Genomic DNA, 72,089 nt, shown 5'->3' with positions numbered 1-72,089 from the left:
ACCATAGTCTTTTAGCTCAAAACCAATTTCTCCCAATTAGTTCATTGACTTAGGCCCTAATTAAAATCGCCAGATAATTTTCATCGAAACATATATGTACTGATGTTTTCTATCTTGTTTTTTTTAATTCCTCCCATACTCATCTTTTTACAGAATGAACTAAATTCAACAGGAGAAGGAAAATTTCAATTTACCAGTATACCACAAACATGGTTACCACCTGACCGTCCAGTTGATCTTAGACGTCCAAATTATGAATTATATATATTCTATACTGAATTACCATATCCAAATCAATTAACTAGTCGATTAGGTTCACATCGTTTATATATTGAATTATATTATGATAAACAATCATCAAATTATAAAAATTTATTAATGGCTGGTAGTTTTAGTCATGATACACAATTTTTTTAAATTTCAAAGTGAATCTCTTCAAATGTAACGTTGTTTGTTACTTGGTTACTTTTACTCTTGTTGTTTGTTGTTGTTTTCTCTAGTTTTCCTTTTTTTGTTTGTTTGTTTTGTAAACAAAACTTGATTATACGATCAATAGTTTATACCTCAGAAGTAGGTTACTTTCCCTTAGATATATTCACTTATGCTTATCATGTATATCTGTCTTAAATAGCATCGTATTTCTTTCTTTAATTCAGTTCTTCAGTGGATGATTAAAAGTTTTATTCTTATTTGTATCATATTTTTGCACATTCCTTATGCGCTACTGATATGATATAAAAAGTGTTTTGTAAATCTACAAGATGCTTTATTATTATTTATTTATTTAAACATATAAATATTGGTACCAAGGGGGTACCAAAACTCTTTCAGTTAAGGAAGTTATAACCACTCTTTATGAACAAAGTAAAAGAAGGTTACAGCAGGATCACCACTGGCTTCTATTTTGAGCCATATCCGATAACGCCTCTAGTCACTGTGTTGCACCATCTCTCGGACCCCAACCAGGGAATCGTGAAGGACCAACAAAAGCCAGTTCTTTGCAGTTTTCTTTCATACCACGTCATACACTGACCACCTCTTCTTTTTCTCCAAACAATCTCAGCGTCGGCAAATAATGCACGACGTAGAATTCTCTGGGACGACATTCGTAGAACATGTCCAAGCCACCGAAGTCGATGTTTCAAGATAGTGACACCAATTGAATTGTCGTCGTTCTGCCCAAACACACGATGCCGAATCCCAGCGTTACAAACATGATGTTGCCACTGTGTGTGAGCAATCCTTCGGAGACAACGATGTTGTAGATCCGACCTTTTACAGCCAGATTAACATCACGAAGGCGCCAAAGGTGGTCTAGATTTGCATAAGCCGCTATGGTTTTCACTATACGTGAATTAATCTCATGACTCACGCCATCACCAGCACTTATGCAGCTACCTAGATACACGAACTTCTCGAGTACTTCAATCTGCTCACCATCCAGGGTGAGTACAGGATCAGGGTCGTGCCAGAGTTGTAGAAGTACTTTACACTTCGAAGGTGCGAAACACATGCCATTAATTCTCAAATGATTAAGTGAGGATAACATGCCTTGGGCATTATCGCACAGTAAGACAATATCATCCGCTTACTCAATGTCGAGAAGTCTTTATCCAGGGAAGAGATCCACACCGCCATTCTCTACATCAATCAGAACTGTTTCCAGAATGTCATCGATGGCAAAGTTGAAGAGGAGTAGTGAAATCGGGCAGCCCTATCTAACCTGCTGCTTGAATGGAACAGTGCAGAGAGATGGTTTTGTGCCATCACTCTGCCTGAGGTGTTTGTATATAGGGCTTTTAAGATGTTAATGAAGTTCACAGGCACACCCTTCAACAGACAGTCCCAGAGAACAGTCCTGTCCAACGAATCGAAGGCAGCCCTGATGTCAATAAACACTACGATTGTTGGCCTGTGATAAGTTTGACGGTGTTCTAACATTTGGTAGAGGGTGAAGATGTGATCAATACATCCTCAACCAGAACGAAAACCATCTGCTTAGCTAATAATAGAAATTGAACATTATGAGGTTTGGTTGAAAAGAATTAATGGATAGATGATATCTATCAGAAAATGTTTAGGCTAAATTTTTAAAGAGAAGTAAAACATAGATACATCTGCTTTATTAAGACTGATTCTGTCACCGAATACCTTTGATCGTTATTTGTGCCTATCTGAATGAGATAGTCTGCGTCTACCACCATGGTTCATATCAGTAGTCAACAAATTACTAGATTGATGATAGGTCTTGGTTTAAACCCCATAGCTTTCTTTCTACTCGTAGTTTTAATGAGCGTGTTGGTAGGCGCAGGATGGACCTAGGTAACATATATGTCATCCACTTCGATTGATGAATATTCACCTGGTTCGATGCATGATAGTCTTCTTATTATAATAGAAGACAAGGAAAGGGTATTTATTCCATTGATCTTTCAATTTACTCACTACTAATAAATTCCTAATATTCTATATTGTGTATATGTGAAGAAAACGGTTTATCTCAGTCCGTTCATTCGATGGATAAATACTGTACATTGAAGAGCAATTTTTATTAAAGATTCCATGCATTCATCTGGAGTAGACTGCTATAACCAAGTCAATGTAACTCAGAATGAAAAGCACGAATAGCTTGAAATTTGGGACTTGAGTTAAAGAATTTGGTAAAGATGACACTATTATGCAGCAGTTATCCACTAAATGGATAGAGAGTGTTGGGTACGACACAGTAAAGATAACGGATAACCTCAAAGTTATGACTTAAGACCGCTGATCGATATCACGTTTAAATTCACCAATTGGAATTTAGAATATAATTTTCTCTATCTCGCGCTTAATATTCCGTTCACATAAACTAGCGTCCTAACCTTCATGAATTGTTCGTTCTGACGTACACGGTTAACTGGCCTGCCAATCCTAAGCCTTCCTCTTACCCTCAGTCTGAAGAGAAGGCAGCCTCTTTTGGTAATATATTCCAAGGACATGTAGGTTTATATACAAACCTATTGAACTACAGTCGCACCATAAAACAAAAACTCACCATTATACATATGCAACCTCATGTAAATAGAACAAGTTGTAAGTCATTAATTGGCAACAAGTTACTATTAAGTTTCATAATAGTAAATAATGCGTTGAACGAGACCTTACAATAAACGGAACATATAAACGTAATAATTCAATAACTATACAACATAATTATAAATAGTAATTCGGAAAATGTTTTCTAAAGTTCCTACCTTTACAATATCCGTCCCGTACATCAAGATCCTAACTTCGCTCCATCTACTGTCATTCGAACAGCATGCTGGTCGTATGAATGTGTACTTGTTTATTCAGAAGTAGGATAACATTCCAATACATTAAGAATAGAGAATATTTTTAGAATACCAGAATTGGATCATAGATGTATTCGAACCATCATTTGTGTATTTTGAGGCCAGTGAGTGGGCAATGATGAGGTTAGTTAAAGAGTGATAAGTAGAAGGGATCTTGTTTGATGAGGCAGTAGGTCGAGATCTTCGAGACATGTGTTGCGCGTACCCGATTACCTTAACAGTTTACGTTGTCTGAGTTAGAAGTATGCTGGAGGAAGGGAGCCAAAACAAAAATTAGTCTTTGAAATCATTGATTGTTAGATTAAGTCACGCGAGAAGTGTGGATCTCCTGGTTGTTACTCGACCATTATCATAACCAATAATTAAAGACTGTATTATTTGGCTCAGAATCATCAGAAATGAGGGTAGTGCATTCGTTTCTTGTCGTCTTTTAGTCCCTGAATACCTTGTGCTTCCTTTTTAATTCTACTACTTACATTGTTACTATTTCTACTACTCTGGCATTTGACTTGATAATGTCATCTTACTGTGCCGATATGCAAAAACTTGAACCGACGTAAATATGTATCAGGTTCTACATTCCATATGACTGAAAGACATTTTTAAATGTCGAGTGAATTAGTGAGGGATAAAGTGTAGCGTTTTTCGTTAAACAACTATGTAAATCTGAGATTCATTAAAATCGTTTGAACATTATACAGTTAAAGTCAACGCAAGACGATAAACCGTATATATATTGTGTTTATATGTATGAAATGGCCAAGACTTTAAACGCTGTAACAGAAATTATAACAACTCTAGATTTAACAAATAGTTCGTTTAGTGGTTGGATTCATGAATCGACTTAAGCTAGACCACCCTGGAGGTACTGGACGACCGTTTCTTCCTAGTATGGGACTTTTCAGCAGCGCGCATCCACAACCTGTTTGTTCATTTTAATTCAAGAAATCATAAAAACTGAATTCATTTTGTTTCACATCATACCTAATCATTGTAAGCGAAGATGGATAGTGGCCAACAGTGGAATCCAGTTTGACACGCGTTTCGTCCTATTTGGGACTCGTCAGCTGGATGCACCTGCATCTTAGAGTTGATGTTCACTCTGAGACTCGAACCCAGTACCGTTTGCTTCAAACGCCATCGCGTTATCCACTCAGCCACTGAGTCCTGATAGCCGAAATAGGACGAAATGCGCGTCAAACTGGATTCCACTGCTAGCCACTATCCATCTTTGCTTACCATGCTTGTGAATTAAGGCTATATCGAGGCAATACGCATAGTATGCACATATACCAATTAGAGACTGACCAGTTGCAGTCCCAAAAACATCGATGGGAAGATTCAAACAAACAATACTAAGTGAATACCCCATCATCGTTTCACTTTTAAGTCAGTTATTGTTAAAACTAAACAGAATCAGTAATTGGATTTCACGCTTTTCTTTAACAACACTGTTGTTGCCAGTAGTAACCACTTAATCAAATGAAGCCTATAAACATTTTACAAACTTATTAAGGAGATAACTATACAGTAACTATGATTTTAATGATGATTACTCTTAGTAATAATAATGATAATTGAAGCAGTAGCCTTAGTGTGACTATTGCAATTGCTGACATTTTTCTTGTGAATTCTTCATTTGCATTTACATGTCTTTTAATGATGTTATTGTTGCCATAGTAACAGCTTTTGTCATAAGAAATTAGTTCTCTGCTGTGTTTGTTTGTTAGAATACAGTAGAGTATTTTTCTATGAAAGTTATTCAGCAAATGAAGTTGTTTAAAGAATCTGTAGTTAATTATACATCTGATGATTAGATGACAAGGACAAACCATTGAGGGAAATGTATAGAAACATATGTGGATTGTTTAATTCGCCAGCTGAATTAAGGTAAATATTGTAATTGAGTAATGATTGTTTTCATTTTTGAAAGCGTGAGTCAATTGAAGCTAGACCACCAGGGGAAACCTGGAAGCACTGAAAGGCCGTTTCGCCCTATTTTGGGACTCCTCAGCAGTGCGCATCCTTGATCCCGCCTCGCGAGATTCGAACCCAGGATCTATCAGTCTCACAAGCGAGCGCTTAACCACTAGACCAATGAGTCGGCATCCAACGGTGTTAATGTCTAACTCCAACCAATCCATGAAGTTGAGCAACCGTTCACCGATTGTCTTCAGTGAGTTCCTATTTCACAACAGACGTGGTTTGAACTCCACTGGTCACTGCTTCTCACTAGAACACCTGGATTTACCTCTCGAAGTCAGTCACTAGTGAGCATATGATTATTATTATTATCAGAAGGGTTTTTTGTGGAGATTTATCATTTTCATGGTCTAGCTGGTCTAGCTTCAATTGACTCACGCTTTCAACCATCAAAATACTAAATCTCCACAAAAAAACCCTTCTGATAATGATTGTTCATTTTTAAAAATATACTTAATTGATAATGTAAAGCTGTCAATGAATTTATATCAAAAGGCAAGAGAACTGGTCAATAATGAAATTCCTGTATACCTTGTGTGAAAAAGACTCCCAATGAACTCAAGGAGGCTTTGGAAGAGCCGAAGATGTTTCATCTAGTCACCATGTAGAAGAACATTCCAGAATCTCGACGTGTAGCTTCATTATTGGACAAATGCGGATGCACCTTCTAACAACCAGAGCGACAATTTTTATAGGTACATGGAATGTCCGGACAATGTGGGAGACACGAAGAGTTTTCCAAATCGCTGCAGAAATGAGAAAATAAAACCTGAATGTGCTTGCAATCAGTGAAACACATTGGACGCAGGTTGGACAACAACGAATATCTTCAGGGAAACTTCTGTTATACTGCGGTCATGAAGAAGAAAATGCCTCACATGCACAAGGAGTTGCATTGGTGCTGTCCAGAAAAGCTGTCAACATAGCCCTCATCAACAGGTCCCAGGCCTTTCATGATCTACTCAATGGAAAGGGAACTACCATGGAGAGCAACTGCAAGGATATCAAGGAGGCAATCGTTTCAACATGTCAGGAGGTTCTGGGCCACAAGAAGCACCACCACAAGAAATGGATCACTGTTGGTATACTGGATAAGATTGAAGAAAAGAGGAACAAGAAGGCAGCAATCAATATCAGCCGAACAAGAGCACAAAAAGCCAAGGCACAAGCCGAATACACAGAGGCAAACAAGCAAGTGAAGAGGAGCATCAGAACCGACAAACGTAAATATGTGGAAGATTTAGCGATGACAGCGGAAAAGGCTGCAAGAGAGGGAAACATGAGACAACTGTATGATACAACAAAGAAACTTGCTCGAAATTACCGTCAACCAGAAAGACCAGTGAAAAACAAGGAAGGCAAAGTAATCAACGATATTGAAGAACAACAACGAAACAGGTGGGTAGAACACTTCAAGGAACTCTTGAATCGACCAGCTCCACAGAACCCACCCAACATCGAAGCAGCACACATGGACCTCCCAATCGATATTGGCCCACCAACAATTGAAGAGATCAGCATGGCCATTAGACAAATCAAGAGTGGCAAAGCAGCGGGACCAGACAACATCCCGGCAGAGGCACTGAAAGCAAATGTAGCAGCAACTGCAAAGATACTCCACATCCTCTTCAGTAAGATTTGGGATGAAGAACAAGTACCAATAGACTGTGAAAAAGAACTTCTGATCAAGATACCAAAGAAAGGCGATCTCAGCAAGTGCGATAACTACAGGGGCATCACTCATCTCCCAATACCAGGAAATGTCTTCAACAGAGTATTGTTAAACAGGATGAAGGATTCCGTGGACGCCCAACTTCGAGGTCAACAGGCTGGATTTCGTAAGGATAGATCGTGTAAAGACCTAATCGTAACTCTACGTATCATTGTGAAACAATCAATCGAATGGAATTCATCACTGTACATCAACTTCATTGACTATGAGAAAGCATTTGATAGCGTCGACAGGACGACACTATGGAGGCTTCTTCGACACTACAGCGTCTCTGAGAATATAGTCAATATCATACGGAACTCCTATGATGGACTAAACTGCCAAATCGTCCACGGAGGACAACTCACCGATTCATTTGAGGTAAGGACCGGTGTTAGGCAAGGTTGCTTACTCTCACCCTTTCTCTTTCTCCTGGTGATCGACTGGATCATGAAGACGTCAACAACTGGAGGAAAGCACGGGATACAATGGACAGGTAGGATGCAGCTGGACGATCTAAACTTCGCGGATGATCTGGCTCTTCTATCACAAACGCAACAACAAATGTAGGAGAAAACGACCAGTGTAGCAGCAGCCTCAGCAGCAGTAGGTCTCAATATAAACAAAGGGAAAAGCAAGACTCTCCGATACAATACAATATGCACCAATCGAATTACACTTGACGGAGAAGCTTTGGAGGATGTGGAAACCTTTACATATCTGGGTAGCATCATTGATGAACACGGTGGATCAGATGCAGATGTGAGGGCGAGGATCGGCAAAGCAAGAGCAGCATATTTACAACTGGAAAACATCTGGAACTCGAAACAATTGTCAACCAACACCAAGGTTAGAATTTTCAATACAAATGTCAAGACAGTCCTATTGTATGGGGCGGAGACGTGGAGAATTACGAAAGCTATCATCCAGAAGATACAAGTGTTTATTAACAGTTGTCTATGCAAGATACTTCGGATCCGTTGGCCAGACACTATCAGCAACAATCTACTGTGGGAGAGAACAAACTAGATTCCAACGGAGGAAGAAATCAGGAAGAAGTGCTGGAAGTGGATTGGGCACACTTTGAGGAAATCACCTAATTGCGCCACAAGATAAGCCCTTACATGAAATTCTGAAGGTTAAAGGAAAAGAGGAAAACCAAAGAACACGTTACGCCGAGAAATAGAGACAGACATGAGAAGAATGAACAAAAGTTGGATAGAACTAGAAAAGAAAGCCCAGAAGAGAATATTACTTCACTAGCGATTAGTCCCACGACCTCCAGACAAAAAGCGTGTTCTGGATTCCGCTTTTACCAATATTGGCACTCAATAACACACATCTCGAACTTCAATTACCTTATACACTTCTCAAAACACGAATGACTGTAAGATAGAATTTTAATTAATCATTCACCAACTTATGAAATTAAAGTTACTTATCGGATTTCATTCTTTCCTTCTTCTACATTAGACAATAAGTTTTAATTCACTTTACTTACATTGAAAAGTTTACATGAGATTTTACGGATAAATGTCTTGGATTGGATATAATTATTCGGAGGAAATGACTTATTAGTTTGACATCTAATTCACCACACAGTGCCCCCGTATGCCCTGATACGGCCTAGAGTGGGAAGAGTCCACTCTTCCTCTCGAAATGCTGTCACATGGTCATGTGTATACAGCCTCTGTCAGGGAAGTCCTACTCACTTACAAAATTGAGAGGACGAAAGCGGGTGTCCGGCGCTTTAACCAGGTTGGTGGACACGGCGCGTCCACCTAGGGAAGTTGGAAAACCCTGATTCTAAACCAATGGTGTACATGGGCCCCAGTATGGTGAAGGAGCAAATGGCGTATGAATCAACCGTTGGTCACCGACTACCATGGAACTGTATCTCCTTACGTTGCTCCACTGCCTTGTCGATCAGATCATTAGGTCAAAGGCTCGAGGTGTGGCCCCCTAAGAAAACCACCTGTTTCAGTTTGGTCATCTAGGCAGTATCACAGCCCTCACACAAATCAAAGATTTGTGCGGCACATATGTATCTGGTGCTTCCTTGTACCAATATTTATGTGTTTAAATAAATAATAATAATTACCACACAGCATTTTAAGTTAGTTATACAGGATCAGTCCGATTAGACTACTATTCAGGCTACGTTCAGGAGATTACATGTATTTTCGTAAAAGAAAATATAAAACTTTCATTTAATTACCGTTGTCATCATAAATTAATCATTATCAGTTTGGCTCAAAATAGCACAATTTTTCCACTCTCAATGTGAACATCAACACTTGGGATGCATGTGGCATGCACCCAGCTGACGAGTCTCAAATAGAACGAAACATCTATTTTTAATTTTATTGATATATACATTAAATACAATAAAACTTGTAACGAATGAATGTGTGGAGACAATTCAATTACAATGCACATTTACTAAAAAAGATTCAATCCTGGTTATCAATAACAGAATAATCTAAATCCTTACGAATTAACACCTTTCTTATTCTATATTAATGCGTTCTTCTTTAACAGTGTTTTTCTAGTGAGTTTTATTGTTGTTATCACTATTTAGTCACTTATCAGCTACACTATCCAACTGTTCATTTCCTTCTTTGTTTTCATGTAACGCCTCGATTTATTATTATTATTATTATTACCACTTGCTTGTGCAATGGGGTGAAGTTTAAATTCACTTAGTATTGTTTGTTTGAATCATTCTATTGATATTTAGGACTGCAACTGGTTATCAGGACTTATTAGCTGAATGGATAACGCGATGGCGTTTGAAGCGAAAAGGTACTGGGTTTGAGTCCCAGAGTGAATATCAACTCTGAGACGCAGGTACATCCAGCTGACGAGTCCAAAATAGGACGAAACGCGCGTCAAACTGGATTCCACTGCTGGCCACTATCCATCTTTGCTTTGAAATCTGTTATTATTCTTATTTTTTTCTGGTTAGCGTTATTTTAGCAAGTTAGTTTTTCTACGGTATGAGGTCACTAACCCCATTCCCAACCCTCCTCCATAACCAGGGCTTGGAACCGGCAATAACTTTAGTAGAGCTACAGGCGGAGTTATTATTCTTAATGAATTATTTAAAATGAAATGGAAAATTCAATCAATAGTTTAGATAATAATCAACTAATTATGAAAATGAATAAAATTTTATATAAAGATAAATTTCAGTGAAATTTAATCCATAACAGAATATGAACAAAAACAAAAATAAATTTGGATAATAAAACATAACGATTATTCAATGAGAATAGAAAAAAGAGTTAAGAATATTAGTACATAAGGGTACCGAATACACATGCGCCACAGTAGTTACTTGATTTATGTGTGGGTTGTGATATTGCCCAGACAGAAGCAGGTGTACTTTATAGGGTGCCAGAACCGGAGCCTTTGACTTAAAAGTCTGATCCATAACGCAGTGGAGCAATATAAAGAGATTTTGTCCCATTATTGTAGCTTGTGATCATTAATAGGTTCATAGGCCATTTGTTCTCTCAGATTACTGGAGCACATGTGCACCGTTGGTTGGTAATCAGGGTTTTCCGACTCCCCTATGTGGACCCTCCGTATTCGCCAACCCTGTTTAAGCGCCGGACATTCGCTTTCCGTCCTCTCGATTTCGTAAACAACACCCCTGATGCTTGAAGGTAGTGAGTCAAACTTTCGTGACAGTGGTTGTATGCACGTGGCCATGTGAGAGCATTTCGAGAGGGAGAGCTGACTTTACCCACTCTCAGCCGTTAAGTATTATATATTCACACGACTTGGTTGTTTTAGTGGAGTCTCATATCATGAACTGACTTTAATTAAACAGTTAAAAACCTGAACAATCGTTTCCTCTTAATATGAAATTCTTTACTAGTGTGCACCTACAACCTCACTAATGATCGAATCCAGAACCTTCAGGCTACGTAATTAAAGCTTGAGTGTCAGGTCATTAAGTTCCCATACCTTGGAATATTGTCCAACCCTCATTCATTGGCTGTCGTAGATAACTGTCTTATACCCGACATAGTTTGAACTCCACTGGTCACGACTTCTCACTAGAACTCTTGCATTGACAAACTGAAGCTGGTCAATAATGAGCACACCATAGTTTTTATTAAACGATGTCATTATTATTACTATGATATCATAATACCTCTCTTATTATGCACCATAATTACACGGTTTCTTTAATTATATGGTTTGTAGCTCGACGCTTAACAAGGAATTTTCGTTCACCTGTCTTAAAGATTTTTCTCAAATTTACAAATGAGATATTTTGTACATATTTAAGCCTCAATCAATGTAAAAGTTCACTAGTTTACCGAATAACATTGTTTAAATCACTTACAACTTATATAAGCCTTATTATCACCATTCTACTAAAACTCTAAAGCCTGACGATGTTGATGAAAACAACCGTCTACTCAAGCTTTTTTGTGCATATAATCAGGATAGACATTAAAGCTCATATTGAGAATGTTTCAGCATTACGAAAAAAAGATGACAAAATACTGACTTATTTCTCTTCATTTTGTAGAAAGAGCTAGGGGTGGCCAAATTAAAATCTGGCATCAATCCGTTAAGACATTGACAGTTGGACGGAGTCATATTAATATGTTTAGAATACCTGGTTGGAGTCGGTGTGATTATTAAAACCAGTAGTCAGAGACTTTGAATAACGCCACCCAAAATCTTTTACACTAGCACAAGTGTATCCATTCTTTATCTTCGCTTATATTCTGAGCTACTGAATTCTTCATAATTTTTCTTCGGCTTTTTTATTTTACTAATTTATATTCTCCTGAATTGTATTTTTGATGCCTAATATTTTCTCAATCAGTCAGTCAGTTACAACGTAGAACTTCGTACGTACGTACATCAGTTCGAGTTGCTATACCACATTAGCACGGAGATGAAGTTGTCGATTCAAATCCTATATTGGTAGAAGTAGTAAGAGTATAAGCAGTAATCGAAAAGATTGGGGTTTGAAGATGTTATTCAAGGAGTATAATCCAGTGAAATAAATTTGGAAAGAGAAAAAGGATACGGACACGAAGAATTCAGAAGATTAGAATTTGGTAGAACACAAAGAGTGGATGCACCTCCTAATATTTTCTATCATCAATAATACTGTTATAACCTACCTCTATTAGAATAAGTAAGATTCCCATTGTGAAAATTAAAGCAACACATGTAAGAGAACAATTAATTTCAATCAGATCGTCATTAGCCTTAACTCTTATATACATGAAATGTACGAATTCCTATGGCTTCTGCTATATGAAGGAGACGGGAACGAAATCCGTTGAGAAATGATGGAGGTATATGGTAGATCACTTGAAATGACCTCGATTTATCTACATTATGGCCACTCTCAATTAGATGTGCCAAGATAGAAATGCGTATTGTTTTTATGTCGCTCTTCCCTAGCATTTTCGTATAAATATTCATGTATATTAGAGTAAATCCTGATGACGATTTACTTGGAGACAATACTGTTCTCTCACATATGCTGTTCTACCTCTATTATTACACGACTTTGTCTGACGATTTCAACTCACTGTGCAAATGGAGTATGGTAACTTGAATAAATGTGCATACATAACAGATTCTAGCGTAGTGTTTTTATTGACTAATTGACTTATAGAGTATTTTAAGTGATTAATTTATTTCTTTAGATAAATTGAAAGTAATTCAGTAAAGAAGAGACTATTTTAAATAATATAATTTGCTAAAAATTGTGCAATTGCGTTTATGATTGTCTTCGATTGTAGAACATAATTTATCTAACAACTTTAAAGGCATTGAAAATGTCCTGGTACGACCGAAAGTGGTGAGGGCCCGCCCCCTCGAAATGCTCTCACAAGGCAACGTGTATACAACCCCTTGCCAGGGAAGTCCTACTCACTGTCTTCGCGTGGCGGGCCGGGGTGTTGTTCACGAAATTGAGAGGACGAAAAGCGAATGTCCGTTGTTTTAACCGGGTTAGTGGACACGGAAAGGTGATTGGATCCACTTAAAATTAACATGGTCAGTAGTAATGTATAGTTTAGAATAAGCAATTTAGCAGAAATGAACAGATTATCTTATTTTCTAGCCCCCAAATGCCCTGGTACGGCCGAGAGTGGAGAGAGTCCGCTCTCCCTCTCCAAATGCTCTCATATGGCCAGCGAATATATAGCCTCTGTCAGGGAAGTCCTACTCACTGCCTTTTTGTGGCAGGGGTGTTGTTCACAAAAGTGAGAGGACGAAAAGCGAATGTTTGGCGCTTTAACCGGGTTGGTGGACATGGCGCATCCACCTAGGGGAGTTGGAAAACCCTGATTCCAAATCAATGGTGTACATGGGCTCCAGTATCCTGAGGGAACAAATAGTGTATGAATAAATCGTTGATCACCGGCTTCCATGGGACTGCATCTCCTCACGATGATCCACTGCCTTGTCGATGAGACCTTTAGGTCGAAGGCTCCTGGTGTGGCCCCCTAAGGAAACCACCTGCTTCGGTTTGGGCACCCGGGAAGTATCATAGCCCTCACACATGAATTAATGAAATGACATTTTTTGTATGGCGCATATATATCTGGGCCCTTTCGTTATTTTAATCTGATCCGATTGAATGGACCATTATTGACAATGTGTTTTATTAGTTTACTTATTATATAATGACAGTTGTAATTAATAAATCATTTAAAATAATGTTCTTTTAACTTTTTTGGACAAAAATTTGTATGAATATCAGTAAAGTGAACTATTTTATGGAAAAATTTTCATTAAAATTTATTGTATATTATATCAAAATACTACGGATCTGTTGGTCAAACACTATCAACAATAACCGACTGTGGGAGACAACAAACCAGACTCCATCCAACAGATGAAGAAAACAGGAAGAAGCACTGCAAGTGGATAGGACATACATTGAGGAAATCACCCAACTGCATCACAAGGCAAGCTCTCACTTGGAATCCTGAAGGTCAAAAGAGAAGAGGAAGCTCAAAGAACACATTACACCTAGAAATAGAGACAGATATGAGAAGAATGAACATTGATTGGATAGAACTAGAAAGGAAAGCTCAGGACAGAGTGGGTTGTAGAATGATGGTCGGCGGCCTATTCTCCATTGGGAGTAACAGGCGTAAGTAAGTAAGTAAGTAATGATCGTGGTAACTCTTCTAAAAAGACTCAGAACTATGAAAATTGTTTCACTGAATGGATGTACGTATATATATTAAGACAAGATTAACTATTGAATTAAATATACTTTTCTTTCATAATCTTTGCTATTTTGGCTATACAGTTTAGTCACAGTTCTATATAAGGTTTAAATTCATATACAGAACTATAGAAGTTAAATGAATGTTATACTACTAGAGTATCTTTATTGCCAACCATTGAATAGACTATACTGATACATGAATATTAATTTTTTTGTGTGGTCTTAACAACTAAAACAAGCTCAAACAAGAAATCTATTCATTCAAGACTATAAAAAATCGATTATCATCATAATAAGTGACTAACTAACTAACTCAAATTAACCAGTACATTATATGACACATAATAAACACTTAACAACTAAGATAAAAATTGTTTTTTAATCAATGAATTAGTGAATAGAATCAGATAAGAAAAACAATAATCTTATATAATTGAGATCATGAGTCAATTGAAGCTAGACCATCATGGAAAATCTGGAAGCACTGTATGGCCGTTTCGTCCTATTTTGGGACTCCTCAGCAGTGAGCATCCACGATCCCATCTTACGAGATTCGAACCCAGGATCTATCAGTCTCACAAGCGAGCGCTTAACCGATAAATAAATAGTCATTTAATATAGCTTATGTAGATGATAGGAAAAAAGAAAAGCCTAGATAATGATACGGCTAATTCTTAGGATATTCGATGGTATTATAATCAAAATTGTCGATTAAATGTGGTGAATAGTTTTTTTCTGTTATTCAATCAAAACAGGATAGACTTTAACGATTGTTAAGTTTGTGTATCTAAGTAGCTGCATAAGCGCTGGTGGTGGCGTTAGTAATGAGATCGATACCCATATAGTGAAAGCCAGAGTTGCTTATGCCGATCCGGACCATCTTTGGCGCCTTCGTGATGTTAGTCTGGTTGCAGAAGGTCGGATCTACAACGCGTCGGTGAGAGCAGTATTACTCTATGTTTGTGAAACCTCGCCTCTCCGAGTTGATGATGTTAGACGACTCTCTGTGTTCGATCATCGTTGTCTCCGAAGGATTGCTGACATCCAGTGGCGACACCATGTTAGTAACGCGGAGATTCGGCATCGTATGTTCGGGCACAGAGACGATAATTCAATCGGTGTCACCATCTTGAAACACCGACTTCGGTGGCTTGGACATGTTCTACGAATGTCATCCGAGAGAGTTCCACGTCGTGCTTTACTTGCTGACGCTGGGACTGGTTGGAAAAAGCGAAGAGGTGGTCAGTGTATGACATGGTGTTGTAGTATGAGAGAAGGGTGCAAAAAGCTGACTTCTTTTGGTCCTTCACGACTCCCTGGTTGGGGTCCGATAGATGGTGCAACACAGTGGCTAGAGACGTTATCAGATATGGTTCAGAATAGAAGCCAATGACGAGCCTGCTGTAACCTTCTTTTACTTTGTTCATAAAGAGTGGTTATAACTTCCTTAACTGAAAGAGATCTTCTGGTTGTACATTTCTGTTTCCCCCATTATTACTCCTATTATTACACTAACATACACTCTGTCGTTTTTGTTGTTCCTTCTTTTTTTCTTTGTTTTTTATGTGCATCTTACGTCTTCATCTCTTCCGATTCTCATTGTTTTGTGTGTCGCATATATTTCTGGTGCCCCCTTGTACGAATATTTATATGTTTAAATAAATAAATAATATCTTGGGAAGACTTATAATAGTTTAGAATCAGAAATAGACATAGAATAATAATGTTTTTTAAGCATATTTACTTATGCACCAATATGAATAACATAAACTAATCAAGCCAAATAAGAACAAATCATTTTCAGTGGTCTATCAACTGTATACCTTAGTATTTCTTAAGCAGAGTTCGGTCTGATCTCATATACTTAGGGAAACCTCCGGAAATTTGAGCCAACAAGTATAGTCTCTGTGTTCATCAGGAGTATCTTATGATAATATTTCGCTTTCTTGGGCTTGACGAGATAAAATAGTTAGTATCACGAATTCTCCATATTATCCGATTGTTTTTTCCCCTCGCATATCACTTCTCACATAACTGTTAATGAGTCACTTTGTTAACTGTCTCAATTTTTGATCTACTTCTTATGTTGAAACATCTATTGAAGCTGTCAATATCACTATCAGCATACCAGTCATCTTACTACAAACTTGTACTTATCAATTATTATGTTTAGTTATGCAATCTATTTCATTATTATCATTGATTAGTTTAAGAGGTGTAGGAAGGATTTGAATGTGACCAACTTGGTCTTGTGTGTTGATACGGGTATGAGGGCTAATATCACTTCGCAGCTGCCCACACCGTGGAAGGGTATTTCTTGAGGGATCTGAAGAAGTTGGATAAATGTTGGTCTTAACGACTCGGGAGCGTGACCACAGGGTTCAAGAGACAACTGTTTGAGGCCGGTGACGCACAGCCTTTTTGTGGGAGGTTTTTGACGTGTTAATTCCGTTCTTCAGAGGGCCGTACCGTCGGAAATGCAAAACCTTGAGGTAAGGTGAAGCGTGACATTTCTAGGGTCGACCTTTTCTAACCCCTTCCTTCCCTGTGAGAAAGCAGCATCGCTGTAGATGCTGGTTGTCCAAGGGAAACGCCTTACTGCTGTCACACCCCTCTACAGTCAGCAGTACGACTTCGCCCTCAGACCTTAAGTTGCTGCTTTCAGTCTTACGGTTCTCCAGAGGACATGCCTGGCATGGTAGAACTTATAATAACATACGTCCCAGCCAATAGAGCTCGGTTGGGTCATCACGACAGGCAAGCCCGACCACACGTCAATGTAGCAGCTACGGTCAAATTTATTTCACCGGATTATACTCTTCGAATAACTTCTTCAAACCTTAATCTTTCGGATCACTGCTTATACTCTTACTACTTCTACCACTATGGGATTTGAATCAACAACTGGATCTCTATGCTAATGTGGTGTGGCAACTCGAACTGATGTACGTAAGTACGAAGTTCTGCGTTGTGACTGACTGATTGATTAGTTTACTTTTAATGTTTTCCACACAAATGAATAAATATTATTGTATTCTAAAGTAAAGCCTGTTATTTGATGAAATAGTTTATTTTAATTTACAATCTAGAGATATTTAATATTCTAATACTCATAGCTTTTTTCTTGGTGGCTACCCCCATTTCTGTGATAATTTCTTCTGCCGATAACACATCTAAACGGTTTCGAGCCTCCATTGCACATAATCGTAACTATTTGCGCAGTCAAGACACACGTTCCCGATTATTGAAAGCTTTGTTTACAGATTATTCTAAAAAAATTTCTACTAGCAAATATACTAAGAATAAGAAAGATCGGTTCGGCGAAGAGTTCTTTTTGTCGGTGAACAGCTTTGAAAATGAGTTCGCTGAACCGATCTTTCTAATTTTACGTTCAAATGGGTATATTCTGTTTACTTAAAGATCTAGTAAAGTTTAGTTATTTGAGTCATTTGTAAGCTTAAATCATTTGATGAAGCTTATTTTCCTCTTTACTGGATGAATTTATTTGACTTACACTTCATACACAATCGAGAATGTTTATGTGTTACTTATTAATACATACATCATAGTCCGAAACTTTAGAAATTATAAGTCTATACAGTTTTATTGACATGAACCTTAGTTCAATGAAACGGACTATCGGTTGACCAATCAAATCTAAGACTTTTATAAACACTGTATGAGAAAAAACACTCTCTACAACATATATGCAAGTACAACCAGCTGATGAGTCCCAAATAGGATGAAACGTGCGTTTTGGAATCCACAGCCAGTCACTGATATGGAGTGCCAATTAGAAATAGCCTAATGAAAACGTCAATCGATAGCAATCAGAAGTAGCATAAAAGTTAAGTGTATTTCATTTGGGTCAAAACGAGTCAATTTACTAAGGATAGACTGGTATACATATGGATGAGTATTTGTGCATTTTATTCAGTAGTCCAATACAATTTATCGCTCAAGTAGTTAACTGTGAAGGGGGGAGGCTAGTGCATATAATACCGAGCATCAGTATCAGATTCCAGATACTGTACGTTACAACAGCCGCCATCTATCTTCGCTCATAACAGATATACAGTCTCATTGAATGTAATAACTTGAAATAACATAATCACCACAACAAACATATAAATCAACAGAACTGTTTGTTAGAAAATGGAACATTTATTTTACAGTCAAACAGCAAAACATGTTAACAAAAGAGAACAACATTTCTCATAGGGGGGTTTCTATCATATTGTAGAGTAAAAATGCAATTTGACTGGCCGTTTTTTTATTTTTGGTAGAATTTTCCTGTTCAATTATAAAATTATCTCAATTCATCAACATCATGTTGCATCAATTACAACAACGTTAAACATCCAGGACATGAATGAATGGAATCATGTAGAACAGCATCACATGAATGACAGAATATGAATTTACATTTAGGACATTGATATCCCTGTGATAAAAATAAACAAATAAATGAATTTATTAATTTCTTTTTTTTAGAGAGAAAGGATATAATTTGTAAATTTAATTTGGTCAGGAAACAAAAGAAACGGTGATCACGCAAGTAATGATTGAACCTGATAGTTAACTGTTTGATATGACGAGATAAAAAGATGATATTATTTAGTTGAAATCCTGATTCAATCGATGCTAAACCACCATTGAAAACCTGGAGGCACTGGATGGTTGTTTCGTCTTATTGTGGGACTCCTCAGCAGTACGCATCCACGATCCCGCCTCACAAAAAGGTTGTGTGTGATCGACCTCAAGTAGTTGTCCCTTGAGCACTGAGGTCACGCTCTCAGGTCATTAAGACTTCTAATCCTATTTCCTTTTCAGGTACCTCTAGAAGAACCCTTCCACGGTGTGGGCAACCAGGAAGTGATAATCGCCCTCATACCTATAACAGCACTCAAGATCACTGACTGACATTCTGAATGCAGTGATTCGATCAATGGAAGGAAACCAAGAAAACTGTCATCAACTTAAACTCTAGTATAAGCAATACTATTTGTTTGGGTAATATTAGATGCGTCATGTAAGTTTCCAAATCATACCAAGTTTTTTTATTATAGCGCGTAATGTTTTATTCATTTTGCAAATAAGGTTACACAACACATAATTGTGCTTTTGCCAAGTATTCGGAACCAACAGAATCGTTCAACGACAACTTACTTTGTACGGCTAAACCGTACGTATTATTTATTAACAGGAGAAATATGTAATCTATTTATTAATACCAACCACTAGTTTCACAACATTAGGGGTACATGAAACTACTATAAATTTGTAGTAATACACTGGTCACGTATCACTATGCATTATTCCAAGCGTTCATAGTGATTAAAATCCAAGCTTTTCATCTGTCTCGTCAGGTTCTATTTTCAGAGTAGGAATGCTAAGCTAGTATTTTGATAAATTTGCAGATCAGAAGCTTGTGATCCACTATTGTTGCGTGTGCAAGTATATTTTCGCTTATTCGATGGATACGAACTTAGGAAGGAGACACACCCATCAATTAAGAGCATTTGGCAAAAGATAGGCTATCAAGGTCAGACTGACTCAATGGGATGGACGTTTAGTAGTTTGTTTTGTCATGTTCATAGGCATTAAGTGCAGTAGCTCGGTTTCATAAATATGGAACAAACTACTTATTAATCGATGCATTTAATTAATTCATAACTCACAGGAATTTTGGACGGTATAATTACATTACAACCAAAGCAAAGACGTTGTTGATGATCCACGCTATCTGCTGAATCAATAGTTTCTTTTGATTTTTCTTGATTATCTAATGATGTTTCACTAAAACTACCACTACCATTTACTGGTTCAAATAAATCCAATGGGAATAAATGATGATAGGCACGAGCAAGATGAGGTGCAGCCACTAATGTTAATCCACAAACATTACATTCGACTGGTAATTCACAATAAGCAGAGTGACATCTTGGACATGCATAATGTGGATTAGTAGTAGTATCAGTTTTATCATTTGTGGGTTTATTTGATAAATGACTAAAAGATAAAAAGTATTTCATAAATTTGTAGTTACTTTAAAGAATCATTATTAACTAAGAGAATAATGAATGAAGATCTATCTTTGTTTTCAGAGTTTATAGTACTGTATCTTTTATACTAACTCCGCCTGTAGCTCCTCCGGGGGCTACTGCCGGTCCTAAGCCCGGGTAAAGGAAGAGGGTTGGGTATGTGGCTAGCGACCCCATCCCGTAGAAAACCAACTCGCTAAAAACGCTGACCAGAAAAAATTGTTCAAACCATTTAAACTCTGTCCTGAGAGTAGAAGGAATAATTATGACATCTCATGATGAAAGCCGAGTTCTTTCGGAAGTCATGAGGCCGATGCACCTTGTATCTCTTATACTGTTTAGATATTTAAATATTTTTTCCTACTTTTAAGTTATTTAAAATAACTTACAAACTTAAGCGAAGACTTAAAAGCGATTAGATGTCAGACCTGTATAAAAACCTATGATATCTGATGATAAATGTCGTATATATACAAAGATTGTCTCCTGCTTATGGTGCTACGATTTAGACAGCCGACGACCAATTTCATCGATAACAGTCTCCACAGTATGTTTAATATCAAACATATTCCTTAGTCGAAGTTATATGGCATAAATTGATCAACAAATCACAACTATTCTGTTATAGGTGGATTATTAGTTTAGAAAAGTGGCTAGCAATAAAATTCAAGATATATGTTTACCCAAACCGAAGCAGGTGGTGTTCTTAGGGGCCCACACCCGGAGCCTTTGACCTAAAGGTCTGGTCCACAAGGCAGTAGAGAATCGTAAGGAGATGCAGTCCCGTGGCAGATAGTGACTAATGATTGATTAATACGCCATTTGTTCCCTCAGGATGCTGGAGTTCATGAGCACCATTGGTTTAGAATCAGGGTTTTCCAACTCCCCTAGGTGGATGCGCCATGTCCACCAACCCGGTTAAAGCGCCGGACATTCGCTCTCCGTCCTCTCGATTTCGTAAACAACACCCCCGCCACGAGAAGGCAGTGAGTAGGACTTCCCTGGCAGAGGCTATATACGCGTGGCCATGTAAAAGTATTACGAGAGGGAGAGCGGACTCTCACTACTCTCGATCGTACCAGGGCATTTGGGGACATTGAGAGATTGCGAATAGTTTAATGAGTATTCAACTAAGTTCATTTTCAAAGGTATGACATCATGATAGTACGTATAAGGAAATTTACAACCTAGTCAGATGATCAAATTCCATTGTGAATAAATCCCCTAAAAAATTAATAGAAAACGATTAATGTTAGTCAACACCTACCACATACAACGTTTAACAGCGAAACGATCAAGATCAAAAGTTTCAGAATGTGGAAAGCCTAAATTAATGACAAAGAAAAGAAAGTAAAACACAGAATGAATGTGTATTATTTCTCATTGTCAAACTGATTCATTGAAATTATACAAGAACTGGGTTAATAAAATATTAATATATGTATATACGAGATTAATTATACGCTCAATCAACGTATGGAGTTAGAATATCTAGATGACATAGTCCTGTTTAATGAAGACGCTGATAAAATGCAGTCTTTCGGTAGTATTAAGAAATTATGTCAGAATGTTTAAGATGCGTTTTTTCCCCCATCTTAATGCAAGTCGTTGCTTCAGGACTGGCCTGCGTCAACACCGGATATCTGTCTCCGGTGGTAAGGTCCCAACAAGTACAGAACTAACACAAAAATATCGTGTGTGACCGACCTCAAGCAATTGTCCCTTGGGCACTGCGGTCACGCTCTCAGGTCACTAAGACCATTTCTAATCCAATTTTCTTTTCAGGTACCTCTAGAAAAACCCTTCCACGGTGTTGGCAACCGGGAAGTGATAACTGCCTTCATACCTCTAACAGAACTCAAGATCACTGAATAAAAAAGTACCTTGATGTAAATTATTTCCTACGAACACAATTTCTTTGATGACAATAAAACGTCTATAAAAAATTTCATGTTCTGTTTTTCAACTTTACATGAAATGAAAAACATTTTCTATTCCAAAAATGATTAAACTGACAGCATAGAGCAACCCTAAAGATGAAAATCACAACAAAATTGTATTCTATCATATGATGATTAGGTAAATCACATTTACCACCATCTTAATTGATTAAATGTGTTATGACAATAGATTTTGTGCAGAGGATTTTAATCAACTAACTCCATTATCAAATTAATTATTTCAGTTACAAGTAAGTATGATATGCAGAAATACTAAATTAGTAGTATACTATTAGTAGTCATCATTCTATGACATATTTAATAAACAAGAAAGTGTATGATTCCTTAATTACACAATCGAGAAAAATTCCAATTTGAGAAATCTATATACGTATTTATTCAAGTGAATTCGGGAAACGTGATTGACTTTTAAAGTGACCTACAACACGAAATGACATAAGCTGAAGAACTATAGCAGAGAAAGGAATATTAAACAGTTGTATTGTTCTAGGTTGGTATCTTGTGAGGCGGGATTGTGGATGTACACTGCTGAAGAGTCTCACAATGGGACGAAGCGTCCGTCCAGTGCTTCCACGTTTTTCATGATGGTCTAGCTTTAATTGATTCATGATTTCAACTACATAAAATTACTAAAATCTCCATAAAACCCCCTCTCTCATAGTGATCATATGCTCACTAGTGACTGGCTCCATGAGGTATTTACTGGAGTTCTAGTGAGAAGCAGTAACCAGTGGAGTTCAACCAGGTCTGTTGTGAGATATAAACTCACTGAAAACAATGGTGAATGGTTGCTCAATTTCGTGAATTTGTTGAAGTTAGACATTAACACCGTTGGATACTGGCTCAGTGGTCTATCGACTAAGTGCTCTGGCGCGAGGCTGGTAGGTCCTGGGTTCGAATCTCGCAAGGCTAGATCATGGACGAGCACTGCTGAGGAGTCCCACAATAAAACGAAACGGCCGTCCAGTGCTTCCAGGTTTTCTATGGTGGTCTACCTTTAATTGACTCATGATCTCCACTATATAGTATTGTTCATTATTTAGAAACTCTTTAACAGTATGAATTCATAAACAAAAGATCGAACATAGGGCTTTAAAAGTTTCACGATAAATCAAGTGATACTTTGAGATCATTCACTTAATGATCTGATGGCCCCCCATTCTCTAAAAAAAATGATCAGCTCATTAGGAAAAAAGTTAGTTATCCAACAATAAGATTGAACAATGATTGCGCCATATTGCTGATTGATTAAAGTAAAAAAAAAGAATTGGAGTACTCTGATTTCAATTAAGCAGTTTAATAATAACAGTGTACCTCTGCAGGACTGAGAGTTTGATTTCATACTTAGTCACCCTGTCAATAAGTTACTATCAATTGTTTACCAGCTGGTATTACCCATGTTAAGTGTTCCGACTACTTGCCCATGCAATTATTATCCAATTACTTTTCTTCCATTTCGAATTTATTCTAACTACAGTATTACCTTTCGTTTGTTGTTTGTCATCGATTTTTGTTCTATTCCGTGAGTTAAGTGAACTATAGTAGTTTCTATAACAAGTACCAGTTTTCCATAGTTACATTATAAACTCTTTACAATATCTTATGTAGACTGATGCAGAGAAACACTTACAAGTGAAGATATATAATTGTTAATCAGGACTCAGTGGTCGAATGGATAACGCATTGGCGTTTGAAGCGAAAGGTACTGGATTCGAGTACAAAAATGAACATCAACTCTGAGATGCAGGTACATCCAGCTGACGAGTCCCAAATGGGACGAAACGCGCGTCAAACTGGATTCCACTCCTAGCCACTATCCATCTTTGCTTACCATGCTTGTGAATATAGGCTATATCGAGGCAATACACACAGTATGCACATATGTCAATTAGAGACTGACCAGTTGCAGTCCTAAACACATCAATGGGAAGATCCAAACCAACAATACTAAGTGACTTGTTAATCATTGTTGAAGGAATTCGACCGACTCAATGACTCAACAGTGTTCAATGAATCTGTACATGAAATATTGTAATCATATTCATTCATCAATCAATTATAAAGTGATATATTGCTTTAAAACATAAAGAACAGCTAAATGATATAACTAACCCATTCGAATGAGATTGGCTTCAGTTTCAATCTTTGAAAGTAAAGAAAAACAAACAAAACCAGTTGTAATAACTATAACAGTGAAGTTCGATTACGCAACATATTCAATCCTTAAAAAGAGCTACATTGCAGCTTCAAACTACACAATATGTTAAAACAATGAAATGAAGAATTTTTTTGAAAATATAATTATGATTTATTCAGGATATGCATCCTTCCACGATGTGGGTGATCGGGAAGTAACCACAGTCTTCATACCTCTATCAGCACCCGAGATCACCTTGTTGCTGGTCGAATCCCTCCTTCATCTCTCAATAACTCTTCCATTCACACGACTTACCCTTCTCACTTATCTTAACCACCACGCGCCAAAAATGTTAATGATTTGAGTTCACGAAATGTTATTCTTGATCTCCTGAAACCACACCCTAAACTACATGTTGAAGATTTTAATATTCAAACCATTTATCAAATAGGACAACAGGCTATCATTCCATCTAGAGATAACACTTTTATCGTCTGGTTTTCCAGGAGTTGACCTTCTACTAGGCTCGATTGGCTTTCACCAACTTGTGTCACTTGTGGTGTAGGCAAGATACTATCCGCCAACGAAAGGGGGAGTTTACTGCGAAGCAGGTCGATCCATTCTACTTCGTGAATGTGAAACATTAAGAGTAGAGGATATTCGTAAGTTACCGGTATTCGATCATAGGTGTCTTTGAAGCATTACTTGTGTATTTAGGGACCACGGAATGAGCAATGTCTGGGTTAGGAATAGAGTACTGGGTGAAGAATGGGATGACGGTTGGGACAAATGTTGGGCATGGTAAGTTCCTTATAAGATTTTTTGTTTTTATTTAACCAACTTATATTTTCTTTTAGAGTCGTATCTTTGATGCCTGATCTTTCTTATTAACACTGATACTGTTACTACCTCTACTACTCTGGGATTTGATCTGACAACTTCATATCTCTTCGCTAACCAGTTACGGTAACTCAAACTGATGAACGTACGTACAGGTTCTACGTTGTGACTAACTGATTAACAATTATTAAGAGACTCATAAATTAGTTGGCTGTCAATAATTTCGTAATGAAAACTCACATGATCACATAGATTATAGGTAGTGTACTATACTGAGATAAGATGGTGGTTGAAAGTAGTCAACAGGAAACCCTGGGTTTCGTGCTACTTGGCACTCGTCAGCAAGGTGTACCTATAATCTTGAGGGAACTGGTGCTCCCTGACGGATTCGATCCCCCTAGACTAGTGGCCACATTGCAACTTGATCGATAGCATTCGATCAGCACTAAGAAGGATTTGACATGCATGACATTGATCACCACCCAGTGATCAATCAATTGTGAGTGTACTATACTGTTAAACATCAATGTTGTATTCTTATTAGATTCTACATCTTCTCTACTCCATAAATCGATTGAGATTAAAAGATTAGAAAAGTTGAACTTTTGTATGCAGTGACCTCGTACATACACAAGCATACGTCATTACCATGGTGAATATTTACCTTTTTTTAACCTGAATAAGTTGAACTTAAAATATCTCTAAGATATAAACTATTTCAACATAATAATTAAACAATCTTTATTTTGTATTCTTTAATATCAACCACAGAAAAATATAAACTCTTATAGATAAAAGGGGGTTTTGTGGAGAATTTAGTATTTTCATAGTTGAAATCATAAGTCCATTGAAGCTGAGGAGTCCCATAATAGGACGAAACGGCCGTCCAGTGCTTCCAGGTTTTCCATGGTGGTTTAGCTTCAATTGACTCATGATTTCAACTATGAAAATCTTATAGATAAGTTCATTCACCCTGAATACATAAGAGAAAAGATGAGTAACATATTAACGTTTAAAACGATAGGTACTGTGTTTGGACCTCAATGTGAATACAAATACTAGGGGTTTATGAATATTCAGATGATAAGTACCGAAAATAGTATGAAACACGAATCCTGGATTCTACTAGTAGTTACAATTCAATTGTACTACAGCTGGTAATTAAATGGAGATATCTAAGCAAACAGCTCAGGATGTACATATGTGGTATGGCAACTCGAACTGATGTACGTACGTACGAAGTTCTACGTTGTGACTGACTGACTGATTGACATATGTCAACAGAGATCGATAAAAGATTTAACACTGAATATCAACAACCAGAAATTGCAAAACCTTAAAAATAACCATTAGTTCAAAATTATAAAATCTATGTTGCATGAGTAGTAAACATATAATGTCATGTATGTCTTGACCTTAATGTTGATTGAGTTCTATCGACCCAATTGTAATGTAACCATTAAACGTAAATGACTCAACAGCACGTACACTATGTTTCTAATGTTAGTGGCTTGGAAACAGTCAGGAGGAAATCGTTAATCGAACTTACGTACTACTTGGTACCTATCAACAAGAATTACCTTAATTATTGGGTGGACTGGTGGGTTGTTACGGATTAGAACTAGGGTCAGTATATTCGAGACGTTATCATTAAGCTATTCAGGCTGCGACTAACTTTTTAATATGTAACTCATGTTTCTATCTTCTCTGTTGGAATATTTTACAGAATAAGAGTTTTTATTCCCTTAGAATATATTCAGCCAGTTGGTCAGTGGTTTTATAATCACTGTCAATCGACGTTAGGTTATCAGTCCCAATCGCCCACTTCAGTTATCCTGATAGTATGCATACATCATTTGTTCCATCACACAAATAATGGCTCAAAATTCGACAGATAAATAAAGATCCAAGAAATGTAGACCGTTGGGTATATATATATATATATGCAATGTTTTTAAATCTAAGTTTGAAAATTACAAAACTTACAGCGGCCACTGGAGGTGGTACTAAGTCTTTCAAAACATTTTTCAAATGTAATTCATCCATGATAACATGAAATGTTCCTGGTGAAAAGCATATTGAAAGACATTAACATAATTAAGACAAATAATAATAATAACAATAATAGGACTGTCATAACTACAAAAATGAAAATTATCGGGTAAAGATGACGCTTCAGGATGATTTACATAAAGAATTTTTTCATGAGGTTTTATTTCACGAGTAAAAGTTGTCGACTGCGTATCTACGACACGTAACGATCATATGTGGGGTGTCGTGGTAGTTAGGACGTTCGACATTGAAATTCAAATACCGTTTCAATTACTTCGGTTAGTTCAGCTGAGTAGTACCACTACTCAGAACGCAGAAAGTACTTCTCTCCATAGTTGATGGTCTGTACAAATGGTTGGTGAATTTGAGTGAAAGCTAAATTAGTAAGTAGTATGTTGAATTTCCTCAAATTCGTGGGTTGTTTTATCTTTAATATCACACTCTTCGACCTTGCTTGATTCTTATTTTAATTATTTCTCTCATCAGTTTAAAAATCCTCATAGAATATTCAAAAATGAAGAATATTTGGGTGAACAACTGTTTTCAATAACTTCATCATTAGGCTCTACAGTTATAAGTCCATGATTATGATATTTAAGGCATGCGTTAATGAATTTGACATTGTTATATGTTAGAAATGGTGTACATCTATATATTCCTCTCATGGTTGGATTTTCACTCCCTGACAAACTTTACTCTTTTCATTAAGTATCTTTTCCCATAATTAGTTGTTTCAACTATCAAGCCGTGTTAGATCTGCTTGTGTATTATTAGTCACTTATAAGCTATACCAGTCCCCGTAGATAAACATTAAACAAATGCTTCTCATCAGTAACTGATGTGTACCCTATTTAGAGGCTTTTATATTGATATATTGGTTCGGCTTGCATATCTTGATGATCAAAACGAGCTATATTGATTGAAAAACTTGTTTGTTTAGGCCCTACTATACCAAACAGGTTAGTTAGAGAGCTAAAAGCAGTAACTAAAGGTCCAATTACAAAATCGTACTACTGGTTGTACTGTTATAACAGCAACTAAGTGTTTCCTTCAAACAACCAGCATCTACACCGATAGTATTTCCTCATAACGGAAGAAAAGGATTCGTAACATTCAGACTAAAAATACCACACCTTGCATTACCCTGCAGGTTTCCATAGGTAGCTGTTAGGTATTTTTAAGTAAGGAACCAGTAAAAAACACTTCCCACAAAAATACCATCTGATCAATCTCAGTCAGTTTTACCTTAGAAGCTGCGGTCAGCCTTGCAGATCGTCAAGAGATTAACCCAGTTTCACTTTCAGGTCCCTAAGGAAGGATTGTATACCTATGATCTGAGCAATATGGAAGTGATAACCACCCCTATACTTCTAAAAATGCTTGGTGACTGGACTAGAGTGAAACTCGATTATGCTAAAAGTCCCAGAACAACGTATCCACCGACAGTGACTGATTAGGACAATAAGCTAAGCTGATAGAATATTTCTTATTGATGTTAAGATAAAGAATAAATATATGTAAGAAAAGACAACCGACTTTATTTCCTTGAATGTAGAAGTCTCAGGCACACAAATATATCTTCCAGATACCAAAGAAATAACAAACTGTTAAATGCATGAAAGTGGGATGACATAAAGTTACTTTACCGTGAACAGGTAGCCTTACCAAAGATAGAACAAAACTTACCTTGTGTAAGTTGAGCAAGTGCACGATATACAAATACTTCCACAGCTAATGATATAACAGAACAACGTATTCTATTCGATGATAAACTTTTTATAGTTTGATGAATATCACTTGGATCACATGTAGTTAAACTAGCCATTAATACTACAATTTCATTATGATGAATTGTATATCTATCATTAAGATAATAGATAAATAGAAATATAAAATAAATTCATTTTTTAGATGTTTCAAATGAAGAATGAAGCAGTGGCTTAGTAGTTATGGCAATCAAATTTTAGTCACTAAGTCACATGTCTGAACACCACTCCACTTGTTTCAGTTTGGACAACTGAATAGTATTACTAGTCTTCTTAATAAGCGAGCAACTTGAAGTCAACTACATTCATCTGTACTAGATAAATGAGTTATGGGGATGAAACAGATGTATGTTACATTTCAGACGATACCTAATTAGTTGTAATTTGATCGCCAGTGAACTAAAATAAAACAACAAATAATGGTAGTCCTACGTTGGGTGTTTTAAGAAATTTTTATTATCGTTCTGGTTAGCGTTTTTTTAGCTAGTTGGTTTTCTACGGGAAGGGGAAATCACCCAACTGCATCACAAGGCACGCCCTCACATGGAATCCTGAAGGCCAAAGGAGAAGAGGAAGACCGAAGAACACACTACGCCAAGAAATAGAGACAGACATGAGAAGAATGAACAAAAACTGGAAAGAACAAGAAAAGAAGGGTCAGGATAGAGTGGGTTGGAGAATGCTGGTCGGCGGCCTATGCTCCATTGGGAGTAACAGGCGTAAGTAAGTATTATCGTTCTGAACAAAATTCCAAAAGCTGACTTTAAGCAATCAAGAGACAAGATATACTATCACTTATATCCATGCAAGCAGACAATCATGAACACACATGATTGATTGGGTAAGTATCAATATTTTAAAGTGTGAGGATTCGAAGAATTCTAGAGGACACATCATATTCAGATAAATCTGAAATCAATAACCAAATCTATATAGATCTAATCTATCAATTAAATAGTTAGAGGTTGAATGAACAAAATAATCACAAGGGGACATGACCAGTTCTTGACAAAGTCATTAAAACAGTCTGACATAGTGTTTGTGAGATAATTTAAAACAATTGATGTTACTTGAAGTAGGTGCTATCAAGAACTATACTAAAGGCTTCGAAACAAAACTGTTCAGTTCCAAGAACGAATAATGTAACTCATTCATCATGTACCGGTTCATTGGGAAATTTTTAAACTACACATAAGATTTGATGGAAAATGTTACTACCTAGTTCCTTACAAAACAAATGGATAGAAGTTCAGAACCAAAACCTAGTTGTTGAAAGCTGAATATTCTCACAACGACTTTACTTATCTTGGATCTGTATTCGACATAACCACGACATGGCCTAAGTTTGCTAATTTGATTTTGCTGTAGAGAACTTCGTTCCACTCTAATTGATGACCGTGAAATGTGGTATTCCTAGGTTATCAGTATTTCACCTTCAAAGCATTTACTCAAGTATGGTCAGATCACCGAATCAGCAGTGCTGAGGTTAAATACAGAAAACTAGGTAAAAACATAAAGTCGGTTGGTGATGCATGTATTGAGTATGCTCGACCACCGCCTATTTTGACAAGCGGTTTGTTGAGATGAAAGTATGCTGGAAACAGACTATGTACGTCCAAGTAAGGAAGTGGTCTCAGTTCATGAAATCAATGACTATACACAACTGAAACACGTTAGCGAATGTAAACTATTTAGTTGGGGCTCTAGTGATTATTGAAACCAGTAGTCGGATTTATTGGGTCATATGGGTTAGAGCATTCATGCTGTCTTCACTTCGATCATAAATGTTAAACTTTCTTATTCATTCGTTTTTACATTAACAGTATTCTATTTGGATGTTCTTTTTCTTATTTCTTTGCTTGTCTTCCGATTTTAAACCAACATTTTTATCAAACAATATTTCCTACCACGATCATTCCAACTCTTCCTACTTGAATGATATGACAACTTTTGATCGGAAAATTCTTCCGGTTTTTTTGGTGTTAAAAACTTTTATATCTAAGTAGCAACAAATGAGATCAAATTCAACAAAGAGAAAAAATATAGTTTCCATTCTTAGCATAAATATTGTTTCCTTCACATCCACCCTCTCCCTCTCTCTTTTCGCATGATATGATGGGCTAATTTTATGACATGATAAATGTACGAAAAAAAGAAATGATCCAAGAAAAACCAAAAAAATGGATAGTTTTCGTTATTTTAGCCTACATCAAATTTATTTATGCTCCTATCCGTTCACGATAGAATGAATATGTTAGATCATATTTTATCTAAAACAAAACCATCACATAAAATATTAATCCGATTGTACAAAACGAACGATACAATTTCAGAATTGAAGGAATGAAACACAAAGGCATTCTATGTTGAACATTTAAAATAACAAACAAATGAGATAAGATGGTGGTTGGAGGCGGTCAATAGGAAACCCTGGACCCGGGTTTCGTGCTATTTAGCACTCGTCAGCAAGGTGTGCCTGTAATCTTGAGGGAACTGGTGCTACCTGACGGATTCCATTTTAGGGTAATGAATTGAAGTTGATAAGTTGTTCTTAATCAATCTTATAAAGAGTGCTAAACCAAATATACTTATCGCAGTGTTGGTACTAGAAGTGATATGGTGTATGCTACATATACTGACAGATATAAATAGTATGTAGCGACAATCAGAACTGGAATGACTGGAAATCGGAAGATTGAAATGAAGAGAACGGGTAGAAAATCGGAGAGCAATTCGAATAACAATAAAACTAGAGGTATGATGAAGGATGTAAAGGATTACGCAAAGAAGATGTGCAAATGTAATTATATGTGAAACAATCTCAGCGATTAAAATCTACGATAATAATTCCGACGTTTCGTCCAGCAAACTTGTCGAAACTTCTTCAGGGTAGAGTATTCAAAACCAAAAATTATCAGATAAATATATTGGGCTTAACAATCAAATAAAAACTTTATTGTGCTTATCCAATCATATTCAGATGTTGAGTTGAGTAAGTATAGCATTTTAGTGACCCTGGATCTGACTCCAAGTAGATCGTATGAATGGTTGTTGAAATATACCTATCGTCTATTCTCGTATAAAATTATCGACTTAATCCGCTTTAGTGTATGACGGAATTAAATAAGTCGAATACGAGAATAGATTTTTGAATACGTATATTTTTTATACCCTGGACAGGAAATCAGAGAGATGGGGCGAATAGAAGAGAGTGAAGTGAAGTCACGCACGGTGAAGAAGGAGTGAGAGCCAACTCTATTTAATCAAGCGGTAATCAATATTTATAGTCAGATAAAAATAAGTTACAAACATGTGGTGAATAGGATAAACAAAGAAGTGTACACAGATATACGCTCATATAAAAACAGTCAGGATTGATAAGCTTATCATTAAGAAGATCAAAAAGTGACTCAAGAAGAATAGATAAACTGGCCTGTCCAGAAGCTAGAATAAGGTATATGAGGTTTAACATAGTAACCGATACTACAGGATATCATGAGTCAGTTAAATGAGAACCATGTGAAAAGTTCACAGTATCAAGATAAATGAATGAATGATTGTTTATATATGTAGGTTAGAGTTACTAATACTTGATATTCAGTATTGATTTGTTTCTATATAAAGGAAAAAATAGAAATGCAAGTTGGACGTTGAAATCGTTTTTTTGAACTGTCTATGTATATGTAAAATGAGAACTATCAAATACATAATTGTACTATCAAAATATCCCTATTAATTCCTATCAGAATAGCGATGCATGTGAAATAAACGGGTTGGATAAAGACTGGGTTCATTTACTTGTTAATGAACATTTACCGAGTGGTTGCTAGTTGAATACCATCCTATATATACAGTGCTTCTACTGTCAATTGTTCTTTATGTGTGCCAAACCCTTTTTGAGTACTTTAATATTAATTATTCAAGTTAATTTATTTTACAAATAATTTTTTAAACTTAATAACGAATAGAGTTGAGATCATGAGTCAATTGAAGCTAGACCATCATGGAAAACCTGGAAACACTGGACGGCCGTTTCGTCCTATTGTGGAACTCCTCAGCAGTGCTCATCCACGAGCCCGCTTCACGAGATTCGAACCCAAGACCCATCAATTTCGCGCGCGAGCGCCTAACCACTAGACCACTGAGCCGGCATCCAACGGTTTTAATGTATAACTTCAAACGATCCACAAAATTGAGTGACGCATCCAACAATGTCTTCATTGAGTAACTATCTCACAATGGCTCAGTGGTCTGGTGGTTAAGCGCTCGCACTTAGGTCCGATTCCCAACAAACTGGAAAATAACTTGGCATTTATAACTATAAAGCTAGGACAACAAGTTATTGAAAATGGTAACTAGCCCTTATACTCTTTGTTCTTAAAAACAGCGAAAAACACCATTGTGAAAAAGGAAGAATAAATGGTATACAAATATATTCAAGGTCAAGGTGACTATAATTTAGTAGTCAAGTAATACTGCAGTTGGTTAGAAGGTTGCTTTGCTATTATCCATCAAGGGATTATTGAATGAAAACATGGAGGAGATATGAGGCATGTTAAATGATAATTGATGCTTATCGATGGTAGTTTAGGTGACTCGCACTCGAATCCATGATACTCTTGAAGTGACACTTGTTATGAGTTTCAATCCAGCAAGCAACATCAACTTCTTCATGAAAGAAGATACCTCATGTTGATTAGTGTTTACTAGCATGAAGCCTAGACCTAAAGCTTTCTAATGATGGCTTTCAACCATTTAATATCAAGCATACAGTGTGCAGAATGTTGAATCAACTACATTAGTTGTCAAATTAAAATTTGATTGACGGAATTCCATTGGCACTAAGGATACTGATACTAATTACTACTCAGTGATTAATCAAAAAACAACATATCACATTTTTTCACTAATTAATTCAAGCTCTCACCCCAAATTCGAAATGTAGTCATGAGAGAGTATTTTTTTTGTTTACTGAACACAGTAAAATTTATATCATTGAAGATTAGCAAAGCCCTGGAGAATGTTAATGGAAAACGGGAAAACTAAAACCTACATCAATATCACCTTATACCCATTTAACAAGTTAATAGCTACCTAGACTCGGCAGCTCAATGGATAATGTGTTGGTGTTTGAAGCGAAAGGTACTAAGTTTAAGTATGAATGTGAACATCAATGCTGGAATCTCAATATATCAAACCGGTGAGTCCTAGGTGGGACGAAATGCGAGTTCGGGATTCGATTGTCAGCTAGAACCTATTTTTACTAATAACAGTTACCTTTATTATCATAGGACGAGGAGCAACTAAGAACTATAGAGAACTTTTCTTTTCCACTCAGTCACCGAGACCAGGATTCAATACTTAATATTTTCTTATTCTCCATCAGTTTACATGATAGTGCAAATATGTTTGAGTAACTCCAAAGCCAGTTGTTTAAATGATATGTCAGAGATAAAAATTACATAACCAAAATCAAACTGTACTAAAAACTTACTTTAATCTGGATTCAGCTAATAATAAAGCATTTTGTAAACTAGGTTCACCAATACAAGTACGAGTGTAAAGTGACTGCAAAGCAGCAAGATGTGGTCTAGGATTACCTACACATAAAACGATAGAATTCGAAAACATAGTAGGATTAACCGTACAAGTGGTTAGAAATTGTTATAACTTCAAGATTTGTTACTCAATATGAAAATGTCAACACAACAGTGAATCCAAGGATAATCGAAAATTGAAGCAATTACTTTTTCAGACTGTTCCCAAAATTGGTGATTTAGACCCCCCCCCAACAATTAGAAAAACGAAACCTAGCCTATGATTGCTAAAATCCCTTTGTTTTACATACAGATTTGTTTTGTAGCCATTAGTGAATAAATTTAAACAATAACGATTTAAATGAATATAACACGCCCCCAAATATCCTAGTGCTGTCGAGGGTGGGTAGAGTCAGCTCTCCCGCTCGAAATGCTGTCACATGGACAAGCGTACACAGCCAATGACAGGGGAGTCCTACTCACTGACTTTCGCATCAGCAAATATCCAGCGATTTAACCGGGTTGGTGGACAAGGCGAGTCCACCTATGGGAGTTGGAAAACCCTGATTCAAAACCAATGGTGAACATGGGCTCCAGTATCCTGAGGGAACAAATGGCGTGTGAATCAATCGTTGGTCATCGGCTACCATGGGAATGCATCTCCTCACGATGCTCCACTGCCTTTTGGACCAGACCTTTACGTCGAAGGTTCCAGGTGTGGCCCCCTAAGAAAACCACCTGCTTCAGTTTGGGCACCAGGGCAGTATCACAGCCCTCACTCAAATCAAATGAGATTTGTGTGACGCATATGTATATGGTGCCCTCTTGAACCAGTATTTATGTGTTCAAATGAATAAATAAATCACCAAACAAAATTATATCATCTCCGTATTCTAAGTCGATAAGTGGACCTCCTGGTAGGAGATCAATTACTGAAAATTCAGTCGATGAGAATGCTATTTTCAGCAGTAGGTTTATGATGAAATTAAACAAAAATGGAGATATTGGACAGCTTTGTCGGACATCACTTGATGTTTCAAAATCAGATGACAGTTCGCCATAAGCTCTCACTCGACTGGTAGCGTTCGAGTAAAGAGCCTTCGCAAGTTTTATGTACTTCTGAGGCACGCCTTCCAATGACATACACTGCCACAGAACCTCTCGGTCTACAGAGTCAAATGCTGCTTTTAAGTGAAGAAAAACCACTATTGTCGGAAGCCAATTACCATATTAAATTAATCAACAATCCTACATTTCTTATTATTAACAATTATCGACTGAAAATCGAAACCTAACTCAAAGGCTAATTATCCATAAGATGAATCTCGCACTAAACCGTTATTAAGAGGGACGAAAAACTGGTTAAAACAAAAAGCGATCACATAGAAATACATTAACAATATGCTTAACAGTGGAGTTAAATAGTTGCTATTATTATCACATTCGCCTATGAAGTAAAATATCAGAGACAAGAGCACTAATTAAATTACAAGATTTCTTTACGGATATGTAATTCACTTTGAAAGTAAACTGTTTTAATTAATTAATACTTAGCCGAGTATTTACCTGTGCATTTAGTTTTGTGGGATAAAATCTGATAGCAAAGTCGTACTACTGGTCGTAGAGAGGTGTGATGGCAGTAAGGCGTTACTCTCGGACAACCAGCATCTACAGCGGTGCTGATTTCTCACAACGGAAGGAACCGGTTAGAAAAGGTCGACCCCGAAAATGTTACACTTCAGCTTATCCCACAGAATTCCGTCTTCAGTGATATGGCGTTTTGGAGTGCGGAGCTAACTCATCAAAAACTTCCCATAAAAAAGCAGTATATAGCCGGTCGCAAGTACTTATACCCTGGGCTTTGCGGTCACACTCCCAGATTGTCGCAGCAACCCTCAAGAATAATATCCTTCCATGGTGTGGACAACATTAAGTGACAGTCACCCTCATACCCTCAATAGTACGCAAGATTACCGGAGCTAACAATACTACCATGCTGTTTCGAAAGTATGACGGGTCATTACTTAAGCAAAATATCGATAAGTTGTAATTAACGTACGGCTAGAGATCGGGCGAAATCCTTAAACCATATGAACGCTTCGAGATGAATTTATCAAAATATATGTATATAAAAGGACAACATGTACAAAGAAAAATACAAGTGAATCCGTAAAATAAAGCAGCTGAAAAAATATTTCAACTGAACATCAAAGGTAAAGCGATAACTGCACTAATACAATCGATTGTGAGTCATGTCACATATTCTCTCCAATGTTAGTTTATATCTTCCCTTTACATCCAATCATATAATCAATTCCTTCATTAATTGATATCATATTACCCTGACTTGATATTGTTCATAGAATTTTTTTTCAAACTAATCCTACACTAACCAGTGTTACATGTTATGGTATGTAATATACTACTTATGTTGACGGATATAAGTAGTATGTGACACCAATCGGAAGTGGAATGTGATGTGTGTGCGAGAATGATAAAGATTGCTTGTCTGCTTAGTCAGACATGTAGATAGTCTGACAGGTGTCAGATGAGCTATATATTCCCCTATCCTTATTATTTATTATTATTGATTGATTGTTCATTTATTGTTGGATTGTGTCGGTTTCGGTGTGGAAACATATTAACATTCTAGTCAGGCTAATCTCGTGTTCTTGATCTGAGTTGTGTTGAAGTCCTGTAGAATAGACACTGGGTGGGAATCTAGTGTAGATATTCGTCTGAGATAAATTAACGTCCCATTCTTGTAAAAAGTAAGACGGACCGTTATAACAAAAAGCATGGCAGCAGAGGATTGAGAAGATTGAACTGAAGATAACAGGAATGTAAACAGGGAGTAATTGTCATAACAATAAAGATGAAGGAGTGATGAAGTTTGTAAGAGACAACTGATGAAAGATATCCAAATGATGTATTCAATGTATGGTTTTAATATTTTACGAAGAAACTGTGTAATTTAGCATCAAATAATAAATCTGGTTCCCCCCAATTGATTTCTCATTCACTATAATGGTATTCAGTAGTGGTTGAATATGTTAACACATTCAGACAACCATTACAAACTACTTCAATTCAAACAAGGAAAGGATTTTGGATAAAATTGAAAAAAAAAAAGGTTTTCGGAGTATAATTAATTTGAATAGTTGAATTCATGAGTTAATTGAAGCTAGACCACTATGGAAAACCTGGAAGAATCGGACAACCGTTTCATCCTAGTATGAGACTCCTCAATAGTGCGTATCCACGATCCCGCTCTCGACCGTTCAGTGCTTCCAGGTATTCTATAGTGATCTAGCTTTAATCAACTCATGAATTCAACTATTAAAATTACGACAATCTCCACAAAACCCCTTACTGGTATATATATAATCGTTGAATATCAATGCATTAAAATGAACAAAGAAAATGTGGGCTAAATCAATCATCACAGTTATGATATCACACTTAGATCCAATTTGTTTTTGGTTAACAATCAAAGTGAAAAACACGAAATAAAATCAATAACAATCAACTAGAGACAAAACATGGTGGTGTTTTTTGCTCTCTCTCTTTCTAACCTGATAATTCTGTTAGTCGTTCAGCTCTTCGATCTGAAGTGACAATAATGCCTAATTGACTGATAGGATTTTGATCGAAATATTCTCGAACAAATGTACAAGCAGCCTAGATTAATCCAACCCCCCATAATAATGAAGAAAAAAAAACAAGCAAAAGGAAATCCACAATAGAAATCATTCTTTAAGGGAGAAATATCAGTCAAAATTCATTTTATTAAATTAATTAGAAAATTTCGAAATACCCCATAAGGGTTAACAGGCATAAGTAAGTGAGTAATGATTAGTGATGTGAACAAGTAGTTAGACCTGGGAGAATAACTGGGAAATGGAACTTATTATTGTGTATTTATTTAAACACATAAATATTGGTACAAGGAAGCACCAGATAAATATGCGCCATACAAATCTCATTCGATTTGCTTGAGGGCTGTGATACTGCTCAGGTACCCGAACTGAAGCAGGTGGTTTTCTTAGGGGGCCACACCCGGAGCCTTTGACCGAAAGATCTGATCCACAAGGCAGTGGAGCATCGTGAGGAGATGCAGTCCCATGGTAGCCGGTGATCAACGATTGATTTATATGTCATTTGTTCCTTCAGGATACTGGAGCCCATGTGCACCATTGGTTTGGAATCAGGGTTTTCCAACTCCCATAGGTGGACTTGCTTTGTCCACCAACCCGGTTAAAGCTCCGGACATTCGCTTTTCGTCCTCTCACTTTCGTAAACAACACCCCCGCCACGAGAAGGTAGTGAGTAGGACTTCCCTGACAGAGGCTATATATTCGCTGGCCATGTGAGAGCATTTGGAGAGGGAGAGCGGACTCTCCCCACTCTCGGCCGTACCAGGGCATTTGGGGGCTATTATTGTGTAACTATTGTGAGTATCTTTTGACAAGATTTTTTTTACTGGATAGGGTTATTAACCCTACGCTTACCTCTCCTCTTTTATTCCAGTTTGGGATCAACAGTAACTCTAGAATGTAACCAAATGGAGCTTTAGTATATCTTTCTTTATTAGACGTTACATATTCTTTGATTATTATGATTTCGATTAATAACATAAAGTTTAGACAAGATTGATGAATGACATCCGAAAGTTATTTAGATTCCAATCACCGAGATCATTTCAAATACAATATTTTTAAAAGTAATGTTTTTTTAGATATTCAGCCCCTAATATCTGTTAACCTATTTCTTTAAATATTGACAAATACTCATACAGATTATTATGTAATCGAACTAAGTAAATGAATAAATAGTATAGTCCCCGAATGCCCTGGTACGGCATAGAGTGAAGAGAGTCCGCTCTCTCCCTTGAAATGCTCTCACACGGCCACGCGTATACATCCTCTGTCAGGAAAGTTCTACTCACTGCCTTCTCGTGGCAGGGTGGGGTGTTGTTTCCGAAATTGAGAGGATGAAAAGCGAATGTCCGGAGCTTTAACCGGGTTGGTGGACAAGGCGAGTCCACCTAGGGGAGTTGGAAGACCTTGATTCCAAATCAATGGTGCACATGGGCTCCAGTATCCTGAAGGAACAAATGACGTGTGAATCAATCGTTGGTCACTGGCTACCATGAGACTGCATCTCCTTACGATGTTCCACTGCCTTGTGGATCAGATCTTTAGATCAAAGGCTCGGGGTGTGGCCCCTAAGAAAACCACCTGCTTCAGTTTGGGCACCCGGGCAGTATCAAAGCCCTCACACAAAATGTGTGGTGCATATGTATCTGGTGCACCTTTGTACTGATATGTATGTGTTTAAATAAATAAATAAATAATACCGTCTTATATATACCTACTTATATGTAAATTATAATTTCTTATTTGTGATAAGTTGTGGTCATGCAATTGATGTGTATAATTGCTATGTCGGGGTAAATATTAAGTACAGTTGAGCCCTCAGAACAATCCTACCGAGAGTCATAGTTGATATTTTTATTGTATAATTACTAAATACATAATCAGTTGTATTTTGTATTAGCTTAGTTGTAAGTTTTAGCTTGTTGTGTTTTAGTTTTTCCCAGGCTATTGTTAACTTATTACGAACTTATCATTCAATCCTTTTTCACTTGTAACGTGGTTGAGATTTCGCTTCCTATTATTGTATGAGTAATTTGTAAATTCGACCTGTGTAATCGAACGTTGTCTGTTTGCTGAGTAGTTCTGTGTTCCGGCTATCGGGAAAGCAAGTGATGGAAATTGCATTCTGGACCAATAGTCAATTAGTGTTACTCTTAGCTATGATTTCGTATCTATCGTATCTTTGGTTAGCCGAAGGTCGTTGATACTAGATAGACAGTTTAAAAGAGCTAACCAGTACAACTGCTCTCCTGTCTTATGTGCCGATCTCATGCGTCCCAAATAACATAAATAAAGAAATATGTTTCTTTACACTGACACATACATAATGCTGTGAAACTGTTGACTTGATATGACGATACAATAACAGAAGGTGAATTTATTCGGTGTTTTCGTTTTCTTACTGGTCAGTGAAGAGTAGGCCAACAAGAATTAGGATACATAGTCATCGTTCAAAAGCCATCATGTCATTGGTTAAAGAGGGAGTCATTTGTTTATTAGACAGAAGCTGAATTAGTAATAAGCCAACTCTATGATAATAACCTCTAACTAGTAAGGATACAGACAAGTTAGGTTCATAACAACAAGCATCTACATGTATAAAGTATTGATTCACAAAGGTACGTGTACTTAGCTGATCATCGAATAACTGGATTTGGCTTAAGAAGAAGGTTATAATAAAATACGTGAGCACTGTTGTAAACAGATCGAAACCCATATGAAATGGTTGTGCAGTGAGAGTTCGTATTGAAAAATCACCTTAAAGTTATCTCTTTTTTGTAAGTTGTATTCATCCCAAAATAATGTCGTCTTGAGTACAATTAAAAACGAGAAAGCACTGGACCATTGTTGCATCCTAGCGTGAGGTTCCTAAGTAGTCCTTACCCACTACCCCTATTAGGGACTGAACCCAATGAGCTTCGAGTCTTATCTCAAAAACCTGATCATTAGAATCATTGAGTTGGTAATTAATGATACAATTTCAACTTTAAACTATTCGAAATATAGAGTAACATTCATCCAATCCTGTTAGTGACAACAGTTTCACTTCAAACATGTTTGAACTCACCCCCTCCATCAGTTTTTCATAGTTTAGCATTTAACTCAAACAAGGCATTGAATATATATTTTAGAAATAATTACTCACCTTTACAGTACATATTAAACGATTCGGTTTTAAATCTTGTTCATTCATTGCTTGTGATAGATCAATAATCAGGAATAAATGCCTCATCTAGAAATAAAAAACGAAAAGAATTCACATGTAAACATGGAATAAACTGATACTATATATAAGTGGTTAATAGAAGAGCAGCTTATAATGTATGCCTTATGTCGTTATCCTGTATGAAGCCACTTATCTAGTAACAAGTTAATTAGTACATTTCAGTAACCAAGGTTGAGAACTACAATTCAAAACATAAAGGTTCTCTTCTATTGCAGTCATTTCACTACGTTTTTAACTAACCAGTATTTAGTTATAATATGGTATTCTAGTGAGAAGCAGTGACCAGTGGAGTTCAAAAACCAGGTCTGTTGTGAGATAGGAACTCAGTGAAGACAATTAGTGAACGGTTGATCAGATTTCGTGGATTGGTTGAAGTTAGACATAAACACCATGGGATGCCGGTCCAGTGGTCTATCGGTTAAGTGCTCTGGCGCGTGACTGGTAGGTCCTGGGTTCGAATCTCACGAGACGAGGTCGTGGGTGCGCACAGCTGAGGAGTCCCATAATAGGACGAAACGGCCGTCCAGTGCTTCCAGGTTTTCCATGGTGGTCTAGCTTCAATTGACTCACGCTTTCAACTATGAAAAATACTAAATCTCCACAAAAACCCCTATTGATTAGTTGGCATTTATTAACACATAGTTATCTTAATCTAAATATTTTATGGCTGTTATTGTCTTTTGATAATACAATTCATTAATCAAATGAACGTTCAAGACTTCAATGTCAAGTTATCCAGCAAGTATCAAGGCTGATCATATTATAGTGGATATTGAACTCGAAGTGCGCACTGTATTGAATATTTCAACTATTTAGTTGATATTCCAAGTTATCGCAGAAATCATCTGCTTGGAATATATAGTTATTATTATTATTTTTTATTAATACCAGATTAATTCTATAAGCTTATAGTCAACAGACGATTAGATTAACATAAAAATCGGATTATGAAAAGTGAGATGAACCATCTCTTTTGTTCTGTGTGCGATTCTACTACTGTGTAGCGAGAATATCTGGACAAAATCAATTTCAGGATTACCGCTTGAATTCTGTGATACGATTCAATAAAAATAATATAGATGGGCATATTAGAATCTGGCATCGGGAAGAACAAACAACTTTCATAGTTAATTGTTCACTTCAATATTCGTAAATGGTTTCCGAAATTACTTACTTACGCCTGTTACCCCTCACAAAGGAGCATAGGCAGCCACCCAACAGTATTCTCCATCCAACCCTGTCCTGGGCAATCCTTTCCAGTTCTTTCAAGTTAACATTCATCCTTTTCATATATGCTTCTATTTCCCGGCGTAATGTGTTCTGTGGTTTCCCTCTTTTCCAATTCCCTTTCGAATTCCAAGTTAGGGCTTGTCTCGCAATGCAGTTTGGTGATTTCCTCAATGTATGTCCTATCCACTTCCAACGTCTCTTCCTAATTTCCTCTTCAGTTGAAACATGGTTTGTTCTCCTCCATAAAACGCTGTTGCTGATAGTATCCGGCCGATGAATGTTGAGTATTTTGCGTAGACAACTGTTTATAATTACTTGTACCTTCTTGACGATGGTTGTAGTAGTTCTCCACGTTTCAGGTCCGTATAGTAGTACTAACTGTCTTGACGTTCGTATTGAAGATTGTGACTTTGATATTCGTTGACAATTGTTTTGAGTTCCATATATTGTTCAATTGTAGAAATGCTGCCCTTGCTTTGCCAATCCTCGCCTTGACATCTGCATCCGTTCCTCCTTGTTTATCAATGATGCTTCCCAGGTACGTGAATGTTTCCACATCTTCCAGAGTTTCGCCATCAAGTGTGATTGGGTTGGTGTTCTCCGTGTTGTATTTGAGAATCTTGCTTTTTCCTTTGTGAATGTGGAGGCCTATCGATGCAGAGGCTGCTTCTACATTTGCTGTCTTCATCTGCATTTGTTCGTGTGTATGAGAGAGGAGGGCTAGGTCATCTACGAAGTCCAAATCGTCTAATTGATTCTAAGATGTCTGATTTCTAAAATATTGTGCACAATTCATCATCCAACAAGAGTGAACAAAAGTTGGATAGAATTAGAAAGGAAGGCCCAGGACAGAGTGGGTTGGAGAATGCTGGTCGGTGTCCTATGCTCCATTGGGAGTAACAGGCGTAGGTAAGTAAGTAAGCATCGGTAGTAACACAAACTTTGAATGGTTGTGTTTGAAATTCTGTTCAGATACAATAATGGATTAATAAATGAAGAAAACTTCGAATGTACCTATTCCAAATGAATATATGATTATATAAGCGACGTCCTTTAGAAATTAATCACTCAAAAAACAATTTAAGTCTATTTCTTCGATAATAGTTTCTTAATTTTATATATACACACACACATAGATAGAGAAAGAAACTAACCATTCCTAATCGTACAAATCCAGTAGATCCAACACCAATACGTCTTCGTTTTTTTCTTATTTGTGTATGTGCATCGTGTATTAACTGTTCCAGTGTTGTCACCAAACGTCCTGATTCATCTTCACGAATAGCACTCCTTTTAATGATAATAATAATAATAATGTTACTTAATAGATCGGACTACTTCAAAAGTAAAAAGAAACAACTGATTGATAGCTAATAACTAGTATGGACAGTTCTAGACAAATAGATTAAAGAATACAAGATGGTCAATACGGACAATTATATTCTGAATTCATTTAGTATTGTTTGTTTGAATCTTCCCATCGGTGTTAAGACTGCAACTGAATTAAGGCTATATCGAGGCAATACGCACAGTATGCACATATGCCAATTAAAGACTGACCAGTAGCAGTCTTAACACATCGATGGGAAGATTCAAACAAACAATACTAAATGAATTTAAACTTCACCCCATTGCACAAGCAAGTGGTTATCACGACTCAGTGGTCGAGTGGATAACGCGATGGCGTTTGAAGCAAAAAGCACTAGGTTCGAGTCCCAGAGTGAACATCAACTCTGAGATGCAGGTACATCCAGCTGACGAGTCCCAAATAGGACGAAACGCGCATCAAACTGGATTCCACTGCTAGTCACTATCCAACTTTGCTTACATTTATATTCTGATTTAATGAATTGTAGAACGACTTAAAGATCCGAAATTAAAAACTGAATAGAATCAATTCTGTCCACTATTTTTATTTCTAAAATAACATAGTAAAGCTAATCATAGCGTTTGTTCGTATGTTAAACCGATCATGGGATTACTCAGATTTTGTTGATAGTATACAAAAGTTTTAACAGTCAGTCACACCTCCGTACAGTCGGTAGTACTGTGGTGTGGTCTACTTATATCCATATAAGTAGTATATGGTGTGGGTCAGACATAGAATGTATTTTGGCAGAAGACCGGTGAGGAAAGAACTGAAATGAAACGCAAACGTCTGGAAAATGCATGAGCAATGGAATAAGAGAAGAAACAGTGAAGATTGAAACAATTGGTTGTTAATTTGCAAATTGACTGTTCATTGTTTGGTAATCAGAATTTATTGAGATAGTCTGTAATCTTTGCTTAAATACATTCGATTGTCCCCAACTAGTGTTTTGTTCACTACATTTGGTGTCGCTGCCAACCAGGAGGAGGAAGGGTGCTGTTCTGCGGACGCCGCTGCGGGTCTGGAGTTGAGGTGCTAGTTGGGGCAGTCTGGTGTGGAGAGTTGGCGTCGGGTGGAGTGTTCTGGCGGGGCGGCGTTGGCTGTAGCGGGTGCTGTCGACAGAGAGGAGCAGTGGGACGTGCGGCTGCTGGGCGGACATCGGATGTAGATGGCTCAGCAGGCCGGTGGAGTACGGGTGTTGAACGTCCCAGGTGCCGGGTGGATGCGGATGTTGGTGCCCCGGCAGGTCGACGGAGCTATGGAGGTCAGCGCGCCGCAGACTCGACATTCTGACGGAGAGTTTGGCACAGACTGCAGTGAAAGAAGATAGTGGCATGGCGAGCAGAACCACCGCATGAACGAGTGCTTTAAAGGGGGGACGAGTGTGGTGTGGTCTACTTATATCCATATAAGTAGTATATGGTGTGGGTCAGACATAGAATGTATTTTGGCAGAAGACCGATGAGGAAAGAACTGAAATGAAACGCAAACGTCTGGAAAATGCATGAGCAATGGAATAAGAGAAGAAACAGTGAAGATTGAAACAATTGGTTGTTAATTTGCAAATTGACTGTTCATTGTTTGGTAATCAGAATTTATTGAGATAGTCTGTAATCTTTGCTTAAATACATTCGATTGTCCCCAACCAGTCGTGTTCTGTTCACTACAGTACGACTTCGCCTTTGGACCTTGGGTTTGCTGCTTTTAGTCTTACCGTTCTTCAACCGACCTGTCTGGCATGGTAGGACCTTGAGGAACGATTGTTTCAGCTAGTATAGCTCAATTGGTTCATCGCGATAGGCAAGCCCGACCACCACTTCAAGGTAGCAGCAACGGTCGGGAAGTTTTACCAGTAAAGGTAACCAAGTATTACTATCGAATCCAATTTTTAGCACGGCGATTACACTTCTCTAGCTGACTTCCACTACTCCTAGTTCGCTTATTTTCTGTATGCTTGAAAACTATCCTTTAATTAGCATACATACTGAGTTGTACCGTTTCAACTTATTCTTCCTACACTTTGTCTTCTTCTCGTATTAACAGCTAATTGTTAAAGTCTTGTGTGTCAGCTTCTGGTATCGAGTTTACAATAAAACTATTCATTTTTGGAATAGATCAATCGTTCTTTTATTCACAAGTATTGTAGGTTAACCGCAAACCCCTAATAAACAGTCGTTTTTTACCAAAAATTAACAATATTAAAGATCTATCAATTGATATTCATATAACTGTAAATTCATGGACTCCATACACATATACAACAATAAACTTGTTTACTAATTAAATATGTTCATAAAACATTGTTTTATCCATCTGTTTTTAAGAAAAGCAAGGAACTTAAACCTGGAAATACTGAATGGCCTCTTTGTCTCATTATGCGACTCCTCAACAGTATGATAAATCTTGCTAATTGAACACTATACTCGGATTTTAAGCTAGTCTCATAGCCCCCAAGCATTATCTACACAACGACTTGAACACGAGAGAAAAGGCGCAAAATATGCGAGAAGTACTTTACTCTAAAGATTTATTTATGTACAGAAAATATAGGGTTTTTATAGTATTTTAGAAGTCCTAGGGTTTTCCCGGGAAATTCTGGAATCCTACTAAACATAGTAGCAGTGTAGTAGTAATCAGCCAATCAGAAACTCTACATATGACTTATCACTTTTGCGATGTTTCTAGCATAACTTCTACTGAACGCTGATTGGCTAAAATGCCTCTTAGTGTTTCCTGAGCCTTTCTTGTATTTTGCGAAAAGTTTTCTGGATCACCCCAACACAGTAAGCATCTACAACCTCACGATTGGGAATTCAGTTCCAAGCACAAAGGTGCAGTCAAACACACATTAGTACTAAATAAAGTGTTGATTATTATCATCACTTCACCACCGAATTTCCAAACACCATTCAATCTGGTTATATAAGGGACAGTTATAGTTAATTATGAGCTATTATACTTGCATACTTTATTGATATGGGACATTAAGTGGACATAAACAAAGTTTTTTGAATCTTTTCACTGAATACCGACTAATTTGTAGTATAGTTTACTCAAAAAAGGTTTACGTATATCTGAACTCATCTGACAAAAAACTGGGCTCTATGTTTATAAGAAATTTTTGTAACCTCAACATGGTTATAAATTAAAATAGACGGCACCACAGCAGATTACAAATAACCCGTTATTCTGTCTTCTTCCAAAGCTTTCATTGATTACTTCCCAATTTTCGTTGTCTTTTTGTCACGGAATAACTGTACCATTCTATTTATTCCTACCTAATTGTTATTGACATTCGACTTTTAATTGAAAATTTGACCAGTTTTTTTGAAATAGATATTCTGAAATTCGTTAATTCCATAACTATATGTTCCAAATCGTTCATTCATTCATTAATATCTTATATTTAATTTTCTTACTTATTTGAACACATAAATATTGGTACAAAGAGGCACCGAATACATATGCAACACAAAAGTCACTTGATTTGTATGTGGAGTGGGATATTGCCCACGTGCCTAAACCCAAACAGGTGGTTTTCTTAGGTGGACACACCTGGAGCATCCGACGTAAAGGTATGATCCACAAGGCAGTGGAGCATTGTAAGGAGATGCATTCCCATGGTAGTCGGTGATCAACGATTGGTTCATACACCATTTGTTCCCACAGAATCCTGAGGCCCATGTGCACCATTGATTTGGAATCAGGGTTTTTTAACTCCCCTAGTTGGATATTCCGTATCCACCAACCCAGTTAAAGCGCCGAACATTCGCTTTCCGTCCTCTCAAGTTCGTAAATAACACCCCTAATGAGAGAATGCAGTGAGTAGGACTTTCCTGGCAGTGGCTGTGTACGCGTGGCCATGTGAGAGCATTTCGAGAGAGAAAGTTGACTCTCGCCACCCGAAAATTAAAATTACTCCATCCACCTTTTAATTACTGTGTTAACTTTTCATTATCATTTTCATAAATACTTTCAGAATTTGTAATGTTATTATCTAAAACATCATCGAGGAACACACCTATCGATGTATAAATGACAAATAAGATTGACTCTGTGGAGAGTTTCCTTTTAAAAGAATCCATTCTCAATTCTGTACAATCGCAAAACATACTTTTTTCTCAATAATAAACAGTATTATATTCTGATGGTTGAGATCATGAATCAATAGAAGCTAGACCACCCATAGAAAACCTGGAAGCACTGGACGACCGTTTTGTCCTACTATGGGACTCCTCAGCAGTGCGCATCTACGATCCCGCCTCGCGAGAATCGAATCCAGGATCTATCCGTTTCGCGCGCGAGCACTTAACCACTAGACCACTGAGCCGGCATCTAACCATGTTAATATCTAACTTCAATCGATCCACAAAATTGAGCGACACATCCACCAATGTCTTCAGTGAGTTACAATCTCACAACAGACTATCAAAATTACTATAATATCCACAAAACCCCTTCTGACAATATTATATTTGTTGCAAAAAAATCGATAAATTACTAAAAATAGTAACAAAATGGTTATACTTAGTAAATGACTATTATTTTAACAAGCATATTATTGTTTGTCATTACGGTTGGTCTAACTTATACCGGTTTCAAGATTTCAATGATATTGATTATTGAACGCAGAAATCTGAACTGAATCAATCTTTCACCTTTTCTGTTTATTATCATTACTTTATTTATTTATTTAAACACATAAATATCGGGTGCAAGGGGGACACCAGATATATATGCGCCACACAAAACAATGAGAATGGGAAGAGAAAAAGGGGTAAGGTGGGAGGAAGAAGGAACAACAAGAACCACAGAGAGTATGTTACTGTAATAATAAGAGTAATAATAAATTCAGATTCAATAAAAAGAACGGGTTTTATGAAGAATATTTCTTTACTCTTTCTTTCATTTATCTGTAAAGGTTATCAATAGTAAGTCAATCAGCTAAAAAAACACATCAAAATCACACAATGATCATAAATGTAAGATAGTTTGTAATTTGTGTTTAAATAGATTCGATTGTCCCCACCCGTGTTTTGTTCACTACATTTGGTGTCGCTGCCAACCAGGAGGGGGAAGGGCGATGCTCTGCGGACGCCGTTGCGAGTCTGGAGTTGAGGTGCTAGTTGGGGCAGTCTGGTGCGGAGAGGTGGCGTCGAGTGGAGTATTCTGGCGGGGCGGCGTTCGCTGTAGAAGGTGCTGTCGACGGAGAGAAGAGGTGGGACGTGCGGCTGCTGAGTGGACATCGGATTTAGATGGCTAAGCAGGCCGGTGGAGTACGTGTGTTGAACGTCCCAGGTGCCGGGTGGATGTAGGATGTTGGTCCCCGGAAGGTCGACGGAGCTATGGAGGTCGGCGCGCCGCAGACTCGACAATCTGACGGAGAGTTTATCACAGACTGCAGTGAAAGAAGAAAGTGCCATGGCGAGCAGAACCACCGCATGAACGAATGATTTAAAGGGGGGACGAGTGTGGTGTGGTCTACTTATATCCATATAAATAGTATATGATGATGGTTAGACATAGGATGTATTTTGGCAGAAGACCGATAAGGAAAAAACTGAAATGAAGTGCAATTGGTAGGAAAATGCACAAACAATGAAATTAGAGAAGATGGATTGATATTTACAGAAGGAACAGTGAAGTTTGAGACAATTAATTGTTATTTTGCAAATTAACTGTTTGCTGTATGGTGATCAGATCTTAGTAAGATAGTTTATAATTTGTGCTTAAATAGATTCGATTGTCCCCACCAATGTCTTTTTCACTACAAAACCTTTTCTAAATGGTTTATTGAATATTATCGACGGTTAAAAAAAAGAAACAAACGTACCATGTTTTTTCGTAACCTGATTCCCATCGGAATTCTCGTTTACCACCACCACCGTCATGTAGCATAGTGGACATGAATGTGAAGATAAAAAAGTAGTATATGTAGAATCGCTGCTAATTTATTAGCATAAAACCTAAAATGAAATAAGATTTTTTTAGCAAAGGTTTGTATACACAAGATTTTCGGGATAATCAAAAGCACAAAAGATCAAATTTATAGTAATCCCAAGTGATTGAGTTGACTATCATATAATTTTCATAGTTGAAAGCGTGAGTCAATTGAAGCTAGACCACCATGGAAAACCTGGAAGCACTGGACGGCCGTTTCGTCCTATTTTGGTACCCCTCAGCAGTGAGCATCCACGACCTTACCCCGCGAGGTTCGAACCCAGGACCTACCATTCACGCGCCAGAGCACGTAACCGATAGACCACTGAGCCGGCATCCATGATGTTAATGTCTAACTTCAACCAACCAATCATATAATTGATTATGCAGAGAAAACTTTCAATCATCGAATTTTGGCCATATTCTTTTTTATATGATAGTTTAATAATGCTTTCACCTCTATGTGAATCAAAAAAGGTCTAAGGGGATGAGTTAGAACCTGATTGGTGACCATTTGAAAGTTTTAATTAAAAGAAAACCCCTTCACAATGTTAGTAATCATCTTCAATAAGAGAAAATGGTAGTGGTATTAGTAGCAGTACGTCAAATGGCATAATGATAATATATATAACTGACTATGGTATTGAATAATAGTTGAGTGTTAGAACTGTTTCTTTCATCTCAACCAATCATATCCCTTTATCGTACACGATTTTTTAACCGCCTGAATGTCAGTGAAATTAGGATTTATGTAGTCTTTATTCTATTCAACTGAAGAAATCTACTAACCATTCAACATACATCGTGGAGTAGTGGCTTAGTGACCAACGGACTCAACTTCTAACCATTGGGTTGCAAGTTTGAGTCCCAGCCTACCTAATTTGCTTTCCGCAGACGAGTAGGATCATTAGCTCACACATGTTCAAAGTGTGACTCAAAGACGAGTATATGACTCTGTAAATGGTAAATGAATGACTTTGTCATCCTCACTAAACTTCCATAATTTCCTAACGTTCATATACTTAGGAAGTTGAATATAAGCTTACCATTTCATGGCCTACTATCTTATACTGATTGTAATTAATGGTGTGGCTAGCCGAGAAATTCCAAAACATGCTAAACATCTCATCTTAAACCCTCTGTTTACAAGTGTATTTAATCCTGACGTGTGAAATACTAAGAAAATAGCCATTTTCGAGAAATAAACCATAAACTTGACAGTCATAACAACCCCCGCTCATTAGCCAGTGTGACAGTCCATATCCCAACAGAATGTGAATAGGATACACCACTCAACGAGGATGTATAAGTTTTTAAACTGAGTTACGATATTTCATAGTTATTTAAATGTAGATTAGTGCAGAGTGATTCAAGTTTGTGATCTTAAGAAGTTAGAGAGAACGCTAGCAACAACTGTTAGCTCACTAACTTTCGTTTTTAATCACATTATTATTTTCGATAGTTGGATTGACCTTTAGAAATTAGGATTATTTCATGCGATTGATCTGTCTCATACATTTTTGGGGGGAAGACAGGTAACTGTCTACAAATAGATATACTCCTGATCGTAGCTATATATATTGACAAACTAATCGAGCTTCACCGAGTGGAACACTCCATTGAGGCTGTCATCTAAAGCACATCGATTGGAGAGCAGTAAAATCAAAATTGGCAGATCAAACATGCGAAGTCGAAGTCGTACTGCAACCGTAATAACAGTAAAGTGTTTTTCCTGGATAACCAGCACCTGGAGCAAAGTTATCTTCTGACAGTGGGAGAGGTTAGAAAAGGCAGTTTCTGAAAACCGAATACCCCAAGTAGTCTTAAGGATTTCCGGTGTTGACATTAAAGGCATGCCAATGGATTCAAATTATCTAATTGATAAAATAATGTCTTTATTTTTCGTTCTAAAAATAAAACTATTACGTAATTTGAGAATGGAGACGAAACAAATTTTGAATATTTCTCCAGTATTATTGAATGTTTGTAAAAAAGAACATTGACTGTGTTATTAGGTTTACTTAACAACTGCGCCTGTAGCTCTTCTACGACTACTTACTGACGGTCGCTCACCAGCATTCTCTAGCCAACTCTGTCCTGAGCAATTCTTGCCTGTTGCTACTCTGTCTTTTCGTGTCTGCTTCCGATTCCAGACGCAGCGTACGCTTTAGTCTTCCACTTTTCCGTCTCCCTTCATGATCCCAAGTTAGTGCTTGACTCGTAATACAGTTTAATGATTTCTTCAGTGTATGTCCTATCCAACCTCAGAGTCTTTTGCTAATTTCCTCTTCAGCTGGAAGCTCGTTTGTTCTCTCTCACAATAGGTTGTTGCTGATGGTATCCGGTCAATAGACATTGAGTATTTTGTGTAGACAATTGTTTAGAAATACTTGTACCTATTTGAAGATGGTTGTGGTAGTTCCCGGAGTTTTAGCTACATACAGTAGAATTGTCTTGACGTTCATATTGAAGATTCTCACTTTGAAGTTAGTTGACAGTTGTTTTAAGTTCCATATGTTCTTCAATTGTAGGAATACTATCCTTGTTTTGCCAATCCTCTCCTTTACGTCTGCATCCGACCCTTCTTGTTCATCGATGATGCTGTCCAGTTACGTGAAAGATTTCATCTCTTCCAGAGCTTCTCCATCAAGTGCGATTGGGATGGTTTTCTGTGTTGTATTTGAGGATCTTGTGTATGTTGAGGCCTACTGATGTAAAGGCTTATTTTACATTGGTTTTTTTCATCTACATTTGTTGGTGTGTATGAGATAGAAAGGACAGGTCATTTCTGAAGTCCAAATTGTCTAGTTGCATCTAACCTGTCCATTCTATTATGTGGTTCTCGTCAGATGTCGAGGTCTCCATAATCCAATCAACCATAAGAAGAAAGAGAAAGCAGTTACCATACGACAATTTCGAACAACTCTAAGACACTGGGAAAATTAATAACCGGTCAGAGAGAATTATAGTCTAATCCTTGCATACAAAATAATATTCCACTTACCAGAAATTACATACGTACAAAGCTATGATTAAAGGTTTCCATAGATTTATTCAACAGTTAATCATTACAATCAGTCAGCTACAACGTACGACCAGGCACATATATGTATCGGTCCAAATTGCCATACCTCATTAGCACAACAAGATGAACACCGCATTCATAGTAGTTAATTTAGCGGTGGTAATATATAAAAGATAGGTTGTATATAAGGATATAGTATGGGAAGGGAGAAAGTTATACTGCTACCTTGATGTGGTGGTCGGGCTTGCCTTTTGTGATGAACCAATTGAGCTATACTGACTGGAACAATCGTTCCTCAAGGTCCTACCATGCCAGACAGGTCGGTTGAAGAACGGTAAGACTAAAAGCAGCAATCCCAAGGTCCGAAGCCGAAGTCGTACTGCTGACTGTACAGAGGTGCGACGGCAGTAAGGTGTTTCCTTCAGACAACGAGCATAACAGCGATGCTGCCTTCCCACAAGGAGGGTTGGGGTTGGAAAGGGTTGACCCTAAAAATGCACACCTCGCCTTATCCCATAGATGTCCATCTCCGGTGGTAAGATCCCAACAAGTACGGAGCTAACACAAAAATTACCCACAAAAAGGTCGTGTGTGACTGACCTCAAGCAGTTGTCCCTTGAGCACTGCGCTCACGCTCTCAGGTCATTAAGACCACTTCTAATCCAATTTTCTTTTCGGGTCCATCAAGAAATACCCTTCCACGGTGTGGACAACCGGGAAGTAATAACTGCCCTCATACCTCTAACAGTACTCAAGACCACTGTTAATCATTACAACTAAAAACTAAAAACAAGGTATAAGTTTATGTACGGGCGCCTGTGGAACAAAACATCATTTTCTAGTTTATGAAAGTTAGCACTACCACAAAATTGGTCAAAATGTAATAGATGGAGAACAAATTCCTATAAAATGAATCTTATTCCAAGAAAAAAAACTAACACACAAACATGCATGATTGTATATGCATACTTACATATAAGAAGTAAATCACAATGTGAAACTATTTTTTTAACGAAAGGCTTTATTTGGTATTTTTTTAAATAAAAACTACAATCAGTTGGAAATATTGTTTGTTGTGGTGGTGGTGGTGATGGATCTTCGTACAGAAATTATAAACAGTAACTCAGGTATATATATATATATATATATACATATATATATATATATATATATATATATATATATATATATATAACTTATAACCAGAAGCCAAGGAATACATGAAACAGAATAAAACATTACAATCAGTTTATACAAATGAATGATACATAACTACCGGGAAAAAAACTGTAAGGAACGAACAAAAAGAAGAATCTTTCTAAATAAATGAAAATATATATATATAACTTGGTTCATTTATCAAGTGTAGCAACAACGTAAGTGAAGATACAATTAGACAATGGATAGATAGATAGATAGATAGATAGTGTTGATAGATAGATAGATAGATAGTGTGGATACATAGATAAATAGATAGATAGATAGTGTGGATAGATAGGTAGATAGATAGGTAGATAGTGTTGATAGATAGATAGATAGATTAGATAGATAGACAGTGTGGATAGATAGATAGTGTAGATAGATAGATCGATAGTGTGGATAGACAGATACACACACACACACACACGAAATACTTGATATAGCAGTCAATGATATTACCACCCAACAATAACGTCCAAAATCCAAAAGAACTAAAGATGATATTGAATACAATGCAAACAATTGTGCCGTAAACATTCAATTTTACAATCAACATTCCTTATACTGATCTGTTCAACACATTTTTTTCTTCTCAATAAACGAATATAAATACAACCAATTGATAAAAATTTACCCCCCGAAAAAAGAACAAAAACAAAAAAAGAACATTAAAAACCAAGTAAAACTATCATAAACAATAAACTAAGAGAAGAATTTTCTTTTTCCTCTCTTTTTTTCCCACGAAATTCAAAAAGGGTATCATTTGTAATATTGACAAATAGTTACTAACCGTTAGAATATGATGAAAGTGTTAAAAACAAACTATCATTGAGCAGTCAATAAAAGAAACAAACAAACAAACAAAAAAAGAAGAAAAAAAAGAAAAACATTTTATATTATATACAACACTGATAATAATGAAAATGACATCCACCCTTTTTCTTTTTTCTCTTTTTTTTTAAAAAAAAAAACTTATATTGACCAATCTAGTAACTTTTTATCTACATCATTATTATCACTATGATGATGATTATGGTATATTGAAGATTGAATATTTAATTGTTCCATTTGATGTATTTGTCTCCAATCAACTGGTTTATTTGAATTCATAATAAAACCAGGTAAACCAATTAAATCAAGCAGATTACGCCATATACCATGATCATATGGACGATTATATTTTATAGATGATATAGAACTATTACTACTACTATTAGTAGTAGTACTAGTAGTAGTATTGTTGTTGTTGTTTGTATTAAATTCAACATATCTATCCATATTAATACGTTCATTTGTAGTTGCATTTAACCATACCATTTGATAAAATTGTGAACAAAATAATAATGTTGTCCAAAATGAATAAAATGCACCATTAATAAAACAAAATGTAATCCATGGATTACATAATAGATATGACCATATAGTTGTAAGTAGATCTATGATAAATATAAAATAAGTAAAATAATGAAAAATGTAATATCATTAAAAGGAAGTATATTTATAAAATATCATATAATCAACTTTCGAAATACATCTTATTTATTACTTTATCATTTGAACACATAAATATTGGTACAAGGGGCACTATATACTGCCCAGGTGCCCGAACTGAAGCAGGTGGTTTTCTTAGGGGACCACACTTCGAGCCCTTGACCTAAAGGTCTGATCCACAAGGCAGTGGAGAATCGTGAGGAGATGCAGTCTCATGGTAGCCGGTGACCAACGATTGATTCATACACCATTTGTTCTCTCAGGATACTGGGGACCATGTGCACCATTGGTTTGGAATCAGGGTTTTCCAACTTCCCTAGGTGGACTCGCCATGTCCACCAACCCGGTTATAGCTCTGAACATTCAGTTTTCGTCCTCTCAATTTCGTAAACAACACCACTGTCTTGAGAAGGTAGTGAGTAAGACTTCGCTGTCAGTGGCTGTATACGTGTGGTCATGTGAGAGCATTTCGAGAGGGGGCGGGCCCTTCCCATTCTCGGACGTACCAGGGCATTCGGGGACTAGTAGACGAAGCATAGTATTAATGATCAACTACTCTTTATAACAAAAATCATAAAGCTCAATAAACACATGTATAGGTTTAAACTCAATTGGTATTGTTTATTTGAATTTTCCCATTGATCTTTAGCAGTGTAATTGATCAGTCTGTTATTGGCATATGCGCATACTGTGTATATGGCCTTGATATCGCCTTAATTCACAAGTATTATAAGTAAAGATGGATAATGGCTAGCAGTGAAATCTAGAATGCGCGTTTCTTCAACTGCAGTCCTAAATATCAACGGGAAAATCCAAGTAATCAATACCGAGTGAATTTAAATTTCACCCCATTGCACAGGCAAGTGGCTATCAGGACTCAGTAGTTAAGTGGAGAGCGCGATGGTGTTTGAAGCGAACGCTACTAGATTCGAGTCCCAGAGTGAACATCAACTCTGAGATGCAGATAGATCCAGCTGACGAGTCCCAAATAGGACGCGCATCCTGGATTCCACTGCCAGCCACTATCCATCTTTACATATATAGGTTTGTTTATAAACAATGAAGAAGTTATGGATAGGAGGAAAACCATGACACGGTATCAATCAATTAGATCACTGGCTGAAGAACTACTAAGGCATGGGGCGAATCACAGACTAATTGGTTTGGATCTGAAAGCTAATTGTGACCAATGGTTGGAAACACTAGTTGACATGGCTCAAAATAGGTCAGTGACGTGGCTAAATTCATTCGTCATCTCAAAAGTCTTGAATTTCAATACTGTCTAATACACTTGAATAAAGAAAGAACAAATATCGTAGCAGGATAACATGAATTCATTTTGTGGATTCTCCTTAGCTGCTTACAACATAAAACCCTAGTATTAATGATGAAGACGAAGTAAGTGCACATACTTCACATAGGAAACGTTTAGAATAACTTGAGTTAATACGTGGAGATAGAATAATACTAAGGGGCAATAATACAGAAGAACTAACATTATTTAAACATTCGCTTATTTATAGGCTAAACATACGAATATTCTAGAACAGCATGGAAGCAGGATTCTTCTTGAAGTCAAAAACAGATTAATGTAATATTCAAAAATGATATTTAGAAATATGTACTAGTTAAGTAAAGCTCAGAAGTAAGAACTAAGATATTAGAAATTAGAATTGAGGTCATAGAAAATCTTACGTAATAGTCTCATGAAAACGAGGTCATCAGGGAAGAAAAAGACTGATAACTGTTATATATATGCAGTTTAAATCTTTTTACTGCAAGTTTCAACAAAACACAATAAATTTGAGTTTCTCTATTTATCGATTATTTTAAAAAAAACTTCGAAGCATCAACATCATATCCACTTTCGAGCAAATAACGAGGAATCGCATTTTGGCAAACCTTCTGTAAGTTTAGTCTCAACTTTTGTGGAATATATTCGGAGATGTACGCGCCATAGCATAAACATTGAAAAAAAAACAAAGGGTTAATACTCACTATGTTTAGAAACTATATCTGAGGTGGCCAAACAACAGAACATGGGGCCGCATATCGCTATTTGGAAATACATGTAAAGACTGTCAGAAGACAACTTGAGAAACTCTAAAGCGAATGAGACTTTATAATAAAATCTTAATAAAGGTCTTCGTTGAACATATTGAGTAATGCTTTAAGTAGGTCATCATTCACTGGACGGCATTCTGCTTATTGAAATTAACACACTAATACGAAATGAGGCAATTAAAGCTAGACCATCATGGAAAACCTGGAAGCACTGGACGGCCGTTTCGTCCTATTATGGGACTCCTCAGCAGTGCGCATCCACTATCCCGCTCAGTGGTCTATCGGTTAAGGGCTCTGGTTCGAGACTGGTAGGTCCTGGGTTCGAATCTCGTGAATGCGAGATCGTGGATGTGCACTGATGAGGAGTCCCATAATAAGACGAAACGGCCGTCCAGTCCTTCCAGGTTTTCCATGGTGGTCTAGCTTCAATTGACGCACGCTTTCAACTATGAAAATACTGAAATCTCCACAAAACCCCTTCTGATAATACGAAGTGGTTAATTTCGTAAATTTAACCTTATTTTGCATAAATTACACTCTGTTGTATTGTGTTGTAGTGTGACATCCTTGTCAGCCTATATTTGAGTCAAAAATGAGTCTGAGTATTTCACCCAATGTCTTTTATACTTTTTTATTACTAAAAGTAGTAAGTATAATAGCCATATGATGATCTCAGTTATAGTAAAGTATTAATAATCATATAGATTAAACATAAAATACTCATGGTTGACCGTTTTTATTTAGGGCGAAACTACTATATTCAGCAATAACCATACACACACACACACATACACACAAAAGATCCAACATAAGGTAGTATTATTATTAACGGAGGGAATTTCTAAACAAGCAACAGAAAAATTGTTGGATGTCCCATTTATAAACTGGAATTTAGTATTTGAGTAAACTAGCTATACGCTTGAAATTCAACCAGCGATGAAGATACAGCTATTAAAACAAAAGCTGAAATAGTATAAGTAGTAGTATCAGTGATGATAAAGAAGATTAAACATCGAAAATATGATTAGCGAAGAGAGAATAAACTTGAGAAATAGGAAGTATAAAATAAGTTTGAAATTCAAGATCTAAGAGAAGATAAAGAGAGAATGCACCTGCACAATTGAGAACGATTCTGAACCACTATCGGTTTGTTATCCTTACCTATTACTGTGCGTTTAACCTCAGAATTGCTAACTTAATGATTCCAAAATATACAGGCAATGCTTCGAAGACACCTATGTCGAATGCTAGGGGTGGTGGTCAATAAGCACAACTACTGTGATTTTTATCACTAATTTACGTAGTGATGCAGACCAGTGCTGAAGCAACGTTCTGCTTTCGGATAGAGTGAAACTCACCCCAAACATATTCATATTGTTGCTAAAGGTGGTCAGAAGACTATACATTTTTACCAGCGTATCTACTAAACAGAACCATTTCCTCTGCATATTTGAATTCAGTAGGTGAATCTCCTGATAGATCAACCTCTGCAAAGTCACACGATGAGAGGATCATCTATGAAGAGATGTATATGACAAAGTTAAATAAAAAATGAGAAAAGCCGACGATCTTGAAGAACACCACTTATCTGTTCCGATAACAGTTCGCCGTAAGCTCTGACATGATCATCAGTTTTTGAGTAGAGAGCATGTACAAAGTTAATGTATTTCATTGGCCCCCAAATGCCCTGGTACGGCCGAGAGTGGGGAGAGTCCGCTCTCCCTCTCCAAATGCTCTCACATGGCCAGCGAATATATAGCCTCTGTCAGGGAAGTCCTACTCACTGCCTTCTTGTGGCATTACTGTTGTTTACGAAATTGAGAGGACGAAAAGCGAATGTCCGGAGCTTTAACCGGGTTGGTGGACAAGGCGAGTCCACCTATGGGATTTGGAAAACCCTGATTCCAAACCAATGGTGCACATGGACTCCAGTATCCTGAGGGAACAAATGGCGTACGAATCAATCGTTGATCACCGGCTACCATGGGAATGCATCTCCTCACGATGCTCCACTGCCTTGTGGATCAGATCTTTCGATCAAAGGTTCCGGGTGTGGGCTTCTAAGAAAACCACCTGCTTCAGTTTGGGCACCTGGGCAGTATCATAGCCCTCACACAAATCGAATGAGATTTGTATGGCGCATATGTATCTGATGCTTCCTTGTACACCTCCAATAATTGATCAAGGTAATCCCATGAACTTCAATCATTTAGTTTCTACCTATCCACAAGACTCAGATCGACAGTAAATAACTTCATAGATTGATATCATGCATAGTTCAACAATCCTTCGCTTTCTTATTTCGGAGGGGACATCATGAATCGATATTATGTATATATACACATAAAAACTTTATAAATAAACATACCAGTTTTCCCAGATGTTAATGATGTATTCGATAAACAACTAAATTCATTTTGCCAATAAACAATACTACCCAACATAAATAGATTGCATGAAACACTAGTTGATAATAAATATATAATAAAATAAAAATGATTATTCATTCCAACACAATTATATATCCATGGACAATGATGATCGAATCGTGCTACACAACGATCACATGTTGAACAATGTTTTGATCTTAATGGTTTACGTATAAAACAAGTTGTACAAAAACGTTGTAATGGATTGATGGATAATATTGATGATGATGATGATGATGATGATGATTCTTGATTGTTATTATTAGCTAATGTTAAATCATTTGTATGAGTTAAGACTTCATCAAGTAATTGTGCAATAGTTTCTTGTTGACATTCTTTTTTAATTATATCATCTACATAACCAGGATTTTTTGTATAACATAAAATAAATGTTGTCCATAGCATAGTAATAAAGAATAGAAACCAAAAATGTAATATCCAATAATTTGGTGTATGTAATGTAATATGAAACAAATATGTTATAGTTAGTAACAATGTTGTACTTGTTGCTAAACTGAATAACATTACAGCCTTATTTGATTTTTAAAAAAAAAAGAAAAGAAAATGAAAATAAACACATACTATAATATATACATACAGAAACTGTTAATATATTAAGCAAAGATGGATAGTGGCTAGCAGTGGTGGAATCCAGTTTGACGCGCGTTTCGTCCTATTCAGGAGTCGTCAGATGGATGTGCCTGCACCTCAGAGTTGATGTTCACTCTGAGACTCGAATCCAGTACCTTTCACTTCAAACGCCATCGCGTTATCCACTCGGCCATTGAGTCCTGATAGCCACTTTGAAGAGAAAGGTACTGGGTTCGAGTCCAAAAGTGAACATCAACTCTGAGATGCAGGTACATCCAGCTGATGAGTCTCAAATAGGACGAAACGCGCGTCAAACTGGATTCTACTGCTAGCTACTATCCATCATTGCTTATCATGCTTGTGAATTAAGGCTATATCGAGGCAATACGCACAGTATTCACATATGCCAATTAGAGACTGACCAGTTGCAGTCCTAACACATCAATGGGAAGATTCAAACAAACAATACTAAATGAACGTTAATATATTATATGTAACAAAGAGTTAATTTTAGACATTCAAGAAAACATTGACAAAATGAATTGTGAATCATTTACATGGTCAAAATTCGTAAACCCAACATTGGGTAACATTGTTTTGTGTGCGCAAGCTAGTGATACGACCCAGTCAGTCAAACCAGAGTAGATAAAGTGGTAGGTGAAGCTAGAAACTGGCCATAAAAGATCGGATCTACAACGCGTCGGTAAGAGCAGTTTTGCTTTATGCTTGTGAAACCTGGCCTCTCCGAGTTGAGGATGTTAGACGACTCTCTGTGTTCGATCATCGTTGTCTCCGAAGGATTGCTGACATCCAGTGGCAACACCATGTAAATAACGCTGAGAATCACATCACATAAACTGCATTTTCTAAGCATCACGTGTATTAAGTTTGCACCAAAAAATATTTCTAGATTATGACTTAATCGTCAATGTGGAAGAATATATTTGTAAAGTCTCAGCGATTGGATTTATAGTGAATCCAACGTTTCGTCCGGCGATATAATACAACTCTAGTCAACAGTGATGTGAGCTACAGTGTATTCACGAATAACCTTTCACATAACAAGTGAAATGATAACACAAATTAATGCGTGCACAAACTTGTGTACTAAAGTTAACGATTAGTGTCTGACTGTCACACTCAAAATCACAGCTTGAAGCTAAATGATATCGGTGGAAATCTAATGTGGAGAAGGAGGCGTAATTCTCCTACTATCGCAGGTAAGCCGTGTTAACGAGTCCAAACCAGCACAAGCGTCAGACCCAGCACCACCATTAACCCATGGGGAAATATTTTATAGAGATATAATAAAAACACCCACAAATATATAGGACTATTGAAAGAAGACGTAATAATAAATCAAAATGTTCACGTTATCATCATCCTTTGATCTCATCTTGATAACTCACCTGTGACTTATGATCTGAGAATCGATCAATAATAAAACGTGCTATAAAGGATAATAATATTAATAAAAGAAATTTAGTGGAATATATTATCCATGATGAAATTTTTGACGATTGATTGATAAAATTTGAATGATATAATGTGGATGGTATATCCCAATTTATAAGTAGACCACAAGTAATAAGAATTAATGGTGGAAGCATAATTGTTATTCGTTGACGCCATACAGGTGAATAATGTAGCATAGATAAGCCTAAACGTGAGAAACGGTGCGACGAATTCATCATGTTCTGTACAGTGGCCATTTGTTTGACACGATCTGTTAACCATGGGACTACACGAACCTTGAAATAGTTATAGACAGATAGAGGTACGAAAATTGATAGTATAAAATGGTAACAAGTTGACCAGTTTAGCAAATAGAAACATCTTAGAGTATGATCATAAGTTACACAAATTTCGTAATACTAGAACATTGGACACAATGTTGAGATCCTGCAAAGAATAACTTAAAAACTATAACATTCATTGAGTATTCAACACTATTGAGGTTTTTAGATGAAATGGATTATTGTAGATACTGATAAGAATCCTTGGACAGATTTCTGTTCACTGTATTGTCTCTTATTAACAAAGAATGTTGGGCGGTGGATTAGTGTCTAACACATTCGATTTTAATCTATCACTTGATCGAATCTTTAGACTCTGCCTCAGAAGTTGGATCGCATCGCCAGCGTTGGTACGAAATGAACAGTCCGGAATCTGAGTACATGAATTGTCTAAACTTAGCAAGTTAGAAACATTTATTTTTCTCATTCTATATGCTTATTCGTGCTCATGATGCAGTCTTCTGTAAGTTAATTATGATACAGATTATTAAAAAGTAACATGCACTAGAGAACTTAATACATCACACCAAAAATTAAGATAATCTTTATAATTACTTAAGCAACTCTAGATATTGACTTGTCTAATAGTCATAACAAGCGTAACACTGAAAAGTCTGGGAACTTTCACAATAACACATTGAGTCGATTGAAATGAAGTCAGTTAAGAATTTCAAACTTTAACAATAACAAAACTACGCTCTGAACAAAAGTTGTTTATTCTAACTCAGTAGTCTAATTAGATGACCATTCTCTGGTGGGAAAGATTGGCCCCGTTATGAATCTTACCAATATAATCTACGAAATATTTCTCAGTGGAAAATTCCACATCAATTTACTCGCATACATCTTTACTTCCATTCAATCTCTCCACTTTTTTAGAATCTACCGAACAGAAACATTCTGGATTATCTGTTAGCCTTCAGGGCATTTGAACTGGAATGTTAAGTTTGGAAGTCGGTACAATGAAAATCCCTAGTCATTTTTAAGACACCTAGACATAATTATCAACTAAATTGAGTGAAACTGCTTCATGATAAAGTAGTCAAGCTTTACTAATCTAGGTTGACCAACTATTCGACTAACAGGTCAAAATTTTGTTGCTTCGAATTCAAATTGAAGCATTTAATTTCGTGCAGACAGAATAACTTTATGAACTGAGCTTGATGCATATCAGTCAGTCAGCACATCATGCTACTTAACAATGAATTTGAATTAAAGACGTTGAATACATAAAATTCTACTATTTGGTTTATGCTGCGCTTTCTAAACAGAACTGTTCAATCATGGCTACAAAGTCATTGTTTCAAGCTCCTACGGTTTCTCATAAAGTTCAACATCGATTACTGAGATCAAGGGATTTAAAACGATTTGTATATACTAATGAAAAAAAAGTTACCTCATACGGTGTTTTGCTTTCATCATTTAGTGCATTCCAGTCAATATCACCTTTGTCTAATTGTACAACGGCTTGAAAATTAGCAAACTGAACAGAATAATGTGCTACAGTGTTGCCATGTGAATCAGTTAATCGCAAATTCGCACCATATGAGATTAACAGACGAAATATATCAACTGATCGTACATGCATACAAGCTATCATTAATGGAGTTAGACCATTGCCATCTCGACTAAAATGTTGAAAAGTCATAATTATTACCACAATCAAAAAATACTGTATATGATTTTAAAAAACCCTCAAAAACAGGACATTTTAGGTGACTGAACACTAAATAGTTAGTTATACCATTTGTGATCAAACGTACCCAACATTTTCAGTCACTAACTGAAAGCCTTCAGAAATTATTTATTTATTTAAACACATAAATATTGGTACAAGGAAGCACCAAATAAATATGCGCCTCACAAATCTCATTTGATTTGTGTGAGGGCTATGATACTGCTCAGGTGCCCAGACTGAAGCAGTTGGTTTTCTTAGAAGCCCACACCCAGAGCCTTCGACCTAAAAATCTGATCCACAAGGCAGCGGAACATCGTAAGGAGATGCAGTCCCATGGTAGCCCGTGACCAACGATTGGTTCATACGCCATTTGTTCCATCAGGATACTGGAGAACATGTTTATCATTGGTTTGGAATCAGGGTTTCCCAACTCCCCTAGGTGGACTTTCCGTGTCCACCAACCCGGTTAATGCATCGGACATTCGCTTTTCAGAAGAGGATTTCGTGGAGATTTAGTAATTATATATAGTTGAGATCATGAGTCAATGGTAGGTCCTGTGTTCGAATCTCATGAGGCGGGATCGTGGATGCGCACTGCTGAGGAGTCCCACAATAGGACGAAACGGCCGTCCACTGCTTCCAGGTTTTCCATGGTGGTCTAGCTTCAATCGAATAATTCGCTTTTCGTCTTCTCAATTTCGTAAACAACACCCCTGCCACGAGAAGGCAGTGAGTAGGACTTCCCTGGGAGAGGCTATATACGTATGGCCGTGTGAGAGCATTTCGAGAGGGAGGGTGGCCCCTCCCCACTCTTGGCCGTACCAGAGCAGTTGGTTACCTTTATTGATATTATTATTTTCATGTAATTTCTAATAACCATACACAAAGCTTATACAAGTACTAGGTTTTAAGCCATATGTATAGTGTCATGAAAATACTATACAGATCCAAAATCTAGATAAAACTGGATCTTAACACAATACATGAACGGTTCAAAATCTGGTAGTGAAATTGTTGAAATACGGACATGCGAGTTTATTTGTATCAATTGAGACACAAAATTATCATCATGAGAATTAATCTAATATCAAATATATATTAATCATTAGACACACATAAAACTTTGCATTTAAAAGCTGGAAAAGAAACAAACCCATCAGCCTAAAGCCTTGAACAAATGTACGTTAGCTGAATTCCCCACACCAAATACGTACACGACAAGATTCATAATACTGTGTTGAAATAACTAATATGAGTCTGAGGTAATTGTATATTACAAACAAATATAATCTGGTAATCAAAAATATGCGTGCATATGTACTTACGTATCAACATTGACCCCATGAGAAAGCAAATAAACGATAATTGGAACATTTCCCATTTGTATTGCAACATGAAAACATCCTAGTCCAGTGTTATCCATAAACATTGGATCAGCGCCCCTCTGCATAAGGAAGTGTACCATACTTAAGTGTGATTGCCTAATAGCCCAGTGCAGTGGGGTTGCAGCAAGATGACCACCTGGTCTATCTATTATTGCACCTTTCGATAGAAGATAATGAGCAATGGCTAAACGGTTGTTTATCGCAGCCCAGTGTAGTAGTGAGACATCCTCATCATCTAGCTGGTTGACATCGTAACCCACCAGTTGTGGATCTGATGGTTCTACCAACTCTATAACTCGTTTTATAATTCCATACTGAACAGCTTTGACTATTCCCCATGTTGAATAGTCTGTCTCAATAACTGGTGGGTCAGAATAAGATGGATCAACTGGATAGGGCTTGACATCCTAAAAAATACGTAGATATTAGAAAGAACATCATTAGCCAAAGAAAATTTGTTTAAACAAAGTTTTTATTTCATGATTAAATATAACTTCCCCAACTTTTTTGGTGGAGCTTTGTAATCTGAGGTCAGTGGTTTGGTCGGGGAGCTTTAATCGTTCTTCTGAACAACATCAGCACAAACTTCAGGAGTCAGTGAAAAATTAAAATTAGTCCTTTTTGGAAATTATAGTTACTCGGAGCAAGTCTGTCTTGAGTAAAAACGTTAACAGGTAGATTTAAAAAGGTCCACCTTAATAGGGTACGTATATAATTTTTGCAATTCTTACTTGAAAATTTTCTTCAAGTAATAAAAGTGCATTATACTAATGGGCTAGAGGAGGAGCATTAGAATTAAGATAGCATTCCATAGGATTTCGCATGAAATTGAACGCGCGATGAAAGATAGCTTGTGTGCGATTATGAACTAATTAAATAGATACCAATGTCACTGTCTGGTTGAAAGTGAATGCTTCCACCGATTACGAATACTGAAGCAGTCTTTCTGAAACCACGTACGCCGTTCAAGCTGGCTTCCTTCAACGTTCGCACACTAATGCAGATCGGACAACAGATGGGGCTGGCTATGTCTTTAGAAAGTCTTAATGTTGATGTTTGCTGTCTATCCGAGACCCGTATTCAAGACTCTAGTGAAGTACTACAAATTCGTTCTCCATCTGTCGCTTCGAAAAGCGTGTTTCACGTGCGCTTATCCGGGGACCCTGTGGCATCTTCGTCTGGTCTTGCTGGCGTTGGTGTCGCACTAAGCGCTAGGGTTGAGGCAGCACTAATCGATTGGATCCCCATTAACAGTCGGTTATGTGCTGTTAGATTAGAAAGTTCCATCAAAGTGAGAAGAAACCGGCGTGAGAAACGGTGTCTTTTCGTCATCTCCGCCTATGCCCCGACAGATTGCAGCCCGGATGCAATCAAGGATGAGTTTTACCACCAGTTAACAGTTCCTCTCCAGAAAGCGCGTTCGACAGATATTGTAGTATTAGCCGGAGACTTGAATGCACAGGTCGGGCGTCTAGGCACAGAAGAGAATCGTTTAGGTGGCCGATGGGGACTTGTTGGTCGCAGGACAGATAACGGGGACCGTTTGCTGCAACTGTGCACAGACCACAACCTGTTTCTGGCTAGCACTAACTTCCGGCACAGTCATCGCCAGTGTGCCACCTGGCGTCCTCCCTCTGCATCCCAAGCCTGGACTCAGATTGATCACATCGCGATCAGCTACCGCTGGCGTGGTTGTGTACAAGACTGCCGCTCCTTTTGGAGTACCTATCTGGAGTCTGATCATGCCCTGGTCTGCGCCAATCTCACCTTACTTTTCAGTGGCCGAAGGATTGACCACCATCAACGGATCGATGTTAGTAAACTGGCTGCAACTTCTGTTGCAAGTAAGTGTCGAGCGGAGCTAGCCTCTAGGCTAGCTACCATCCCACCGAAAAGTATAGATGAGCATTAGTTGCATCTTCACGACGCCATGAAAATGGCGAGTAAAGCCGCTTGCGGCTTCGCGAAACGTCCCGCTTACAAGCACTGGGTTTCTTCTGGCTCCTTACAACTGATGGAAGCCCGTCGGTCTACTCCGGGTGACCGTGAGTTTGACCACAAACGAAGGCTGTTACGTAATGAAATCGGGCAAAGCTTGCGTAAGGACCGAGAAGCCTGGTGGTCGGAGCGTGCTAATGAGATGGAAGCAGCAGCTGCATCTGGTAACTGCCGGAAGCTCTTCCAACTCATCCGAGCCACTGGCAGCAAGAAGTCTGGTGTGAGTGAAACAATCTACGAGGATGACGGGATGCCAATCACTAACATCTCTCGACGTCTTGGACGATGGGCGGAATTTTTCGAAGGGCAGTTCAACTGGCCTGCTGCTCCGGCAACATCAACCAGTTTGTCCTGCCCCCCATGGCCGGTGACGACTGATCCACCAAACGAGGCGGAAGTCCGCAAGGAACTCCAACTCTTGAGATGCTACAAATCACCGGGCCCAGATGACTTACCTCCAGCTCTTTTTAAAGATGGTGGTGACTTTCTGACTAAGGAACTGATGGTGTTGTTTGCAAAGGTTTTGGAGCAGGAAAGTGTTCCAACATCATGGAATGAGTCGATAGTCGTCCCTATCTTTAAAAAGGGTTCACGTTGTTCCTGTAACAACTATCGGGGGATAAGTCTACTTCCGATTGCGTCCAAACTATTGGCTTCTGTCATTCTTCGTAGGTTGTTTAAAACCCGAGAACGATTGACTCGCGAGGAGCAGGCTGGTTTTCGTTCTGGTCGAGGGTGCATTGATCACATCTTCACCCTCCGCCAAATGTTAGAACACCGTCATACTTATCGCAGGCCAACAATCGTAGTGTTTCTTGATATCAGGGCTGCCTTCGATTCGTTGGACAGGACTGCTCTCTGGGATTGTCTATTGAAGAAGGGTGTGCCTGAGAAGTTCATTAACATCTTAAATGCCCTGTACACGAACACCTCAGGCAGAGTGAGGGCATACAACCACCTTTCTCCTTTGTTCCATTCGAGCAGTGGGGTTAGGCAGGGTTGCCCAATCTCATCATTCCTCTTCAACTTTGCCATCGACGACATCCTGGAAACAGCTCTGATGGATGTAAGTAATGGTGGTGTGGATATGTTGCCTGGAGAACGACTTCTCGACCTCGAGTATGCGGATGATATTGTCTTACTGTGCGATAATGCCCAAGGCATGCAATCCGCACTTAATCAGTTGGCAATCAGTGTCCGCAGGTACGGCATGTGCTTTGCACCCTCCAAGTGCAAAGTACTCCTACAAGACTGGCAGGATTCTCATCCTGCACTCACCCTGGATGGTGAGCAGAGTGAAGTAGTTGAGAAGTTCGTGTATCTAGGTAGCTATATAAGTGCTGGTGGTGGCGTGAGTGATGAGATTGATGCACGTATAATGAAAGCCAGAGCGGCTTATGCCAATCTGGGCCATCTTTGGCGCCTTCGTGATGTTAGTCTGGCTGTAAAAGGTCGGATCTACAACGCGTCGGTGAGAGCAGTTTTGCTCTTTGCTTGTGAAACCTGGCCTCTCCAAGTTGAGGATGTTAGACGTCTCTCTGTGTTCGATCATCGTTGTCTCCGAAGGATTGCTGACATCCAGTGGCAACACCATGTTAGTAATGCAGAGGTTCGGCATCGTGTGTTCGGGCGCAGAGACGATAATTCAATCGGTGTCACCATCTTGAAACACCGACTTCGGTGGCTTGGACATGTTTTACGAATGTCGTCCCAGAGACTTCCACGCCGTGCATTATTTGCCGACTCTGGGACTGGTTGGAAAAAGCGGAGAGGAGGTCAGTGTATGACATGGTGTCGTGGCATGAAAGAAAGCTGCAAAGGGCTAGCTTCTGTTGGTCCTTCACGACTCCCTGGTTGGGGTCCGAGAGATGGTGCAACACAGTGGCTAGAGACGTTATCGGATATGGCTCAAAATAGAAGCCAGTGGCGAACCTGCTGTAACCTTCTTTTACTTTCTACATAAAGAGTGGTTCTAACTTTCTTAACTGAAAGAGTCTTCTGGTTGTACATTTCAGTCCGCCTTATCTTGTCATCCCTTCTCTTCCTACTTTCATCATTTTGTGTGGCGCATATGTATCTGGTGCCCTTTTGTACCAATATATGTGTTTAAATAAATAATAAATAAATGTTTGAACCCTACAATATTTAAAATTGATAAAAATATCTATTGTTCGACTAAATGGTATCACATTGTGCTTAAGCCAAACAACAAGAAATACCTGCTCATGATACAGATTGTGTTAGAGTATTTGATATGATTAAACGGGCAAGACTATGATTTGTCGATGAACCAATAAAATTAAAGACAGCAGGTTTTGGATTTCGTTGCGAAATTCATCCATCTATATGTTTAAATGGCATTCCGGCATTATAGCTTACCTCAGTTCGCGATGAAAAAAACCCTTTACTTAATTCCCAACCATAAATTCCAGGTCTGAGTGCCAATCCTGGTTCCTCGTATTAACTTATAACCATCTTTTGACCCCAGTAAAGTAAATATTCTCAAAGCCACTTAAGCGTCACTCAAAGGTCACTCGCAAGTTATAGTCTCACCATTAAATCCGCAGTCTGGGGCGATTGTGCAATAAGGTAATAATTTCCCATTCTGTTGCAATCCTAAATTACATAACTAACTTTTCGAAGTTTATAAACAAGTGTTAAAGTTTTGGTGAGTAATAGCTGGTATTAGTTTGTAACAAAAAAACCTACAGGGATAAAACCCTAACTCACAGCACGAGCCTGATCTCTAATACATGTAATCAACCTTTTTATTTAACCTTAACGAATCGTTCAGCGCTTAAAAGCTGACATATACCTTATTTTCTTGCTTCACCCAGCACCGATAATCTTCGACGCCAGGGAAGAAAGGTTCAAAAACTGAGAACCAATAAACTTATAGAGGGGTTCGGTTTTTCTCATTGAGCAACGACTGGGACGCCTTACCCAAACAACTGGTATCAGAGCCATCATTTAACGTTACCAAGGAGAAGCTGGACCTTCATTGTAAAACAAGCTGCAAGGATTAACGCAGATTGATCACCCCATCATCTTTACTACTAAAGACTAATTACTAATGAATTGTTTCGAAATAACCATTCGCCGAGATGCTATAGCTCTTCATTGATATTTTTACTTGAACACTTATTTCTGATTAGCTATTAAGTCATTTAAAGTAGTCAGCTTGATATATTGATACCATTCATACATCTGCATCCAGACACAAGTTATTAACCGGAGAAACCATAAATGAACTACTACAAAGCTCTCTGAGACTACACTTTTGACCTCAACGTCGAATTCGATCCAAAACAAGCGAACGTATAAAGCGACAAATTTAAAACCTGAAGTTGTATAAGTGACAGTATATTATGAGTACTCAGAAAACAAAACACAACGACAGAAACAAACCAGTATCAAAGCATAAGGGCAGTTTTCAAAACTTAAATGACTATTTTTGAGATAGACTGGCAACAAAAAAGCAGACTACTTTTCATACAACCTTCATCTCCAGTTACGCCCTACTTTGAAAAATCGGCATGTTGAATTCCATCTAATATCCAATGTTTTCCGGAGTGGACCAGAAAATTGTTCGTTATGACATGATCTTTTCAGAAAAAATCAGTGTTATCAAAAAGTCGACCAACTACAAAAAGTATTTCATATTCCGTTTGGCCATTGTAGCAGCTCACATACAAGTTTGTTTTTATCTAATTTGATTAAGCCTTTTTGTTAACAATAACAACCTATATATACTATCGTACCTTTGTTATGTACACTTGAGCATTGTTTGCTGCCAACGCATATATTCATTTTGCTAGCCCTACTATTAATCGCTTAATTGGTTCGATGATTCATCCACTTCACTATGTATATATGTACATCTTAATCCTGTTCACTGACTCACTGACTCGATCACTCGCTCGCTCATTCAACTCGCACGCTCACTCGCTTGCTTTACGGCACTACTTTTTCATGCATGCTTAACACGCCTGTAATTTGAGATATCTGTGCGTGGTCCAATAACAAAAGCAATCAACACTTCGTACTCGCCTTCTGATTTATATACCATTGTGGTGCTATCGAGTACGATACCCCATACACTGTCTACTGGCAAAACAATTAAAAACACAAATTTGAATAGTTTGAAAGTTTGTTTTCATTCCTTATATCACTATGCACATGAAGTGAGTAAAAAGCAATGCATTTCTTTCATTAATTCTCATAATTTGTGCAGTTATTATTATTGACGGTTAAATATTTTTTAGGCTGCAAACCGAACATGACATTTAAGCTTGTTTCTTGCTATACCTGAAAGTTTTGGGCGTACGTGATATTTGATTAGTTTCACACCATTGTGTGACTTCTTTACACTCAATGATGGGGTTTTTCTATGTGACATTGTGTTTATTTCTTG

At 37.4% G+C, this 72,089-nt stretch overlaps 2 protein-coding genes across 2 annotated transcripts; both read right to left on the bottom strand.

The window, feature by feature from the left end:
• Nucleotides 1-18,404: 18,404 nt before the first annotated feature.
• Nucleotides 18,405-49,976, bottom strand: Smp_136520 (putative btf; the record flags this gene model as incomplete). Its single annotated transcript, XM_018790182.1, has 11 exons — nt 18,405-18,701; nt 19,939-20,269; nt 21,569-21,626; nt 24,375-24,405; nt 27,226-27,302; nt 28,978-29,150; nt 34,552-34,657; nt 38,170-38,275; nt 41,399-41,485; nt 43,864-43,999; nt 49,912-49,976. The coding sequence occupies 11 exons, from the start codon at nt 49,974-49,976 to the stop codon at nt 18,600-18,602; spliced, it is 1,272 nt and encodes a 423-aa protein (XP_018655551.1). The 3' UTR covers nt 18,405-18,599.
• A 445-nt stretch (nt 49,977-50,421) lies between these two features.
• On the bottom strand, nt 50,422-71,180 carry Smp_136530 (putative ankyrin repeat-containing; the record flags this gene model as incomplete). Its single annotated transcript, XM_018790181.1, has 6 exons — nt 50,422-50,477; nt 60,167-60,729; nt 62,235-62,569; nt 64,011-64,242; nt 65,618-66,084; nt 71,175-71,180. The coding sequence occupies 6 exons, from the start codon at nt 71,178-71,180 to the stop codon at nt 50,422-50,424; spliced, it is 1,659 nt and encodes a 552-aa protein (XP_018655550.1).
• Between the last annotated feature and the right edge of the window lie 909 nt (nt 71,181-72,089).

The sequence above is a fragment of the Schistosoma mansoni genome, chromosome W (assembly GCF_000237925.1).
Source record: "Schistosoma mansoni strain Puerto Rico chromosome W, complete genome".
Classification (NCBI taxonomy): Eukaryota; Metazoa; Platyhelminthes; class Trematoda; order Strigeidida; family Schistosomatidae; genus Schistosoma; species Schistosoma mansoni.
The sequence above is the reverse complement of the archived record's forward strand: the minus strand, read 5'-3'. Positions and strand labels throughout refer to the sequence as shown.